Consider the following 72089-nt stretch of genomic DNA (forward strand, 5'->3'; position numbering starts at 1 on the left):
TGTAATACAAGAGATGAAAATACAGAGGACAGTCTACAGGGCGACTATGTGTCACATTCAATCCAGAAGACGTGGTCGAAGAATATGTCACTTTGCTACATTTTAAAGGACTTCGAATGGACCGGAATTTACACTGAGCACACTAAAGTCAAATTTTTGAGAGGAAAAGGCTGTAGGGGCAAGACGAGGAAAAAGTTACTGACCCAGAGATTCCTTTCAAAAACTATGAGAACAAGATGAATTCCAGAAACAAGTCGATAAGCTTCGGATGGAGGGCTTCAATGGCACTTTCGTTAGAAACAAGCTCGGCAGAAAATAAAGGTCGGAGATGCAGTCATTCGAGACCTTTTTTGGGGCAAACAGCTTGTCGCTTGTACATTTTAGCCAAAGGAGCCTGAACGGTTCGACAGGATATTCAATCGGTAACAGACGAATGCAGAAGACTAGTCAACATGTCAGAAGCTGTTAGGATATTTTTGTCTCTTAAAAGATAAAATACTTTTATCCCCAATAAGGATTATTCATAATAACAGGCACATTTTTTGGATCAATGCCTCGAGCATTTCATGCATTATGCATCATGCATTTAGACATATTCTGCATTTTATTATTTTCCTTGCATTCGCATCAATTAACGGAAGAATGTCTCAATAAAGGAATAAATACTGGATACACCGCCTCAAGCGTTGGACACACATCATCCACATAACATCCGCTTGAAAAAAGAAAAGACAAATGGAGGCCAGAATCGCTCAAATCGAGGAGAACATGGCCAAATTACAAAAAGAACTTGAAGATAAGATAAACCGGAGTAGTCTGAGTATTCTGAATACAATCATGAAGAACCAAGAATCTTTGGTTGATCAGATCGTGGCCAAGTTAGTTGGCCTACAACAGACCAGTGCGCTTGGGGCAGGTTCACCGGAAGGGGTAACTATACCACCTATCCCACAAATGGTTGTCTCACCTGAAATCTTATCCGGATTACAAGGGGACTCATATGCTATCAAAGGGAAAGCCATATCTGGTGCAAATATACAAGCTTCCGCGACCAACACTCATCCGGAAGACTATCACATCCCAGATTTTGACGAGGATGATAAGACAAAGAAGATGGAAAAGAAGATCAAGATGTTAGAAGATCAAATGAAGATGGTCCAAGGGGACCATGATTATTATGGAGTGGATACAATGGAGCTGAGCCTGGTTCCAGATTTGGTGCTTCCACCAAAGTTTAAAGTTCCTGAGTTTGAGAAGTTCGACGGGAACAGCTGCCCTTCAGCCCATATCACTATGTTCTGTCGGAAGATGACAGGATATGTAGGGAATGACCAACTCTTGATCCACTATTTCCAGGAGAGCCTGTCCGGTTTAGCCATCCGGTGGTACAACCAGCTCAGCCGAACTCATATCAAGACATGGAAAGACTTAGCCAAGTCTTTCTTAGAACAATACAAGCATATCAACGATATGAGACCAGACCGGGTTATGCTACAAAGCCTGGAGAAAAAGCACAATGAAAGTTTTCGACAATACGCATAACGATGGAGGGATCTGGCTGTGCAAGTTCATCCACCCTTGGATGAAAAGGAAACTAGGAAGCTATTCGTACAAACCCTGAAAACGCCTTACTTCAGGCACCTGGTGGTAATCACATCGGGAAGTTTCTCAGATCTAGTTATGGCTGGAGAGATAATCGAGCTAGCTATAAAACAAGGAAAAATTAAGGGAGATGACTCCAATAAGAAGCCTCCCATGAAGAATATCAACAATGTTAGCACCTACAACACCAACAAAGGTGTTACGGTCTCCAGTGCTGTTGTACCATCCGGTACTTCTAAACGAACTCAGAAGGAACCAAGGCAAGAAAAGATTTGCATCAGTCCAATCCCAATGACGTATGAGGAGTTACTCCCAACGCTAGTTGAGAAAAATCTTGTGACCCCGGTCCAATCCAAACCTAGAGAGGCCCCATATCCTGAAGGCCATGATATTAACGCCGTATGCAACTATCATATTGGGAGCTCAGGGCACACCACTGAGAATTGTGGGGCATTGAAACGTAAGGTCCAAGATCTGATCGATTCAGGGGCTTTCACTTTCAATATGTAATGGGGTATTCTGATCGAGAGTCATATGGGGCATCCATTAGGAATTTTGTTGCATTATCAAGCATATCATCTTGTTTGAACTTGTTTTTCTTTCGTACTTCTTATGCGTAAACATTTTTAAGTCACTTGACGTTTAAACAAAATGCTTCCCTTTTAGGAAATGAGCAAATTTTAATCTTGAATTCCTTGAATATCACCTTAATTAAAAACTGTTTAACAATTGAGGTTGTAAATCTTTGACAAATGACAAGATTAAACCCTGCAAAACAAAGACCCCTTGGTCCTAATTTAAAAGATACATCAGATTACATGTTTTTCTCTTACCAAGCTAAGTTTTCTCTTCTCATGAAGAGTCCATCCAAGGTCTGGCATTCAGACATGTATTAAGAGCGAACAGAATGGGGCAACTAACACATGAGATTGCAAAACTAATTGGTTTATACCTTTGTTTATGATGTTCAGTGATGATAATGATCTTCATAGATGTAATAGTCGAGTAAGCAAATCTAGTTTAGGTCAGTTGTTTGGAAATTGAACTCTAAAGATGAGATCCCTTGACTTTCAAAAAACACCTAGACTATAACAGGTTCTTCTTGACAATCTTAAGAAATTAAATCCGTAAAGCTGAGCTATTCCACTAAGGCAATTGGTTATAGAGGAAACTAGAAAGCCATGGCTTTATGAATAGATTATGTTCAAACTATGACACTGCTCGGACACTTGGCAATTCGGTGTTTGCTCCACTACTTTTGTCAGGCCAAAGACTTTGTGATGAGATGAACCCTTCAGTGATTTGTCCCTCTAAAGCTGAGCTATTCCACTAAGGCAATTGGTTATAGAGGAAACTCGAAAGCCCTGCTTTATGAATAGATTACATTCAAACCATGACATTGCTCGGACACTTGGCAATTCGGTGTTTGCTCCACTGCTTTTGTCAGGCCAAAGACTTTGTGATGATATGAACCCTTTAGTTAAACCTGATAAAAATGATTATAATAATAAGCTGTCCCTCTAAAGCAATTGGTTGAACGCCCCGGCTTTATGGATTCGGCTAGCCAGACAATGGCAAAATAAATCAAATTTATCTAAAAAAGAAATTTTCGGTAATAATAGACTAAGGGAGTTAAGAAACACCTGTTATAGTCAAATTCACACGAGCACTCAAGAATTTCATTTTTAGACCGATATTTCTGCACTACCTTTGTTAGAAGAGCTTACGAAACTTGAACAAATGGAAGATTTCAGAGAACTGAAACAGAAGTGTTCTGAAAGGTCTAGTCATTGATTATGCTAGTTGTGTCATTTTGTTCACCTCCGATCAAAATACCAAATCAAGAAAAAGGGGCATGCCATGATCTTCACGATAACCAAATCGATGAAACAAACCCACCTCTAAACCAACTTTTCGATCTTGATATTTTTCAAAGATTTGCAGCTATCAAAGATTAAAAGAGTGTTTGATTCTTTTGATATCCAATGAACTCATGTTTTATGATTTGCTTCAATTGTGAAACCTAGAAAGAGGTAACATTTTCAAAAAGTTCCTTTTGATATTTTTCAAAATTTTGAAAATTCGAAAGAAGAAAAGCATTTTCAAACAAGATAAGTTCTTTGGAAGCATATCTTGGAATTCAACAAATAATCGCTCCGAAGCTCAAGATCGAAAATGAGGCAAAGGAAACCATTTTTGGGGCAAAAATTGATAGGGGAAGGAAAAATTGTCTTGAGGTCTGCAAGAGTACACCCTGGTGGAAATGAAGACAAACTGAGTCAGAGTTAGAATGAAGACTACACACGCAACCATTCCCCTCACATCTCAACATATACATCAACATGTACATACATGATGTATGAAATTTGCATCTTTGCATTCATCATCATGAGCAATAAAAACCTTGATTTTTTTTCCTCTCTTGAGGGCAAATTCAACAGTAAATAAATTTCATCTTGGCATACATCAAACATCCATCATCATGATAGTTACATCCCGATACATTTTACAGATCTTTCAGGAGAAGATGAGATTGTGTTGCTTAAGACAGTCTCATTTAATGCAAATGATTATCTCACTTGAGATTGTTTTTCTTAGAACAGACTTTGCCTCACTTAAGACTGTTTTACTCGAAAGAATATTTATTTCCCTCAAGATTGTTTTTCTTAAAACAAGATTTTATCTCGCTTGAGATAGTTTCCCTCGAAACAGAAAATTTTGTCTCCCTTGAGACAGTTTCTCCTGAAACATAAACATTGAAAACATTTCCCTAGAAATGAATTTCGTCTCTCTTGAGATAATTTCCCTTGAAACAAATTTTGTCTCCCTTGAGACAGCTTCTCTTGAAACACAAAACCTTTGAGATTGTTTCCCTCGAAACAAATTTTGTCTCCCATGAGACAGTTTCTCTTGAAACAAAAAATCTTTGAATTTATCTCCCTTAAAACAAAATTTCGTTTCTCATGAAACAACAGATATCTTTGAAATCGTTTCCCTTGAAACAAATTATGTCGCTTTTGAGGCAATTTCTCTTGAAGCGTCATCTTTGAATATGTTTTCCTTGGAACTAATTTCATCTCCCCGTGAGACAATTTCTTTTGGAACTAAGTTTTATCTCTCTTGAGACAGTTTTTCTTAAAACAAAATTTTGTCTCCCTTAAGACCGTTTCCCTTGAAACAACAGATATCTTTGAGATCGTTTCCCTTGAAACGAATTCTATCTCTTTCAAGACAACTTCTTTTGAAGCATCATCTGAACTGTTACACTCAGCTCAGGCACATACTTGAGATGGTCGAGAAGCATTTCTCAAATCAAAAATAGAATGTGCACATCAGATTTGAACATTTGAAGAATTCAAGATCAGGGATCAAAATTTGAAGATTCAAGAATCAAGATTCCAGACAGGCAACTGGAGATCGAGATTTCTCTCCAGAGCCCCAAGATAACATATGTTGCATATGCATTTTAGGCACACCTAAGAGCATTGCATCCATAGCATCACATATATGCATAACTTTTTCAGGTTTTAGCTAGAGTCAATTTCAACTTCGCGGCGAAGGATATTGCACTCAAAGCGACACAATTTGCTCGAGAGTGGATTTCAACTTCACGACGAAGGATATCTAGCTCGAAGCTAAACTTCACAATAAAGGGGTCTCCACGGTTTCAACTTCACGGCGAAGGGAATAGTGTCCACCCGCAACATACAATACTTGGATTTCAACTTCACGACGAAGGATATTCAAGTCAAGGCTCAACTTCACAACGAAGGGGCCATCTGCGATTTCAACTCCACGACGGAGGATATCGTGGCACTCGAGACAACACAAGTTCAACTTCACAACGAAGGGACGGCTGGTTGTCAACAAACAACTTCTCAATTTCAGAGCCAATTTCAACTTCACAACGAATGATATTGGACTCCAGACAACGCAAGTTCAACTTCACGACGAAGGGACCGCTGGTTGTCAATAAACAATTTTCCCAATTTCAGAGCCAATTTCAACTTCACAGCGAAGGATATTGGACTCCAGACAACGCAAGTTCAACTTCACGACGAAGGGACAGCTGGTTGTCAACAACGACTTCCCAATCTCAGAGCCAATTTCAACTTCACAACGAAGGATATTGGACTCCAGACAATGCAAGTTCAACTTCACGACGAAGGGACCGCTGCTTGTCAACAACAACTTTCCAATCTCAGAGCCAATTTCAACTTCACAACGAAGGATATTGGACTCCAGACAACGCAAGTTCAACTTCACGACGAAGGGACCGCTGCTTGTCAACAAAATTTCATTCAGAGCCAATTTCAACTTCACAGCGAAGGATATTGGACTCCAGACAATGCAAGTTCAACTTCACGACGAAGGGACCGCTGCTTGTCAACAACAACTTTCCAATCTCAGAGCCAATTTCAACTTCACAACGAAGGATATTGGACTCCAGACAACGCAAGTTCAACTTCACGACGAAGGGACCGCTGCTTGTCAACAAAATTTCATTCAGAGCCAATTTCAACTTCACAGCGAAGGATATTGGACTCCAGACAATGCAAGTTCAACTTCACGACGAAGTGACCGCTGTTTGTCAACAACAACTTCCCAATCCCAGAGCCAATTTCAACTTCACAACGAAAGATATTGGACTCCAGACAACGCAAGTTCAACTTCACGACGAAGGGACCGCTGCTTGTCAACAAAATTTCATTCAGATTCAATTTCAACTTCACAACGAAGGATATTGGACTCGAGACAACACAAGTTCAACTTCACAACGAAGGGACGGTTGGTTGTCAACAAACAATTTCCCGGTTCCAGAGCCAATTTCAACTTCACGACGGAGGATATTGGACTTGGAACAATGCTACTTACTTGGATTTCAACTTCACGACGAAGGATATCCAACTCAAAGAAAGATTATCTGCCATCAAAATTGTCGAGTTCGACTCCATTCAGCTCGATGACACATCAATCACACTACTTTCCGGTTGCAGTCGAGGTTTTCAAGTCGAGAAGAGGACCTGGGTTAGCCGTGCCTTAGTGACAAGCAACCATTTTCAAACAGCATAGCTTAAGTCAAGAAAAAGCTATCTATCAATGAAGATTTCTGAGTTCGATTCCGATCTAAGGTCTTTAAACCGAGAAGAAGACCGAAGGGTAACGGGAAGCCACGTGCTGATTCAAATTCCGAACTACGGCTTTAATTTCATATCATTTCAAGATGAACTCGACTTCACGATGGAGGAGTCATCCGTAACTCAATTCGACAGGGAGTTATTGAAACATCAGAGTCAATTTTCAACTCCACCGAACGAAAAGTGTGTCTTTTAATCTTTGCCCTATCCCCGTTACACGACTATGGGCAAAGAGGGGCAGCTGTCAACACACCTTTTCGTCCTACTAGAATTCAAACTCCTAAAGATAGGATAGAATTTTGCTAGGATTCAAAAAATAGGATAGAGTTCTACTATTATTTAAATTCCTAAAGATATGATCTACAAGCACTATAAATAGCCATTGTAACTCACCATTTGAAGACACGATTTACACACAAAACATAGAGGAAAGCACGGGAAGATACAAAGGCAAAGCTATTGTAAAGGATTCGAAAAGGAAATAAAAGGTAGCATTTTCTTTTTTCTTTCTTTTGCATGTGCACGTTATTTTTCTTGAGATTTGGTTCGAATAACCCAAAACGTGGGTTGCGCCGATGACCAAAATGGGTAGGGTTTCAAAGTTTCGAACCTAGATCTACCCCGAGGCTTATTTTGAAAAACCGGAAGAGCTTTTTAAAAATCTATATTAGTCCCTTTATTTATTATATGGATATTTTATTCATTTATTTTTATTATTTATGTTATTATTATTATATGTATATATATATATATATATATATATATATATTTCTTTAATATTCTACTTATAAGTCTATTATTACTATATATATTGTAATTATCTTTATCTAGTCATATATTTTTTATACTTTTAATGGTTGATTTATATACCTATTATTAATATATATATATTCTTAATTATTTTTATTTGATTATTTTTTTATTTACGTAATATATCTTATAACTTTATATATATATATATATATTATTTTCGTTTTTTTATTTATTATTATTATATTATTTTTTAAAAAAATCTTGTGTCTTTATCATTATTATTATTAAACATTATATTATATATTACTAACCTAGAGGACCCATTTTTTTGTCTTATTTCTGACTAAAGCCCCTCACTTTCGGTGAAGTGAGAGGGTAACTTTTCTATTTTTTAATACTTTGATGTATATATATATATATATTTTTTCCTTTTTCAAATATTACTATATATAATTATTACTTTACTATTTTTTTTCCTTTATCTTATTTATTTATTTTATTTATTTTATTTTTCCTTTTTACCTTATTTGTTTTATTTACCTTGTTTATCTAACACATTTCTCGATTTTTTAAGGATATTTTCAAATCAATAAAGGGTAAGTAATTGGGGTCGAAACTTTACCTTTTAATTTAACTTGTTATTTTTCTTAATTAAGACAACTGGAAATTACGTAGTACCGAAAGGGCGGTTCAAGGGTGTTAATCCTTCCTTGACCGTAACCGACTCCCGAGCCCGACATATTTCTGGTAAGACGCAGATCAGGTAAGAAATAGGGTGTCCGATCAACCCATTTATTTTTAAATAAATGATCGGTGACGACTCCAATCTATTTTTCTAAGTCGAAACTCAATTCCGGGGTCCAACCGAAAAACGGTTGCGACACATCGGAAAGGTAAAAGCTCATAGCATTTCTGCCACTGCCTTCTTCTCTCTGTCTGTGTTATCTTCCTTTTTCCATCTGCAAAACCTACTGTTTCACAGCAAACTCTTTTGTTTCTTTCTTAGAGAGAAGATCAAAAAGCAAAGCTCGACTCACTGAGAGAGTGTGTAAAAGATTCATGCATGCTGCTAATGAACAACTAGGAAAAGCCCCACGTTTATAATTGGTTGGCCGCCTTAGGATTTCCACTAAAACGTCTGGTTTATTTGTAGCGTAAATCTCGGGAGAGTTTTAGGGCACAAATAGATTGTGTTGGGGGTGGAGAATAACTAGGAAAAAATAAGAGAGAAGAAATGACAAGACAGTGAGAGAGATAATTAATGGAAGGTAGTTCTCATAGCACTTCTTGCATGATGGATTTTGGACACAGCAATACAAGTAATGGACCATGTCCAACGTCGAAGTGTCCTCCCATGACTTCTTATCATCGTCATCATCATTCTAATTTGGACTCAAACCCCTTATTTCTTAATACCAGTGGCTCCTCTGTGATTCTCGACGATCAGAGCTGAAGATACTCATTTTTTCATTTAAATATTATTATAATTATTATTATAATTATTATTATTATAATTATAATTATTAATATAATTATTTATTACTAATATTATTATTAATTATTATTACAAACGGGCCAAATCTGGCCCAATCCAGTGGCCCAAATGTGTAACCCTAAACCCATTTAGGGTTTGTATCTAAGTCCCAGCCGCCGCAGATCCTCAGCCGTTGGATCTAATATGATCCAACGGCCCTGATGCAGTCCAGCAAAAAAACCCTAGGGTTATGATACCCTAGGGACCACGCGGCGCCGCCTCTGCCTCCAGCCGCCCCACGTCGGCGTCTCAGTCAGCTGCCACGCCTCCATGAAGCCACCTTCAACTGAAGCCTCCAGAAGCACCTCGTTTCCGCCCCACGTTGAAACCCTATGGTGAGTCACCACCATAGTCCGGTGACTCACCTAGGGTCACCATTTGAGACCGGTCCGAAGAGGACATCGACGATGACTATAAAAGCCATCAAACATCTGCAAAGAAAACCATCGACAGCAAACAGAACAAAGAGAAGACAGCAAGCCAAACGACACCAACAAACAGCCATTTTAAGAAGAAAAATAACCAAGAGAAGAGTGAAAAGACTTACCAAAGCGGCGTCAGAAACCAAACGTCGTCAAACTGCCGTTTAATCAAAGGTAAAAATCCCTCGATTTATTTTAGATCTAGGGTTATCAGAAGGTTATTATGAGAAACGAGGTTTGAATCTAGGATAAGGGAAAATCGGGCTTCGATTTGGGATAGATTTTGTAATTTCCGGCCACCGTTCACGGTGGCCGGCGGCGGCAATCGGCCGGAACACGGCTGTCGACAGGAAACCGGAATTCATCTGGTGAAGAGAGAAGCGAGAGAGAAACGCTTCTCTCGTTTTTTAGAGAGACAGAGGGAAAGAAGCAAATGAAGATGCTGGCCCTACGGGCCAGCCATTTGGTTTTTTTATATACCCCACCATACGACGCCGTTTAGGGGGAGGGGTACTTGTGTAATTTCCATTAAGGTCAAACCCTTTCCGCAGCCATCCGAGTTTTGTAATTATTCATTTTAGTCACTGAAACTAACTTCTGAATGTTGTAATTCAGTCTTCGAATTTCAATTTTATTTATTTTAGTCCTTTATATTAAAATAGTATATAGGGTAAATAACAGATTTAATCCCTTAATTTTAATAAATAATATTTTAATCCCTAGTTTATATTTTTAATTTATCTTATTATAATATCCTCATTTTAGATAATTTTATTTTAGTCATTAAATAAATAAAATAAAGAAATAACATGTTTTAATCCCTAATATTTCTATTAATTATGAATTAGATTTTTAGTTTTTAATTTTACTATAATTTAGTCATTTAATTTATAAGTTTTCATTTATTTTATTGCTTTTAAAATATATTGTTTTAGTGGTATTTTTATTGTTTTAATTTTATTTGTTTATATTTTTAAATATTTTTATGTATTCATAAATATATATATAATAAATCTGGAATAAATTCTTTAATGTTTATTTTTAATATCGAAGAAAAGGACAGTCTTAATACAACTGGATGTCCTATTCTGATATTTTTTTAACAATATTATTTAAATTAATATTTATCAATATCAAAGAAAAGAGATGTCTTAAGGCACCTAGAAGTTCTTTTCTGATATTTTAAATAAATAAATATTTTTTTATATATAATTTTGAAATAATAGGATTATAAATTAAATATATTTTTGAATTTTTATAATTTTAATAATAGAGACAATTTATAATTAAAAAGTACCAATTTTGGGCGTTGTAGGGGTGCTAATCCTTCCCTAAACGTAACCGACCACGAATCCCTTTTTATTATTAAGAACGAATTTTTGGTTATAAAACGCAGATCAGTTCATTTTTTTTAATTGATGTTTTTTTAAAAACTCTTTTAAAAGAAAATTTTTTAGGTATTCGACCTACCTGATCCAAAAGGTCGATGGCGACTCACAAATTATTTTCAAAATTATTTATTCACATCAATTTCCCCGCCAAATTTAATATTTCGTGTCCGGACGAAAACCGGTTACGACAGCTTGGCGACTCTGCTGGGGACCGGTCAATCTTTTAAAATCAATTATAAATTGTCTCTATTAATTATAAATTAAAAATTCATATATCTAATTTTTAATTCTTTCTTTTCAAAATTTTTATATATACTTATTATTTTCATACTATTTATATATTTTCTTATTAATATTTCATTTTATTTGCAAATATTTTATTTCATTATTTATTTGTTCTGTTATAGGTTTGAACATTTCTCCTCACACACAACACTTGCATTGCATAACATAAAGCTCTATAATTGAGTTTGTCCCTTTTAAGTGGGAGTGAAAGCGACGTCTTCGTGAGAATTTATTCTCCGTGTCAGACCTAGCAAGTAACTTTCGGGGTTCACATGCTCTATGTCTTCGTGAGAATTTATTCTCCGTGTTAGTCATAGAGAAATGTATCCCCTCGAATTGAACTCGGTCCGTTTAAGTCTGTAATGGATTAGGATTGAGGGTTTGATAGCCCAAGGGGGCATCAACAAGGACAGTTCGAGTACCTTTACTCCTAGAACTGAAAACCTGCATATAATAAACCCTAGAAACTCTCTCAATCTGAAACCATGCCGAAATTTTGTCAGTAGGTATACACAAAGGAGAAATAAACTCTAGCTTTTAATTTATTTTATTTCCTTTTCCTGAATAAATGCATGCGAACTAGAAATCGTGCGGTTAAGTTAAATTTTCCAAACAAAGCATGGAACTAGAAAGTATGAGGTTATGATTTATACATTGATAGATAGATTTTTATAGTTGGTACTAACTATTCTATTTTTTCTTATTTTTTTCATGCATATTACATTGCTCTAATCTGTTCATATTGATTTCTTTTGTTTGCATTACATGATCATGGCATAATCAAAAGGTGTTGACTTGATAGATTGTTCATCATATTGGAAAGAAATCGTAAATGGACAAAAAGTTTTATGATCAAACAAAATATGATGAGGCCAAAGAAAGACATCCTGAAGAAACTACGAGGATCGAGGGAAGTTATGTACATAGAGAACCGGTTATATTAATACCAAAAGTATTAAACAAAGATCCTACCAGATTGATACCAAAAGCAATCTATGGTAAGAGCATCAGTCAGGGCATTCAGAGTAGTGGAGATTTTTATGAAGCTCAAGCATATTATTTGAAGGACTTGAACGACCAAAACAAGAAATTGAGCACAGAAATGAAAACCATGCATGAAGATTTTCATAAGATCAGTCAAGCCTTTCAAAATGCTGGCCTAGGAGGTACCCCAGAAGAATGGATAACGGGGGTCACCAAGCTGAAAAAGAGCTGCAACATATTTGAAGATCTTGTTCAAGAACTTCTTGGACAGAAAAGATCTCTTATAAGGGAAAATGAGCAACTCCGAGAAGTAACACAGAAAATGAAAGAGAATGTCATGGAAGAGGTTACAGTCCAGACAAGCAATATGTCCCTTAAGTTGATAGACTAATTTGGCTTTGGAAAAGTTAGGAGTAAAATATATCCCTATATGTAAAGTTTTGTTTGATGTACCAAAACTTTTACGTTCAATGAAATCTGTTCTAAGATGATCACTCTTGAGTAACACCTTTTCATACATGCATTTGTATTTTGCATTTGTACATTTTTACGTTTGTATTTACATTTACATTTTTAAATTTACATCATGCATTAAAACATATTTAATTAAATAATAATGTTTATTTATTTTCAATATCAAAGAAAAGGGCAATCTTAATATAACTGGATGTCCTATTCTGGTATTTTAAATAATTTACATTTACATTTTTACAATTGCATATTTACATTTGGCATCTTTGCATTTGTATTTTTATGTTTGCTTTTGTATTGCACAATTTGTATTCTTATTATTACATTCACATATTTACATTTGCATTTGGCAACTTTGCATTTTTTTATGTCATAATATATTAAAACATTCATTCATTAAAATAAGGATTTCAAACGAAGTGATCTTGGTTTTTCCTTGAATCAAGAACGCTCAGCACGACACAAGAAAAATGTCTAAAGAAAATGAGGATAGGCTAGCCAAATTTGAGATAGAGCAGAAAGAAATACAAGAGGAATTAAGGAGCAAGTTGGCACAAATTGAAGCTAATATCACAAATTCTCATATCGATCTACTGAACAATATGAAAGAAATGATTGAGAAGCATTAGACCGCTGGAAAGAGTCTTGTTGAAAACCCCAGAAATTCTTTGGATGTTACACCTGTTCATATTCCTGAGTTCACCTCTATACCCCAGGAAATTCAATCACCGATTTACTTCGCTGTTAAGAACTCACCATATCAAGCTGGAGCATCGTTCCCCACTGATTGTCCTACTACTTCTGAGTTGAAGCCTGATGAATTTTGTATTAGTAATGAGGTCCTTGACCTAAACAAATCAGTTGAGAAGGAAAAATTCACTCAACTATTGGAAAATATAGAAGAGGTGATAAAATCTATAGAGACAGTTGAGTAATTTTATGGGTTTGATGCCAAAGAACTAAGTTTGGCCCCTGGCCTGGTTATTCCACCAAAGTTCAAGGTTCCAGATTGTGAGAAGTATAATGGGACCACATGCCCTTCATATCATATCACTATGTATTGTCATCATATGACTGGCTATGTAGAGAATGAAAAATTGTTGATCCACTGTTTCCAAGATAGTTTATCTGGGTCTGCATCCAGATGGTATAATCAGCTAAAACGTACTCAAATACGTTCTTGGAGGGATTTAGCTCAAGCTTTTTTGGGTCAATACAAGCACATGACTGATAAGGCCCCTGATCGAACAATGTTGCAAAGCATGAATATAAAGTGCAATGAAAGCTTTCGACAATATTTACAACGATGGAAAGACGTTGCTTCTCAAGTACATCCACCATTGACTGAAAAAGAGTTCACTACTTTGTTCATTAGCACATTAAAATTTCCTTATGTTAATCACATGATAGGGGTTGTCCCTAATAATTTCTCTGACATCATCATAAGTGGAGAAATCATCGAAATGGCTATCAAGAATGGCAAGATAAGAGGCTCTGACAATACTAAAGTCAAGAAAGAAGCTGGGGTTAATACAATGAGGTCTTATTCAGTTAAACATGGTGTCAAACCTTATAGAGTGATCAAGAAGAAAAAGAATGTGCAGGGATTTCAATTTCCTCCCTTCCACTGTTCGAGTGAAAAATTGCATCCAAAAATGCTCTCAGCCAGATCAATTACTCCACAACTTGATCAATCACAATGGCCTCCAAATAAGAATTGGACCTATAAGGAAGTTCCTTGGATAAATCAGACTAGAATTCCAAATTGTTCAGCTAAGGTTCCTGGTAACCTTAAGGGAAATTTCCAAGACCCTTTAGAGCAAGCAATTCAAAAATGCAAGATAAAAGAAGGGGTTAAGGTTCAATGTTTAGAAACCGTTGTTGCAACAGAAACTAATGTAACCAAATCCTACGAAGAATATTGGGCACAAGAAAATGGGAAAAGAAATCAAAAGGCTCCCATAGATGTAATTCGAGATTGGCCTATAGGTCTAAGAAAGAATGAGGCACATATAACCCAGAAGACACTTCAGATATATGTATCAGATTTTCCAAAAACCAGTAAGGCAAAGGACAACTTAAGAAATCTGGTTAATATTACCCCAATTATAGCTGAAATGAGCATTCAGAACCCCCTCGATAACATGAGAGCATTCAGTCGTTCAGAACGATCAAAGAAGGTGATAGCCTCGCGAGCGAGAAAAACTCTGAAGGTGTTTCAAGAATCTATCTCAGACCTGTACCCTCATTTGGTTAAAGGTCAATACATTACACCAAGATTGGTGAAGGTGTCACCAAAGCCTTATGTCCATTGCTATGATCAAAATAGCTTCTGTAATTTTCACTTGGGAGTATCTGGACATTCAACAGGGAATTGTTGGTCACTGTTAAAGGAAATAGAGACACTCGTTGACAAGGGAGTCTTGACACAAGAAATGATCAAAAAAATGGGGGGCAAATAAGGATAATGACCCTGGTCCAAATATACATCCAACATTAGAAGAGGCATGATGTATAAACAAGTGGAAGTGTTATCTACCACTGTAGTACTTTCTATTTTCAGCATCTTGTTTGAACTTGTTTTTTTTTGTTGTTTCTTTCTCTGCCTTTTGTGCAAAAAAATAAATTGTGTTGCTTTTATGGTTATGAGCAAAGAATCAAGTTTTAATCTTGAGATTATTGAGTATCAAGTAGATTAAATATTCTTTTAAATTTGCAAGAGTTATAGATCTATTGGCAAATGATAAAATTATATCTTCCATATCCCATCCAACACCATTACTCGACCTTTACCAAAACCAAATCCTGACACTACATTTATCTGAGAATCTGAAGAAATGTCTCTACCTGTTTTTGAGACACAAACTCTAGATGTTTACCTTCTTGGGTAGAGTCGATTGATTGATGATACTACCTTCCACCATATACATGATTTTATAAGTCACACATTTGTCCTTCCAAATACAAAACCATCATAAACCAAAAGACCTCAAAAGAACCAAACTTTCAATTATCCGTGAATTTTACTGCAAGAAGAGACGAGATGAGGCATCATGGACCAACTCATTGATGATAATTTCGAGTGATTAGGGCATACTCAAAGAAGAAGGAGAAAGTGATTGATTGAAATAAATATAGCATGCATTAATTACATTTTTCATGTAAGTAAAATTAATCTTGAATATTCATCCACCTGGAGATACCTCTTTTTACAAAGGTTTCTGTGTATGAGATGACGAACGGCATTGTTTCATTTATCCTTTAATATATATATATATCCTTTGTTGTCCCCACTTGAGCCTGAATGATTTTTCTTCTGATTCAACCCTAACCAAGGATCACCCTCCACATTAGGGGGCATGGTGAAGGATATTTGCTCACAAGAATAAAGATTGTTAATACATTTTTATTACGAAGACAAGTTTCCATGAAATCATGAAAGTTTTGAACTACAAAGTATGTCAAATACAGAGTGCTTGAAGATCAATCCAATCAAGAATAATGGAAAACCTCCAAAATGCAAAAGGAAAAGGAGGTGTTCAAAGCAATTGAAGTATTATACTCATCCAGCAAAGAAAGAAGAAAAAAAAACAAAAAAAAAGGAAAATTGAATCATGATGGGTGATTTATTGAGCCTCAAGTTACAAGGTTGATCAAATACAAACAAGAAGAGCAAGAAATGCTGGAGATATGAGAAAATGGAAATGAATCCAAAATTTGGCAGTCTAGAGGGATCCAGTTGATGGAAAATTCCCCAGCAAGGCAGATCCAAGTCAAACAAAACAAGATTGATGGCATCAGAATGAATTGATCCTTGGTTTGATGACCCTTAAACACTTATTTGGGCCTTTTTATCCCTTTCTTTCGTAACCATAAGCCATGGCCTACGTTACGTACCTGAAAAGTCCATTCTAATCATACATGGATTTCTAAGTAAAAGATGATATCTTTGGAATTCATTCCGCCTTCCAAGATTGATTTTTATTTACAAAAATTAGTTTTTAAAATCTTTAATGCATGATATGAAAAATGATAAAGGTGGGTTCAAGATATAAATTTTTAAATAACATCTTGAAACCAAAGGAGGATTCGAGTTGAAAACCTGAAAAGGTGGCTCGAATATTGAATGGTGCAACAACGACATAAGAGACGATCTTAAGCTCTTAATGAAGCACCACACATCTCAAAAACGTTCCTGAGATTCTGGAAACGAGAAGCATCTCTACAAGATGAGCATAACAACCATTTCTTCAAGTTAGTGGAAGCCCGAAGCGACATACTGAACCAACTTGAAAGAACCTACTTTACCAAAATCAACCTACACCTCAAATCAGTCAATAATTTTGACACTTGCCATAGGACTATGATTTTTGAATGATTTAAAAGTGTAGTTGATTTATTTGATATTCATTAAACTCATTGTTTATGATTCGATTATATTGTGAACCTGAAAGGGGTAATACTTTGCAAAATTCTTTCATTCTTCAATAAAGAAAGGAGAAAAAACATTTTCAAACAGTACAGTCTCAAATGAGAAAGGTCCTTAAAGCAATTGTTGCTTATTCTACCTCTGTTGTAGAAAAAGAATGAACGAAGCCAGAAGAATGAAGCGCTTCATATTTTTTAAGGCAAGTGGTCCAAGAAGCCAGAAAGTCTGGAGAATTGAACTTGTGATACTCTCCTAAGACATTATTAGTAGTTCATCAAAAAAACATTATCGTTTATCTCATGCTGAGGGCGATAAGAATCACCAGAAAGATTATTTTCCCCAACCATCAATTCATGTTCTCTAGAAGATTACATCATAGAGCCATGAACAAGTTACTACCTGCACTCTGGTGTTAGCTCAAGTCTTGATACATCATTGTTGCTTCTTCTATGCCGATCACTTTCTTTGTCAAGATGATATTCATTATGTCCTTCAGAAGATTGCTGAATTTGAATTTAAGGACTTATGGCACAGAATAAGACGTTGGAACAAATTCTACATTTGTATGCCGTACAGAAGATTATGTTCATAATCTTTAAGAGCCTTACAGATCATTTCTGTCAATTTGGCACTTCCTGTACATGTTTATAAACAGTTCAACTTTGTTCTTGGATCCCAGAAAGGCCATCATTTCTTTGTCAATGGAAAAACATCAGCACATGGAGGAAGCAGAATAAGAGAAAATCTGTTCTCAATTGGCAGAATTATGAATATAGCCCTTTTCAGTGTAACAGCATGAAAATGCTTCGAATCTACAAATTCTGGCTATACATCGAATAAGTAATGTGATATTCCAGTCCAAACATTAACTGGAGCAAGTGCCACGTGCTCATAGTAGAAATAAGAAGACTCAATAGCATCTTCTAGAAGTGTTCTTTGAGTTATCTGATCTGGTTTGGTATGAACCCCAAAAACCAATCATTGGATTTTAAAGATGAATTTGCTCATAGTAGAAATAAGAAGACTCAATAGCATCTTCTGGAAGTGTGCTTTGAGTTATCTGATCTGGTTTGGTATGAACCCCAAAACCAATCATTGGATTTAAAAAATGAATTTGCTCATAGTAGAAATAAGGAGACCCAATAGCATCTTCTGGAAGTGTTCTTTGAGTTATCTGATCTGATTCGGTAGGAACCCCAGAACCGATCATTGGAATTGAAAGATGAACTGCATGATCATCTTCATTAAGAAGCTTCTTTTCAAACTTCCTCTGCTTCTTCCTTTTCCACAAATCATAGCCCAAGTTCCGCCTTTGCTTGTAATTGGGATCATTGCATAATGGCTTCCTATCTTCTACCATAAGAAGTGCATCAGTAACCTTAGCCATTTGATCAGCACATATAAAATCTGTCAATTCTGCAATTGATGAATCTGAACCACATCTCTCCATGGTTATTGAAGCCTCAACCTCTGAGAATCCCATTTTTGTCAAGTATAACAGTTTACTCTCCTCATCAGAATCAGAATTCATGATTTCCTAGATATCAGAAGAACTATCAATATCTGTGAAATCATCCTGAAAGATCGCTTCATAATCAGATGAGTTGTTATTAGGATCAACATGTTGCATGGGTGCGGATTTTTGATGAGCTTGTACCATTGTATATGTAGTCTTGCCATTGCATCAGATTACTGTTTGCATAAATTGGTTTCTCTCCCACAGAAAAGTATATTTCAGAGATGGCCTTCACTGAAAGATGATAAGCCACTGTGTCAGCCTGGAACGGATTACCAAGCTATTTTTACTACTCTGTCCGACTAAATCCCTCCAGATACAGAAAATGGTCACCTCATTCAGAAGACACATATCTCAGACGTTTCTGTCATAATGATTGAGTACTTCTTAAGTTTGTGACAATATCAAGAAAATTTCTCCAGTTACTTGACAATATTATTGTTTAGTGACACCAGAATGAGAGTATTCAGGATAAACATATTTGGAGCACGAATAAAGCCACAAGTATCCACCACAGTGTATTGTCAAAATTGAACCTTGTAGGGATCATGATATTCAAGTCAAACAGACGTCGAGAGTAAACCAGAAATTGAAAATTGAGGCATCTAGAAAGCCCAATTTAGACAGATCTAGAGGGACATATTGAAGGCCAATTTCTACCAGAAATAGAATATTGGGGCATTTTGAAGGCTCACAGCAATATGAATATTTGGGCATTTTTGGAGGCTCATCTCAACAAGAAGTAATGTTGAGCACACTTTTAACATCTGTATCAGCAAATGTTAGGGCATTTTAAAGGTTCCTTCAGACAGATCCATGTGGGCATTTTGAAGGCTCAGATTAACAAGAAGTAAATATCGGGGCATGTTGAAAGCCCATTTCAATCAGAATTAGGACTGTTGATGCATTTTTGAACGATCGTATCAGCAATTGTTGGGGCATGCTGAAGGCCCACATCATCATCTGTCAAGATCATTGACTTGAACAGATATTTCCAATGAGACAGAAAGGTATGAAGAATGAAAATGGTGAAACAATGACAATGAAGCTGACTATACATAATTGCTTCGTTCATCAGGCAGTTACATTATGATCATGTTGTTGAACAAATGTTTACTCAGCAAGTATGTTTTCAAATACCTAATCTTCTTAACCGTATGTCACATGATAGTATGTTCTTTGTTAAGCTATATTACGGTTGCATGAATAAATATGGTCCCCAGGTAGACTACTCGTTCCAAGGTTCAGTTCCTCAAGGATCTCAGCTGAATTTGGCCTTTTGTGTGTCGGTGATGATTGAAAATATTTCTTTGAGATTCCTAGCAGTTAGTTTCAACCATAATGTTGAGATTATGAAGCTGTTTTTCACATCAGTTTTTTGTTTACTTGATGACATTGAAAAGAGAGACTCGACTCTCCCTTATATTACTGTTATTCCCGTTGTTATTGGGATCATCATTACTAGCCAGGGTGAACTGAGTTTTCATCTATTTTGGTTTTATCATGGGTGTTTCATCCCCAGCGGCAAGAATTCCATGAACCTCTTCCTGTACATGGCCCCTATAGCTGATATGTTTCTAATTCTTACAACGCTCATTACAGAAGAAAACGTGATCAGTATTATATTTGCCTTTGCCCGATATGAAAACGTGATCAATTGGTATCTCCTATTCAATTCGACACTAGTACATTTTGTGAATTTGCCCAACTTTTTGGTCATACTAATATCACACTTGAATCTCCACTGAGTTTTGCTCTCAAATGGTCTTATGACATCATTCAAAAGCTTTGAACACTAGGCAAAGAGCTTCAATGATTAAGAAATCTTGGCAGAAGCCACAGAAAATGATGAATGTGTTGTCAAACGCTTTATGAACGTCTGAGCAAAAACCACAAGAAAGGATGAATGTGTTGTCAAATGTTTTACAAACATCTGAGCAGAAGCCACAGAAAAGGATGAATGTGTTGTCAAATGTTTTACATCTCGACAGAAACCACAGGAAAAGATGAATGTATTGTCAAATGTTTTATGAACCAGTGATTATGGTGCTGAACCAATGTTGTGATCATATGGTTTCCATTTTTGATCCAAGATGAAGTCTGTTTTCTTCAACCCCAAGATTAGAAGTTGAGATATGATGAAGATTTCTTTCCACAGAAGTATAGCTGAAATTTTAACAACATGAAACTATTGGAGCCAACTAAGATCAAACAATAGGTTGTTGTTAAACATCTTTACATGATATGGTTTGAGTTGCTTTGTTCGAGATCCAATTAGATGTGGAGACATGAAAGGAATTGGAATAAATCCTCCTTGTGATATGTTTCAAGAGTCAAATCAGAACAGACTCTACTCTCTTAATTAATCCCTGCTGAGTCATGCATATCTACATCTACACTCTTCAAAGATGATAGATTCTCTTTTTAAAGATGACAGATTCTATTTTCAAAGATGAAAACTTTATGGGATTTCTACACAAGTCCAAACAAATAAAGTTGGTTTTATCCAAGACAAAATGGGGCATTAAGGTCATAATTCTGACTACGACAAGAGTTCCACAAATAAAACTATTCTTCTGAGACTTTCATGAAGCAAAGAAGACATAAAGATACAAGTTGATCAGATGGTTCTTCAGAAATGCAAGCTTGATAGCATAAATTGCTACAATGATATCCAAAGGTGACCCTGACAATAAATGATGAAGTGGAGGAAAACCAAGTTCACCATTTTGAAGTCAAATGAAGATTGTATCAACATTCATGCATCATATTTAGGCATTTGCAAAAATATGTGCATTTTCATTCATTTTATCCAGGTTGAATTTTGACAGGAATTTCAAAGATTTTAGCAAAGATTTAAATCCATCATTCAATGGATCAACAATACCAGTTCGAGTTCATAATGAGAAGAACTCATCTGAAGAAGGAAGAAGAAATTCATAATGAGAAGAATTTGTTCAACCTTTTGCTCAAATCCATCTCTTGATGGATCAGCTTTGCCAGGAAGAGTTCATAATGAGAAGAACTCGTCATCTGAAGAAGGAAGAAGAAGTTCATAATGAGAAGAATTTGTTCAACCTTTTGTTTAAATTCATCATTTGATGGATCAACATTGCCAGGAAGAGTTCATAATGAGAAGAACTCGTCATTTGAAGAAGGAAGAAGAAGTTCATAATGAGAAGAATTTGTTCAACCTTTTGTTTAAATTCATCATTTGATGGATCAACATTGCCAGGAAGAGTTCATAATGAGAAGAACTCGTCATCTGAAGAAGGAAGAAGAAGTTCATAATGAGAAGAATTTGTTCAACCTTTTGTTTAAATTCATCATTTGATGGATCAACATTGCCAGGAAGAGTTCATAATGAGAAGAACTCGTCATCTGAAGAAGGAAGAAGAAGTCCATAATGAGAAGAACTTGTTCAATCTTTTGCTTGAATTCATCATTTGATGGATCATCATCCCCAGCGGAAAGTTCATAATGAGAAGAACTCATCTGAAGAAAGAGAAGAACTTATTCAACATTTCCATATTAACCAAGTGAAGTCAAATGAAAAACTTATTATCTTTTCGTCTTTGCTCTATTCTTGTTAACACAAGAAAAAAGCCAAGAGGGGCAGCTGAAGATACTCATTTTTTCATTTAAATATTATTATAATTATTATTATAATAATTATTATTATAATTATAATTATTAATATTATTATTTATTACTAATATTATTATTAATTATTATTACAAACGGGCCAAATCTGGCCCAACCCAGTGGCCCAAATATGTAACCCTAAACCCATTTAGGGTTTGTATCTAAGTCCCAGCCGCCGCAGATCCTCAGCCGTTGGATCTAATATGATCCAACGGCCCTGATGCAGTCCAGCAAAAAAACCCTAGGGTTATGATACCCTAGGGACCACGCGGCGCCGCCTCTGCCTCCAGCCGCCCCACGTCGGCGTCTCAGTCAGCTGCCACGCCTCCATGAAGCCACCTTCAACTGAAGCCTCCAGAAGCACCTCGTTTCCGCCCCACGTTGAAACCCTATGGTGAGTCACCACCATAGTCCGGTGACTCACCTAGGGTCACCATTTGAGACCGGTCCGAAGAGGACATCGACGATGACTATAAAAGCCATCAAACATCTGCAAAGAAAACCATCGACAGCAAACAGAACAAAGAGAAGACAGCAAGCCAAACGACACCAACAAACAGCCATTTTAAGAAGAAAAATAACCAAGAGAAGAGTGAAAAGACTTACCAAAGCGGCGTCAGAAACCAAACGTCGTCAAACTGCCGTTTAATCAAAGGTAAAAATCCCTCGATTTATTTTAGATCTAGGGTTATCAGAAGGTTATTATGAGAAACGAGGTTTGAATCTAGGATAAGGGAAAATCGGGCTTCGATTTGGGATAGATTTTGTAATTTCCGGCCACCGTTCACGGTGGCCGGCGGCGGCAATCGGCCGGAACACGGCTGTCGACAGGAAACCGGAATTCATCTGGTGAAGAGAGAAGCGAGAGAGAAACGCTTCTCTCGTTTTTTAGAGAGACAGAGGGAAAGAAGCAAATGAAGATGCTGGCCCTACGGGCCAGCCATTTGGTTTTTTATATACCCCACCATACGACGCCGTTTAGGGGGAGGGGTACTTGTGTAATTTCCATTAAGGTCAAACCCTTTCCGCAGCCATCCGAGTTTTGTAATTATTCATTTTAGTCACTGAAACTAACTTCTGAATGTTGTAATTCAGTCTTCGAATTTCAATTTTATTTATTTTAGTCCTTTATATTAAAATAGTATATAGGGTAAATAACAGATTTAATCCCTTAATTTTAATAAATAATATTTTAATCCCTAGTTTATATTTTTAATTTATCTTATTATAATATCCTCATTTTAGATAATTTTATTTTAGTCATTAAATAAATAAAATAAAGAAATAACATGTTTTAATCCCTAATATTTCTATTAATTATGAATTAGATTTTTAGTTTTTAATTTTACTATAATTTAGTCATTTAATTTATAAGTTTTCATTTATTTTATTGCTTTTAAAATATATTGTTTTAGTGGTATTTTTATTGTTTTAATTTTATTTGTTTATATTTTTAAATATTTTTATGTATTCATAAATATATATATAATAAATCTGGAATAAATTCTTTAATGTTTATTTTTAATATCGAAGAAAAGGACAGTCTTAATACAACTGGATGTCCTATTCTGATATTTTTTTAACAATATTATTTAAATTAATATTTATCAATATCAAAGAAAAGAGATGTCTTAAGGCACCTAGAAGTTCTTTTCTGATATTTTAAATAAATAAATATTTTTTTATATATAATTTTGAAATAATAGGATTATAAATTAAATATATTTTTGAATTTTTATAATTTTAATAATAGAGACAATTTATAATTAAAAAGTACCAATTTTGGGCGTTGTAGGGGTGCTAATCCTTCCCTAAACGTAACCGACCACGAATCCCTTTTTATTATTAAGAACGAATTTTTGGTTATAAAACGCAGATCAGTTCATTTTTTTTAATTGATGTTTTTTTAAAAACTCTTTTAAAAGAAAAATTTTTAGGTATTCGACCTACCTGATCCAAAAGGTCGATGGCGACTCACAAATTATTTTCAAAATTATTTATTCACATCAATTTCTCCGCCAAATTTAATATTTCGTGCCCGGACGAAAACCGGTTACGACAAGAGCAACAACACAACGTGTTGTTTCATGGAGTCGAGCAACGATGGCGGATCTATCAAGTCCAAGATCATGGCTCACCCTCACTATCAACGTCTCCTGGCCGCCTATGTCAACTGTCAGAAGGTAAAAAAACAAACAAAACCATGCGGGTTTTACTCATAAATGCCTAGTTTATCACGACGTTGTGGTGGTGCTGGTGTTTAAAACTTGAGCAGGTAGGAGCGCCGCCGGAAGTGGTGGCGAGATTGGAAGAAGCATCCGCGGCGGCTACCGTCGGTGCTACCAGAAGCGGCAACATAGGTGAAGACCCAGCTCTTGACCAGTTCATGGAGGCTTATTGTGAGGTGTTGACTAAATACGAGCAAGAGCTCTCGAAACATTTCAAGGAAACCATGCTTTTCCTACAAAGGGTTGAGTGTCGATTCAAAGCCCTCAAGGTTTCCTCTTCCAGTTCTGGTAAATGATATTCTCCTGCTTAGGGTCTATAGAGTGAAAAGTTAGCATTCATAAGGGTTTGATCACCTTTTTGTGGTGTATTTGGAAGTTATATTCCCATGTTTATGAACCAAATACGAGTGTCGAGCACGAATACTTTAAAAAGCTCGAGAAACCTAGGTTATAGATGCTTGTCTTGATTAACTAACATGTCATTCGGAGACATTCATTTGAGTTGCTTACTAATTTCTCATGTATTCAGCTTGTGGTGAAGCTTTTGACAAGCACGGATCATCGGAGGATGATGTCGATGCGAACAATGATTTCATCGATCCCCTTGCGGAAGATGGAGAACTTAAAGGCCAGCTTTTGCGGAAGTATAGTGGATATTTAGGCAGCCTGAAGCAGGAATTTATGAAGAAGAAGAAGAAAGGGAAGCTGCCTAAGGAATCCAGGCAACAGCTACTGGACTGGCGGAGTAGACATTACAAATGGTCTTACCCTTCGGTACGTACACATTGCACAACATATTTCTTTATCGTAAATCTTTGAAGCATCTGTTTAATCATTTCCGTGTGTCGTGCCGGCGGAAACAAGAGTATCAAAAGCTTGCCCACGCCGAGTCGAACGGTCTGGATCAGAAGCAAATCAACAACTGGTTCATTAATCAAAGGAAACGGCACTGGAAGCCGTCCGAAGATATGCAGTTTGTGGTAATGGACGGTACCCATCCGCACTATTTCATGGACAATGTTTTGGGAATTCCTTTCCCCATGGATCTTTCATCTGCATTTCTCTGAAGAATTGATGAAAATGGGATATCATTTCTGCTAAGCTGCAATGAAATTTGAAGGCAAGATTGCATATTTGATACAGAGGATCCGAGACAGATGATGCTGAGCTGTCAGATTATATCTTGATGGCGCTGAGATACCATAAATTGTCATATCAGCGAAAATGCGAGAATTGATTGTGACATGTTCTTCATTGGAGTCGTTTTAAGTATGTTTGAGTCTTTTGGTCATAACTTTGGCTACAAGTGTCAGAATCGCGCATAAGACCCCAATCCAAAAAGCTCTTTTCGACGCGCACGCTCTCTACATCGAACTACGCTCCATGTGGCCTTTTTTTCAACATCAAATTCTACCGTTTTCCCCTCCGAATCACTAGATTTAGATATTTACTATTTATGGTAATATTTCGATTGTCAATTAGGAAGTCAATTAAATCCGATTTAAGCCGGATTTTTTGGAGATTGCTTATTTTATTTCGAATTTCAATTTAGAGTGATTTTCAGAATTTTGTTATTTTTGGCAAAATTCGAATAAAGACGATTTTTGACTATAACAGTCCGGCTTGTGAACTGATTTCGGGATTTGTTTTGATTTTATAATATTTTTATTAAACCCTATATACTTTTTTTTCTCTGGTTTTTTTGGACGAATTTTCTCTTGTGAATCATTTGTTGGAGCGTCTGCAGGATAATCATTATTCTGTCCGGCGTCAACATTATAAATGCAAACTATCCTAACTAATGTGATTGGAGAAATCTATTTGTATCATGTTATCATATGCAGCAGGTCTGCAGTTTTATATGGAGATTATTATCAGTTTTTGCATCTTCTTACAACGAATGTCGGTTTAGGGATCTGGCACCGCTGGATGTCGGTCTGTAAGTCGCATGCACTTTACAAGCTATCGTATTGATCTTCAAGAAGATGATTGGTGTCATATGTGGCCTCCCCCACTGTGGTATGTCTGATTGCTGGATGCCAAAGACGGTAACTGTACGTTTCTTGAATTGGAGAAGATTATTATCTTTATTAAGATGCAAAACAGTACATTGTCCAACACCTATATATTTGCACTCTAAATTTTTTAAACTCGAGAGAAAATGTGAGATATACATGACCGCAAGGCATCAATTTCTAGCTCGGAGTCCCAACTAGACCTTAAAATGACAGGTCCCCCCTGTTTCATGATCGGGTGTCTTCTACACAAATCCCTGTTCCTCGCTTGGTCGCCTCTTGACAACGCTCGCCCTTTGCACTAGCCTCACTAATGCTTGCACGACCTCAGACATGGGAGGCCGAAACTCGGGTTCCGGCTGCATATAAACAACCAAAATAAGTCTCATATAATTGTTTTATTTTTTGTCTACAAGCATTAGCAAGTTACTTTTACCTGAACACACAGAGCAATGATGTCGGCGAAACGTGACAGTGATTTCGCAGGATACATGCCATTGAGGGTAGGATCAACCATTTTTGCAAGGGCGTCGATATCGTGCAGTTGCGGAGTGGCCCATCTTACAAGTGATTGCTCCGATCTCACCCTTGAACTAAACATTAAGCAATGCCGATTGTACCTAAAATTTTTACTGGACAAATGCCGATATATAAAAGATCACTATATAAGACAATGTGTTTTACCTGTCAAGTGGTTTCCGACCAGTCAGTAGCTCCAACATCACCACTCCAAAACTGTACACATCACTCTTTACGGTATATATCCCGGACAACGCAAACTCAGGAGCACTATAGCCAAATGAACCAACCACTTGTGTCGAAACCTACCCCATACGGAACCAAACAGAAAAAAGCTTGCATAAAACTTTCCATCGTGGACAGAGAAAAACCTTGTTCACCAATGACTTACGGTCCTAAGAACACTTTTACCTGTCGCTCTGTATTCGGTGTAAGAGCGGCTAGACCACAGTCGGACAAGTGAGGATTGAGTTCTTCATCAAGTAAGATGTTTGCCGACTTGAAATTTCTATGTACAACTGATGGCAAGCAGACTTCGTGCAAGTACCTGAAACAATAGCTTCATAAAAAACAAACATACACAGACGAAGGGAGAGATAGACGAAAAATTATAGTGCACATATAAACATACTCTAAAGCACGGGCAGTGCCAAGCGCCACTCTGACACGGGCATTCCAGGTTAACGTCTTGTTTCCTTCATCAAAAAAGTGCAGCATATCGTGAAGACTACCGTTCCCAACATATTCATATACCAGAAGATGCTGTCCGTGCTCGGCACAGTATCCAGCCAATGTAACAATATTGGGATGTCTCAAGCGTGACATATTGGAGACGGCTTCCAGAAAATTATCTTCCTCTTGTAATGATAATGCAGCATTGTCTATCTTTTTAATAGCCATTGTCTACACCAAACAACACAAAAGGAATTTAGTTGTCATGGTGAAAACTGATGCATTACCCGGAAAATTTTGATATTGTATACTTATTACGGTGCAGCTACCTTTCCGTTTGGAAACTCCGCCTTGTAAACACGACCTAGGGAACCTTCACCGATAAGGTATTCTTGACTAAAACTATTTGTTGCTGTTTGCAAAGCCGCGACGGTATATGATGTGGAAGTTATGGGAGACTTCATTCTGTTTATTGATCCGTTTTTGGAAATCCTATCAACCGTCACTTTTTTGGCCGGTGGTGGTTTCAAATCTATAACAGCAGCAACACTTTTAACCCTTTGCTCTTGCATCTTGGCATGTCCTGCAAAAAACGAAGCAGAATATCGGTTCGGCTTTGTTAGGATGCTAAAAAGTTTTTCGATGAAGCTTTAAGCAATCCAAAGGTGTGACCAAAAGGTAAAATTTCAAGGCAATTTACTGCTTGGATAATGTAAATATGAATAACAAAACCTACCGTCGTTCGAGCTAACTGAAAGACTTCCCCTAGAAGGTCTTGCGCCACTCGCCTTTCTTTTACTTCTACGAATGCAGAAAACAACAGCAAGTAGTGCCAGAAAAACTACCAACAAAGAACCAATAGCCATGCCTACTATTTGTCCAGCTGATGAGCCATTATCAGACTCCGATGATTGAGCATCAGGTGTGGGGGCCGTACGAGTTCCAGATCCAGTTTTATGCCTATTATGAGATCTACCGGGTGGAGGCGGACTAAATGACAGTGACGAAGGATGAGGCCCATTGTCAAAGGAGTTGCCATCATATCTGTTTCATATTTTTATAGAAAAAGTCAAAACATTTTGCATACACTGAATATCGAAAAGTTAAACCGGCATCAAAAATGCATCAAGCCTTACATAAAAGTTGGGAGTGAAAGAAGTTCTTGAGGAATCCATCCAGTGAAATGGTTCTTCGCAACATTTCTGTTTCAGAATCTAGAGTGCATAAGAACATACAACCGAAAGTGTAGGCCCAACAGCGGTTCGAGAAGAGTAACTTACAGAGTTTTCAACGGTAAACCCGGGAGGACATCAAGAGAGCCAGTAAATTGATTGTTCTGCACATACCTGCCACAAATTCAGATATTAACAGCACTCGGTCATGCTACATAAATCTCTTAATGGGGCAACACTTACAGAGAAGAAAGATTGCCCAACGAGCTAAACGAAACTGGCAGATCCCCACTAAAATTGTTGAAAGAAATATCCCTGCGTTAACAAGGTAACCAAATCATAATGTTGTTAGAAAAATGTTCAGTACCGGAAACAGACGACAGGGTCAGGCTCCCTTACAATGTATCAAGGTCAGGAAGATTCGGAAAAATGTCTCCAACGGACGGGGACAATGAATTATGGCTTACATTCCTATAACACAAAAGATTTATGAATAGGAAATGAGAGGAAGTTCGATTTGCCGCTCAACTTTGCTTCAATTAACTAAAGACACATACTATCCGGGTGTGCCACTTACAGGTAAGCAAGAGTAATCATATTGGCAATGGAATAAGGAAGACTCCCACTTAAGTTATTACCTGCAACATTCCTGTATCGTATAATAAACAACCATTTTAACATTTAGCAGTAAAAAGAACACATTATAGCAACGAAACAAAATGAATCGGAGACGTTACAGGCTCTTAAGATTCGGTGGCAACTGGTACGGAATTGTATCATGAATGTAGTTGTTACTCAAATCACTAACATAAAGCAAAGAAGAAAACCTATTAACTAGTTAGATGATTAATAAAAGAGATACGATCTAGATGTTTCGAGCAGACACTAGAGCAATGGAACCATCTTACAGCGTTCTCAAGGACATAAGATCATTGAGTAAGTATCCCATAGTTCCAGATAGTCCTAATCCAGAAATATCACTGTTATACAAAGAACAGCAAACAAATTAATCAAAATATAAACTCATCATCAACATACGAAATTCCGAAAACGAATAGATTTTACTGCCTTACACGGAAACGACAGCCGAGCCTTCACAGGTAACCCCTTTCCATGACTCTCCACATGGATCACCACCACCACTTTCCCAATTTGTTAACACTGCAGGACTGTTCAGTGAAGTATACAGAACCTGAAGAGCTTGAACTGTCCAAAAATAAAGCCAATACATGTAAGATTGAATTAAACCTTCCATGCATATAACTAAAACCCAGAAATACTAGATTTTTTGCTACCGTGTACACAGAGTATCATCATTTTCCCCAGAAAACGACAATATCAGAAATCAAACCAAACTTATGTTTTCTCTCATTTTCTTCTCATGTTTCTGGAGAAACAAACACATTACACTGCAGAAAAGATCAAGCCTTCCAACCAAAAGACCATTTCTTGACTAAAGCACACAGAAAAGAGAAACAGACTTGCCAATGCCAACACAATTTAAAAAACAAAAGAAGAAGAAGAAGAAGAATAAGAAGAAGAGAAAAAATACCATCGGTAGAATCAGTGTTGCATTGAGCAGGAGTGAAAACAAAGATTAACCCAAGTAAGACCAACTCAGCAAGTAACAAACGAGCGATAGAAAGAGATAAACCATTGTTAATGCAACCCATTTTCCCTTTTTGGATTAATAATAGAAAGTACTGTAAGTTTACAGGTGATCTTTGGCAAAGTTTAGGGGTGGAGAACCATGGAGGCCCAAGCACAGGTGAAGGAGGAGGAGGAGGAGAATGTGAAGTAGCAGTCGTTGGGAGGCATCGCCATTAAAGAAAAAGAAAGAGAAAGAAAGAATAGATTCGAAGCTTGAGAATAGTAATGAAGAGAGAGTGTGTTGAATTATGTATGAGATTGATTGAAGAGTGTTGTCTTCTACCCGTGTCGGCGAAAATTGGAGAAAAACAGAGTTGCAGTAAAATCTGGGAAGAAAATTCAATACGATATACATTTTACGTACACACTAATTAATAAAATATATAGAAAAAATTGGTATTGAGAAAGCGATGCAAGCAAGGTATGACACTTTTTCAAATCTCACTTCACTTCTTACTCACTGCCCCTTTCTAGATTTTGATCCTATGCTTTTCCTTTTGTTAAGTCTTCCATTAAAAGAATTAGAACCGAATTGCAAAATTTTTAGTGGTCAAAGTGTAATGTTACCATTAGGCTAATCAATAATTTAGCAAATTCTTAAGGGATTAAAGTATAATTTCACAATTGAAATGCAATTATAGTATTATTTTAACTTTATTTTCTTAAAAAGATTAACAGTGACATTTAATTTTATTCAATAAAGAAAAAATGTCAACTTATATAAAAATATACAAGTACAATAGTAAATTAATTAAACTAAAAATTTTAAAATCCAATTAAATAATTAAAATAAAGAATAAATATAAACAATATCATTATCGATGATAAATAACACTATTATCAACGCTAAAATAAATTTACATATAGTAATCACTGATATTTGATAAACTGACTCCACTATAATTTAATTACTATTTATATTGTATAATTATGGGCATTTATCTAAATCTAGTCTAAAACAGGATCAAATGATCACATTAGTATTGAGGCAATTTTATCTAAAAATCACTCTAACAGTTAAATATTATTTGTCAGACATCTTTTTCCAATTATTATCGATATAGTACACTTTTCGACAAAGCGCGGATCAAGAGGCGCGTCTTCGCAGGGTTTTGTCCGAGCTGGCGCCACGATAGAAAAGCGTGGATTATAATCCGCGCTTTCACGAGGTTTTATTCGAGCTGGCGCCACGGTGGTAAAGCTCATATCAAGACGCGCGTCTTTGCTAGGAATCAGACACGTGGCGGAAGGCACGGATTACCCAACTGTCATGCCTTAAATATCGTCCAACCCTCCGTCCCCCTCCCCTATAAATACCCCTCATCCAACACTTGTACCATACAAAAAACACTTTATTTCTTCCTTTTATATATTGTTATATCAAGTTTTAAGCAAGTATAATTATCATTTTTAGAAGCTAAATTTTTATTATTATATTATAATCATTTAATAGTTATCATTTTAAGCAAATATTAAGTTACATAGCGAAACTTTAAATTTGAATTCAACCTTATTTCTGCACTGATTGAGAGGTGGAGACCATAGACACACACATTCCATCTTCCGTGTGGGGAGTGCACTATTACACTAGAGGATGTTTCCTTACATTTAGAGCTTCCGATAGATGGAGATTTTATTTCTGGTGTGGTGGATGGTGATTGGCATTCCTTGTGCGAGGAGTATCTTGGAGGTATCGCACCTAATTTCAATGGCCGTCGAATATTGTTATCATGATTGGCTAGAAATTTTCGACGATTCAGCGATGAATGTTCCGAGGAAGTGGCTCAAATATTTGCTCGGGTTTCTATATTGCAAATCATAGGAGAGATCTTTATGCTCGATAAATCTAGCAACCAAGTTCATTGTATGTGGTTGTGTTATCTCACAGATTTTTGAGTTACTGGCTCATTCAATTGGGGATCCACGATTTTGACATCTTTGTATAGTGAAATGCGTCGAGCAACTGATTATCGAAAAATGCTATCGATCGATGTCTCCTTTTTCTGCAATCATGAGTGTGGAATCACATGCCCTTTTTATGTCCGGTCGTAAAAAACTCGTTAGTCTTCCAGTTATTGTTGAGGTAATTTCAATAATGAGTTTGTATATAAATAATTTTTTTTGAGTATATAATGAATTTTTTTTACACTGAATAGGTGGTCATCTATAAATAAAAATCATCGTGATATACCGAACGAATTGGAAGAAATTCGACTGCTCGTTGATCAAAAGGCTGGTATAGAGGTATGTATTTAAATTTTATTATTTACCTTTAATTATCGTTATATAATTAAAATATTATTTTGATAAGAATTATATATATATTTGTTTTAGTTTCAATGGGCTCTTTATCCTACTGAAAAAATGAGGTGTTGCATCCCACATCACTTGAGTGGCCCATTAGATGTATGGATGGCGGTGGTCCCTCTAATATGTTATGTTATTGTTGAGTGGCATCCAATTGATCGCATGCTCTGCCAATTTGGTTTTGTACAATCTATTCCTGAAGCACCTAGGAGTCTTGACAATATGTATAACATCGATAGACTGGGCAAAAAAGAAGTCAAATGGATGATGAAGCACAGCGAGTGGGTAATGATCTAGGAGAATCGATGTGGACGCATTCCCCGTAGAGAGCCAATTTATGTGGATAATTATTCGATTGTGGGTGACTATTATCAATGGTTCAACATGAACGGGAAGTCGTTCCTACTTTCTGAGGAAGCATGAGGCGGGAACATTCGTTGGCGTCGTGAAAAACATCCACCGTCAAAGCATCATCGTCTCTCGACTTGTGGACAGAGAGAAGATGCTTCTGGCTCGTCCTTAGTTGCAGCACCGGAACTATCACAACAGTCACCGGTTTATATTCTGCAACCATTTTAGATGCCACACATCTACTTCAAATGGCATCGTATCCGTTCCGATGCTACTGTAGCCATTTCAGACGCTACCACCGTAGGGTTTTATGACATCTTCTAGTAGATATACTCCTATGAGTATAGATCCAATATGGTCTTCATATGTTGCTTATTTGTAGGTGATGTTTCACCAAAGACACAGACACCTACGGCTCAGTTTTTGCATTTATCGATGTCAATGTTTTCGTTGTTTTCACATTTTTCTATAAGCGGTGGGATGGTTAGTCATACACCTACAGGGTCCTTATTTTATGGAGGTGCTACATCGTCATTTGTCCCTCATCAACAAAATGTAGTAGTTGTTGCTGTTGTTGCTACTGATGATGATGATGATGAGAGTGAGGGGAATAACAACTTATACAAAGAAATCCTCATTGATATAGACAACCACCGCCCTGTGAAACACATTCAACATGCAGAAATCGATAGACTTGTTTTTATTTATTTTGTTTCTTAATGTTTTTTATTTAATTATGGACTTTTTATTTATTTTGTTTTTTAATGTTTTTTAATTATGGACTTTTTATTTATTTTGTTTCTTATTGTTTTTATTATTTAATTATGAACTTTTTATTTATTTTTTCTTAATGTTTTTGTTGAGTTAATCGATCGACGAATCGGCCAAGAAGGGGGTGAATTGGTAATAAAAATTTTGGTGGAAGCTTTTGTAGAAAATTGAAAATATTTGCACAACAATTTAGAGTGGTTCGAATTTCTCAACCAAGGTCTACGTCCACTACCTTAGCTATCCAAACTAAGGATTTTCGACAAATTCACTAATTTGTCTTTCTTTTGAGGACAAAGAGTAACCTTACAACTCCCTCAAGAATTATACCCCAAATTCTTGAGAACACTCTCTCCCAAAGAGAAAATTACAAATTTCGCAAACTTACAGAAAACCTCAAAAGGCAAGATGTTTACACAATTCTATAACAAAGAAATAACACTCAAGAATGAATACAATTGAGCAAAAATGGTGTTCTTGAAAGCAAAATGAATATTGAATGAAAATAGTCTTGAATTGCTCAATTTTGATGTTTAAGGCTTTCTCTTTGTTTCTCTCACCATCCTTGTTTCTTGTTTTTGATCAATGGCTCCTGAGCTTGTTTAAATACACCTTGGATCACTTCTAAATGTTGGGGATCATTGGTGAAGTCAATATAATTGTTATGGTGTAATTATCATTTTAAAAAATCTGTTGGGAGCGTAAGTGTATCGGTACACTCTCAAGGGTATATCGGTACACTACGTGTAAAATTCAAATATTTCAACTGTTGGTTGACCTAGTGTATCAGTACACTTGGGGTGTATCTGTACACTAATTACATTCGATGTTTTAATAGAGCCAGGAGTGTATCGATGCATTAGATGTGTATCGGTACACAAAATGCATTCGATGTTTGGTGTGTACCGATACATCCAAGAGTGTATCGGTACATCCCTTAATAAAATTTATTTTTGGCTCGAGTAAGGTTCGAACTACTTTGTAAAAATTATTTTAAAAATATTTTTAAGACTCATACTCAATTTTACACTTTAGTAAAGATTAAAATTGACGTTTAAAAATGTTGGAGTAATATTTTTTATATTCGAATAATTTAATCGAATATTTGAAAATCGGATATAAAATCTTAAAATTCATTTATACTTTATTTGTTATATCGAAACATCAAAATATTTTCAACAATCTCCCCCTTTTTGATATAACAAAACATTTAAGTAATTGTAAGATTTCCTTTGAAAATCATTTTTGAAATCAATTTTGAAAAATTAAAAATTACTCCCCTTTACTTTATTATTCTCCCCCTTTTGTTAAATCAAAAAGACTCTATAAAACATTTTTAAACAAGGTTTTAAAAAATTAGCCAATTGATATTTAGATAAAGCCTAAGCTGCTAAGATCACAATCAAGAGAAAGATTAGCCATTAGTTCATAAACAATATTCATAATCAATGTGAAATGGTAAATTGGTCAAATTTAACTAATGATGCAAAAATTAAGAAAAACAATATAAACTGATCAAACCAAATTCAAACCATCAAAACCAAATATATATAAATAAATACTCAAGTTCAAACATCCATAACAAATCAATCCAAAAACATCCAAAATGTTTTAACAATTAAGTTCTAAGATCAATCCAAGAAAACTAAGCAATGCAAGGTCTAATCATCCATAGGTGGATCGGGAGGAGGAGGATAATGTGCTCGCATTTTGAGTGTAAGAGCATTTAATCGTTCGTTCATAGCTTCATTGTTTGCGCACATCTCTCGTTGTATTCCAATTGTTGAGCCCCCATAGTGGTTAAATGAGACTCAATGGATGCAAACCTCATATCAAATGTCTCCAAAAACGATCGAAAGTATAGAAGCATTTGATCCTCTTGCTAGACCATCTCGTCATTGGGTACATGATCATCACTAACTCATATAAGCTCTTGAAGTTCTGGATCATCGTCAGCTGCCGGTGCTGGTGGAGCTTGTGAAGAGCTAGCTCCCGGTCTTTTCTCGAATGATCGAACCCAATGATCCTTGTCCCCGAACCATCCCAATTTCTTCAAAGATTTGAAATTAATTGGGTTCTTAAGCGGGATTTCTATATCAAGCGAGACCCTAAGCTCAATTTTGATAAACAGAGACAACCGTAAACTAAAGTTTTGATATATTTGGAAGGGACATTGTTCACGGTTTCTACAAGCTCACCAAAGATAATTTGTGGCAGATTAATTTTCTTTTTCTTTTGGATACAATTTATCCACCAAAGGTATAGTACTCTAACCGTAGAAAATCTACCTCCATATGGTCTAAACCACCCAGAGATGATCAAGTGAAGAAAACGCTCATGAAAGGTCCATAAGGTACTTGCACTAGCCTTAGCTTTATAGGGTGTTGCCACAATCTCTTTTTCATTATCTAATCTCACGTTATCTAACCCAAAAGTGGTAGCTATTGTGTCGGAGTCAATGTAAACAAATTAGCCTAAAAGATAAGACTGAATACCTACGGTTTCAGTACGAGACTCGTTTTGGACACACACCGCTTTGGAATAGAAAATGCGGAGCAGTTGGTGATAAACGATGGGCTGGAGCTGAAACAGTTTATCAAATTTCCAAGAATGGAGGGTAGGAAGATATTCGAAATTCATATCAACCATAGCTTGGATAGAGGGGATACGCTCTTCCAGGATTTTATACGACTGGAATAAATTAACATACCTATGGTAGAGATCTTGTCTACGACCAGGCACATTAAAACAAGAGTTTAGAATAGTCATATCCAGTTCGTTTGGATTTGGATTTTGAGGTGGATGAGGAATAAGAGGTTGGTTTTAGGGTTGGTTAGACGACCAACTAGAGGATGACCTAGCACGTTTAGATATGATTGGAATTGGAATGGATAGGGTTACCTGCAAATTTCAAACACATATATGCAATATAATCAATCCCAAAACTCAATAAGAGTCTGTAATATTCAAGGTTCTCCAAACCAAATCCTAATGGGCAATTTTTTAAACCAATTTTGAAAACAATGTTTGAAAAATTATGATACATATAGTTTTCATGAAAACAACATAATTAAATGAAAAACAATAATTTTAAAATCAAAACACATTTTTTTTAATTTCAAAATTTAAATTTTTTTTGACAAACTTGTGTGTTTTTGATGAAATTAGTTGTAGATTATAGTTCTAAACTACAATCTAACAAATGCCCGATATATATTTCAACCTAAAACTAATTAAAACTAGTCCTAAGTTCAAAATTAATAAAATAGTAGTTTAGAAAAATACATTGAAAATTTTTGGATTTGAGTGAGATTAGAAGATGTTTGCACGTTTTTGTTGATGCAAGCAGGATTATACGTTGAAAAATAGTTGAATTCCAACTTGTATTGAAGGTTTTGAGCAAAAGTGGAGATTTGGAGAGGATAGAGAGCAAACGGTGGGTGTTTTTGGTTTTAAGAGTTAAGAGAAAATGAGGAATTTTTAGGGATTTAAGCCTAAAACCCGACGAGTGTATCGATACACTCTTGAGTGTATCGATACACATTCAAGGAATGCATTGGTACACTATCATAGTGTATCGATACATAGCGAGGGTGTATTGATACACTATGCACAAAAATGTTAAAATTTGATTTTAACACTTATTATGCTAAATTAACTAGCTCTAGTGGTATTGGCAACTCGTATATCGAAAATTAACAATATTCAATCAATCAAATCTATCCTTTATTTGAACATAATATTAATTTTCACTAAAGATCATAAACTCCCCCTAACTATTAGCAAAAAATATAATAAAAATATTACTTTTATAAGCATTTTTAAAAAATAATTAAAAATGCTAAAATTATTTTAAACACTAAGTTAAGGTATGTTTGTTAAACCTAATTCTCTCCTAAGTGTCCAAAATCTTTCTTTATCTAAAGGTTTTGTAAAAATATCCGCTAATTGATGCAAAGTATCAATATATTCTAGAACTACATCTCTTTTAGTGACATGATCTCTAATGAAATGATGTCTAATGAAATGATGCCTAATTTCAATGTGCTTAGTTCTATAGTGTTGAATGGGATTTTTAGTGAGACAAATAGCACTAGTATTGTCACACTTGATAGGAATGCTACCAACTTCAATTCCATAATCTAAAATATGTTGTTTCATCCATAAAACATGTGTGCAACAACTACCGGATGAAATGTATTCCGCTTCAATAGTAGATAATGCAACACAATTTTGTTTCTTTGAAAACCATGAAATCAACATATTTCCTTGGAATCGACAAGTACCGGAGGTGCTTTTCCTATCTATTTTGCATCCTTCATAATCTGCATCAGAGAAGGCATGCAAGCTAAAGCTATAGTCTCTAGGATACCAAAGTCCTAAACTAGGAGTGTCCTTAAGGTATCTAAAGATTCTCTTAATGGATTTTAGATGTGATTCTTTAGGACATGATTGAAATCTAGCACATAAGCAAAAACTAAACATAATGTCCGGTCTACTTGCGGTTGGATAAAGCAAAGAGCCAATCATAGACCTATATAATTTAACATATACACAGTTACCTCCTTCATCTTTGTCAAGCTTTGTAGATGAGCTCATTGGAGTGACTTGGGGTTTTTCATTTTCCAATCCAAACTTTTTGAGCATATCCTTGACGTATTTTTCTTGATTGATGAAAATGCCATCTTTTCTTTGCTTGATTTGGAGTCCCAAGAAAAATGAGAGCTCCCCATCATGCTCATCTCGAATTCACTCTACATTAGCTTAGAAAATTCTTGGCAAAGAGCATCATTAGTAGAACCTAATATCAACATAAATTTGAACTACTAATAAATCTTTACTTTTTTCGCTTTAAAAACAATGTAGTGTCAACCTTCCCTTTTAAAAAATCGTATTTAATTAAAAAATTTGACAATCTTTCATACCAAGCTCTATGAGCTTGTTTTAAACCATATAAAGCTTTTTTCAATTTAAAAACATGATCTGGAAATTTTGAATCTTTAAAACTAGGAGGTTGTTCCACATACACTTCTTCTTTTATAAAACCATTTAAAAATGAACTTTTAACATCCATTTGATATAATTTAAATTCATTAAAATATGCAAATGCTAATAACATTCTAATTGCTTCCATCCTAGCTATGGGAGTGTATGTTTCATCATAATCTATGCCTTCTTCTTAAGTATAGCCTTGAGAAACAAGTCTAGCCTTGTTCCTCACTATATTACCACTTTTATCAAGCTTATTCCTAAATACCCATCTAATACCTACAGTAGATTTATTACTAGGCCTTTCAACTAATGTCCATATTTTACTTCTCTCAAATTGATTTAACTCTTCTTGCATAGCCATAATCCAATTTTAATCTTTTAATGCTTCTTGGATATTCTTAGGCTCTATGCATGAGATAAATGCAACATAATTACATATATTTCTAAGAGAAGATCGAGTCGGTACCCATTTGGATGGATCACCTATAATTTCACCATCCTTGACATAGTTGTTCTCTTGGGTACTTCTCTTTCTTCAATGGTTGGATTCTCGAGAACATTTTGAGTTTTCTCATCTTTCAATTCTTCTTTTGGTGATGGTTCTCCAACGTCATGTCTAACGTCATTTGTATTTACAATACCTACGTCATCATCAACACAAGAATCCTTCCTCGAAAGGGGATTATCATCGAAAACAACATGTATAGACTCTCCTACCACTAACTGTCTTTTATTAAATACTCAATAAGCTTTAGAATTTAAGGAATAACCCAAAAAAATCCCTTCATCACTTCTAGCATCAAATTTACCAAGATTATCTTTACCGTTGTTTAAAACAAAACATTTACATAAAAAAGGATGAAAATAACTAATGTTGGGCTTTTTATTTTTGAAAAGTTCATATGGAGTTTTCTTTAAAATTGTCTTAATCATTACTCGATTTATAACATAACAAGCGGTAATTGTGGCTTCTGCCCAAAAATATTTTGGCAAATTGTTTTTGCAAAGCATGGTTCTAACCATTTCTTCTAAAGTTTGATTTTTTCTCTCAACAACTCCATTTTGTTGAGGGGTTCTAGGTGCTAAAAAATTACGACTAATACCATTAGAATTACAAAACTCAGTAAATCCAAGATTTTCAAATTCAGTACCATGATCACTCCTAACACTAGTTATGGAGTAACATTTTTCGTTTTGGATTACTTTTGAAAATGTGATGAATTTTTTTAATGCTTAATCTTTAGTACTTAAGACTAGAACCCAAGTATATCTAGAATAGTCATTTACCAATACAAAGCAATATTGTTTTCCACCCAAGCTAATAGTCCTAATTGGCCCAAAAAGATCTATATGGATCAATTGTAATACTCTACTAGTTGATACATCATTAATGGATTTAAAGGAGACTCTTTTGTGTTTTCCTTTAGCACATGCATCACAGATTTTATCATTATCAAATTTTATCTTTGGTAATCCTCTTACTAAATCTCTTTGAATTATTCTTTTTAAAACACTAATGCTAGTATGTCCTAGTCTCCTATGCCATAACCAACTATCATGTTCATCCTTAGCAACTAGGCACAAATTAGTCATATTTATTGAATCTAGATGCACCATGTAAATGTTTCTTATTCTATGACCAACAAGAATAATCCGATTAGATACAATGTCAACAATTTTACAACCATTTGTTTCAAATAATATATTAATTGACTAATACTCAATAAATTATTCTTTAACCCATTCACATATAATATTTTTTCTATTTGTATGGAAGAGGTATTACCTATAGTACATATACCTTCAATGTAACCTTTTAAATTGTCACCAAAGGTTACCACTCCTCCATTTTTGTCGTTAAGCTCTATAAACCGGCTCTTGTCTCCAGTCATGTGTCTTGAGCATCCACTATCAAGGAACCATGAATTTGAACTTGTATTTTATGCCTTGTAGTCATGCTCATTTTCCTACAAACATAGATTAATATTTTATTTTTCGTACCCAATTTATTTTGGGTCCATATTCATTAGTCTCTAAAATCCTAGTCCCCTTAGGTATCCATTTGTGTAGGATATCCTTATCTTTAGTAGTAATGAGTTCTTTAGGAACCCATATATTTCTAACGATTTTTTATTTGAGGTTCTTTGAGGACCTTATGATTATAGTTTTTAAAACTTTTTCTAACAAGGTTGGATTTTGAACTTTCTTCATTTTCAAAACGTTTTCGTCCAACTTTATTAAAAGAAGTTTTAAGATCATCAATTTCCTTTTGATTATCATCGTTGACCTTTGAAAGTAAATTATGCAACTCATAATTTTTCTTTTCAAACTCATTTAGTTAGATTTGCAATTCATTAATTTTACTTTCAAGATCATTGTTGGTCTTGGATATGAGATTATTTTTCGTTTTTCAATTTTGAAATATCCTTCTTATATTTCAAAAATAATTTCTCATAATCCGAAGCCAACCCAGTATATTCTTCTACTAACTCATCAAAAGAATAATCTTTAAAATCGGATGAGTTAGAGGTTACCTGAGAGTTTTCCCCAATGGCCATCAAGCACAGGTTCACTACTTCTTGTTCCTTTTCATTTGATGATTCATTATCATCACTCCAAGTAGCCACATGTGCTTTGTGATTCTTCTTGGATTGACCCTTTTTCTTTAATTGCGGGCAATCAAATTTGACATGCCCGGGCTTTTTACATTCGTAGCAAATGACTGGGTCCTTCTCATTTGGTTCATTTTTTAAGCCTTCATTTCTTTTGAATTTATTCCTCTGTTGGGCTTCATTAATTTTCTGAATCGTTTATCAAATAATGTTATTTCCTCGTCATCGTCATCTTCATCTGAATCACTCTTATCTTTTGTGGATTTGAGAGAAACTCCAACGTTTTTCTTCTTCTCCGTCTCCTTCTTTGTCTCGTCATTCTTCTCGAGATCTACCTCATCTTGAATCATCATTTCATGTGTTAGGAGAGAACCGATGAGTTCATCGAGAGTTAGAGACTTTAAGTTTTTAGCTTCGATGATCACCGTCTTCTTCGATTGTCAAGCTTTAGGAAGAGAATATATTAGCTTCCTCATAAGCTTCACATTTGGATTGATCTCTCCATATGATTTGAGACCATTGACAATCACGGTTTGATATCTTCACATTTGGAATGATCGCCGTCATAGCTTTGATATCTTCATCCGGTTTCATCCTGAAATTTTCATAGCTATGAGTTAGAAGACTAATTTTAAATTCTTTTACCTCGTCTGTGCCTTCATGAGTGACTTGTAGTTTATTCCATATTTCTTTGGCGGTTGTACAAGATGAAACTCTTCCGTATTCATCTGGTCCAAGAGCACAAAATATAATATGGATAGCCTTTGAGTTGAGCTGGAACATTTTTGTCTCCTCTTCACTCCATGATCTTGAATGAGTGGAAGATATGGTGTATCCGTCTTTCACGATATTCCATGCTACCATGTCACTTGCTTGAATGAAGTACCTCATTCTATTTTTCCAATAAGCATAATTAGCTCCATTGAATAAAGGAGGCTTGTTGACGAGCATTGAATCAAGAACAAAGTCGAAGTTTGAAGTAGAGGTCATTGATGACTTGAATATCGATATAACTCTTCTCGAATAGACTCAAGAGGTGGTTAAACCTTCAAATTAGTGTATATCTTATACCAATTGTTAAGTTAATTGATCGATGAATTGGCCAAGAGGGGGTGAATTGGTAATAAAAATTTTGGTGGAAGCTTTTGCAGAAAATTGAAAATATTTGCACAACGATTTAGGGTGGTTCGACTTTCTCAACTAAAGTCTACGTCCACTACCTTAGCTATCCAAACTAAGGATTTTCCACATTCTCTAATTTTTCTTTCTTTTGAGGACAAAGAGTAACCTTACAACTCCCTCAAGAATTATACCTCAAATTCTTGAGAACACTCTCTCTCAAAGAGAAAATTACAAATTTCGCAAATTTACAGAAAACCTCACAAGGCAAGATGTTTGCATAATTCTAGAACAAAGAAAGAACACTCAAGAATGAATACAATTGAGCACAAATGGTGTTCTTGAAAGCAAAATGAATATTGAATGAATATAGGCTTGAATTGCTCAAACTTGATGTTTAAGGCTTTCTCTTTGTTTCTCTCACAATTCTTTTTTCTTGTTTTTGATCAATGGCTCCTGAGCTTGTTTAAATACACCTTGGATGACTTCTGAAGGTTGGGGATCATTAGTGAAGTCAATAAAGCCGTTATGATGTAATTATCATTTTAAAAAATCTGTTGGGAGCGTAGGTGTATCAGTACACTCTCAAGGGTGTATCGGTACACTGCGTGTAAAATTCAAATATTTTGATCGTTGGTTGACCTAGTGTATCGGTACACTTGGGGTGTATCGATACACTAATTACATTCGATGTTTTAATAGAGCCAGGAGTGTATCGATGCATTAGCTGTGTATCGGTACACAAAATGCATTCGATGTTTGGTGTGTATCGATACATCCAAGAGTGTATCGGTACATCCCTTAATAAAATTTATTTTTGGCTCGAGTAAGGTTCAAAACACTTTGTAAAAATTATTTTAAAAATATTTTTAAGACCCATACTCAATTTTACACTTTAGTAAGGATTAAAATTAACGTTTAAAAATCTTGGAGTAATATTTTTGATATTCGAATAATGTAATCGAATATTTGAAAATCAGATATAAAATCTTAAAATTCATTTATATTTATTTGTTATATCGAAACATCAAAATATTTTCAACAGTTTTTATTATTTAATTATGGACTTTTTATTTATTTTGTTTTTAATGTTTTTATTATTTAATTGTTTGAATTGTAATGTTTGTATTTAATTTTTTTATTGTTTTTATTATTTAGTTTGTAATGTTTTTATTTAATTTTCACTTGTGTAGCACATTAATTAAAAGTAAACGAAAATGAAATAACACAAACTAAGGCTTCATAAACAACAATTACATTGTCACAACATCAACGGTTACATGATTATAAAAGAGAATGACATTTTTCCTATTATGGCCTAGGTTTCTACAATGATCATATATTTTGTTTTCTTTAGACGTTTCTCGAATATCCATATCACAATGAATTCGAGTAGATTTTGGACGACCTTTCTCCCTTAATAAGGATGGATCTGGTATAATTAGAAGCCAATTTTGAACCTCATATGGGTCTTTCTTATTACTTATAGGGGAACTCAAATTCATATACCTTAAATACTTCTGAAAGTCAATATACGAGATCCACAAAATGATTATAGTCTTAACGGGTATAAGAGCAACCTGTTATGACATGAGAGTATGTATACTTTAGAGCTTGAAAAAACCCACGGTTACACTACATGTCTTGTAGATTAACTCTGAATGAGTTAACTTCAGTCCTTTGAAGAGGTCGTGGCATTTCTGTGACACGAAATAATTCATGGGTTCGAGAGATGCTTGTTACAGACATTCCATTTGATGCAACAATTCTTTTTTGTAGATCTGTAACTAATCTTGGGTGATACGTATGGCCGTTTTGCATCCAAGTTAGAGCTTATCCCCCGAGCTTTGTAAAAAATGTTCTCAAATGAATATAAGTCATTTTAATCAAAATTGTTATTGGTAAATAGCGTGCCTCCTTTAAGGTTGAATTGATAGTCTAAGCCAAGTTCGTCGTTAAGTGTCTATATCAATATCCACCATCGTATGTATTTGTCCACATTTTTTGTTGACGAGGTTGATATAATAGTACCCTTACTCGTTTTTTTCTCGTAAAACTTGAATCATGGACTCAAACGTTTGAGGTAATAGTTTGTAACCTGAGCGTCAAATGTAGTACTTATTGTTAAGTTCACATAAAAATGAAAATGATTGAGAAATGAAATTAGACATTGTGGCATACCCATGTACACAAGTAATTGGTGCTCATAATTCTTCTCGAACTTTCCATGATAATTTGCAACAATATGTCAGATACAATACCGATGTTAGACATAGAGTGGCTGCCACATTGGACCCAAAGACTCCATTGCTGCTTTGATCTTAGCTCCGTGATCTGAAATGACACAGATTTTCCCCCTTGTGACAACATGTAAGCATAAGTTTTTTTAGGGAAAAGCCCAATAATTTGCATTTTTTTCTCCTTCAACAAGGGAAAGAGTAACTGGAAGAATGTTGTAATTACCAGCTTGGACAACTACCAATAACAAAACTTGTATTTTTTATACAAGAATGTATCATCAATTTGAACCACAGGTTTGCAGTATTTCACATAATTAATGCATTGTAGGTAAGTCTAAAAAGCCGGTAGAATTGACATTGATCGTGAAGTACTCTATCATTGTGGTATGCATGGAAAGTTTTAAAGTCCACTTTTATCCCAGGATTCAGTTTGCGCACTACCCTAAACCAACTTAGTAATTCATTATAAGATGAATCTCACTCGCCGTCAAGTTTTTTTTAATGATATTATGCTTTGCCTTTCATGCTTTCTGTTAGGAGACGGTATACCCATATTGAGACTGTATAGCTAAAATCAGCACCACAATAGCTATATGGGAGCTTGTTTTGACCATGGGCATGATGGATTGGTAGATAATGTCAGAGTCCAAGTTGGGATGGTCCTGGTTGATCCTTCTAACACAATATGTATGAGGACCTTTGAATATTGTTAGTTCTCATATGTTGTTTTTCCTCTTCCTCTTTGATACACGAACCATCTAGTTGCATCTGTTATCACATTAGACACAGTAGTAGACATACTTTTTGTTGGTGGATCAGTTAACTCTGGAGTGAATAGAATTATGAATATTGTAATTCTTAATTGCAATCATCGCTTATTCTTTGGATGGAAACTCTATTTCGATATATAACTCACTATCATTGATTGATGAGTTAAATTCGTAGTCACCAACATTAGGCATATCCGTAAATTATAACCCATACATTACACCATAGTCAACTTCATACATGTGTGTTGGAGGTTCTGTATGTATCGTATTTATGGGAACTTCATCTACATCATCATCATCGGAGTCCATGTTGAACTGCGATAATTCTGGCTCAACGAATAGTCCAGTCTAAGCACCATACGCACATGGCTCACGAAAAGGTTCTTCTAGTGGAGATGAGAGTTCCTCTGTGATACCGATATTTAGGTCGAACAAGATGATTGTTGAATGTCTTCCCCTTGAACTTGAAGGTTTTGTGTTGTATGAGTTTTGAACTGAGTGTTATGTCATATGCATTTCCATATTGAGGTCGAAGAAGCTCGCAATTAAATGCATCCTTGGAACTTGTAATCATCGTGTCAAATGGGTATTGAATAAATTGTTGTGTCGATGGAATCTCCATATCCATATCAAAGAAATTGGTAGATGAATGTCTTCCCCTTGAACTAGAAGTGATGTTGCCATACGGATTGTTCGTGTAGCCACCTCGGTGGAGATCGTAACAAGTTACTAATGAATGTCTCCCCATTAAACTCGATGGGATGGTACCAGAATATGTAGTTCTCATTAACGAGTTAAAATCATTACACATTACTTGAGTTGGGCTGTTAACTTGATCAGCTTGTTAAGCCAACCCATAGTGGAAGCATAATGACATACCACGAACCGCAGACACTTCAATAAATGTGGCATACATTTGTGTATCAGTGTCTGAATTTTGATTCTGAGCATCAACCATCATAGCAACATAGTCATCTTTGGAGAGTTCGAACGTTGTATAAGTTAACGAAAATAATGCAGTTAGAAATCTGTATTAAAATGAGGACAATCTTCTAGTATTTCCAACATGAACCTTCCTTGAAATTTTAGTGATCAACTCTTCAAGAGTGATGTTTCTCTTGAAGGATATTTTGACTAAATGATTTGATGCGAAGACAATGCCGGTTTCATCTTCCCGAATTTCTTCATCATGGTAAAAAATAGCTGAAATACGTCTCATTTTGAGAGTTTGAGAGAATGAGAGTCATATATCTGTCAAAACAAAAGTTGAAATGCACTTAATTAAATAAATAATATACTTATTAAAATAAAACTAATGCTAAAAAAATAAAAAAAATCACAATAATTTTAAATAACATAATTTAATATTGTTAACGTATCGGTAAAATGTCTCGAGATATGATCACGCCATCCATTTTACAACCGCAAAAAATGATACAAAATAATTAGTACAATAAAATTTGATCAAATAATTAAATATAAAATACATATAATATAATAAAAATAATAATTTTACCATCTAAAAACTATAACAAAATCTACGTAGCTTGATAGAATGAATAATGTGAAAGTAATTTTGGTGTGTTTTGATTTTTGCATTCAGTGGTATTTACAGGGGAATGGGGGTGATCGAGAGAGTTGACTCAGATAACAATGGAGTGCGCAATAATTCGTGAATAATGAAAGGTGCGCCTCATGATCTGCGTCTTCCCTGCACGTGTCAGATTTCCCAGCGAAGGCTCGCTTCATGATCTGTGCCTTTGCTACGTGGTGCCAGCTCAAACAGAACCCCGTGAAGGCGCGCTTCATGGTCTGTGCTTTTCTACCGTGGTACCAGCTCGGACAAAACCATGTAAAGATGCGCCTCATGATCCGCACTTTGTTAGAAAGAGTACTAGATTGGTAATATTTAAAGAAATGGTATGAAAGGTAATATTTCATTGTTAGGGTGTTATTTGGATAAAATTGCATAGTATTGATGTTCGAGAGAGGTTGAAGTAAATGTCCCAAAAAAGGAGGGACTGACTGAGGCAGTGTCCAGGTGGTGTGTTGTTTTGCATTTTTAGTGGGATTATGTGAAAACGACTAAAATGTCCTCTTCCTCTTTCACGGGGAACACTCAAAGCTCTCTTTCACGGGGAACACTCAAAGCTCTCTTTCACTTTACTTTTTAATTTTGGAAGCTTTTGAATCACATTTTAGGGGCTGGAGACGTAAAGGCTTGAATATTTTAAAGATTTTATCATTTTGACTCAATAAATATATATCCTAATTCATAAATCATGTAAAACCTAAGGACAAAAATAAAGGGATGGAGTAGACTGGTCAAGCAAGCGGGTACACAACGATGAATGCAGTAAACTTATGCAGCAACATTGCAATAGGCTGGCAATGGCAGGTGAAGGGCGACCCTCCATCGTTATTTTGATTGAAATAATATCATAAAATTAAATCCTAATATTATAATCAATTTTTAAAAAAATTCATCTTAATAATAGATATTTATATTAGGTTTAAAGGTCACAGATGCCCTTATAATAGACCAAATTTATTAATTTCGTCCTATCATATTTTCGCATTAATTCTATCATCGAAATTGTTTAATTTTATCAATTTGTATCTTGACCGTTTTGACTAACATAACCGTTAGTTTCTGTTCACGTGAATGTCAATTATTTCCACATCAACCAAATTGCTGACGTGGTTCTATGATAACGTGATATTTATTAAAAATAAATAATAAATAATAAAATATTTAAAATATTTTATAAATATTTAAAATATCACGGCCTACATTTGTTAACTTAAAACCTGAACATTCACATGTTCAATGTCAATTACAAGTGCTCTACGTCGTTTACCGTAGATGAACTTGGCATCAGAATTGGCGTTATTGAATTGATCAACCAAACCTTTAAGCTTGTCGTTGAACACTCGATTTGCAGCATTAATTCTCTCCACACAAGTTCTACAATATGGACTGTATTGAGCCAATTCAAAGGGACTGCAACCAATATGACCCACCCCAATCAACACAAACTTACTGGCCCCGTAGTTATTCAAAGCCTAAACCATTTTTATTTATAATCATCATAGATTTGTGGGAAAATAAAACTGGGATTCAAAGGATGGAAACAAAACAACATCAGTTGTTTAACACAACAACCATAAATTAGATCTCTATAAAAAAATGAGAACAAAATTTCAGTAGAAAATCATAAATATTCAAAAAAAAAAGGAAAAAGAAAGCTTAGAAGGAACAAACCTTAATGGGATTCAACTAATGAAACGAAACAAGCAAGTATAAATGAGATCTAAGCGACGGCGAATGGAGGTGTTTTACTTCAAAGGAGCCGAGAAGTTTTTCCTAGATCAATAACAAACACGGTGATTTAGGAAAAACGGACTACATATTCATGATCAGGAGGTCAAAGTGAGCCAACTAGTGAAGTTAGGTCTTGATCGACCACCGATGATGACGACCGATGTTGTGATCACCGGTGATCGATCGGCGAAGTGACCTGATAACCGATGGAGCAACTATGCCTGAAAGAGAAGACTACGGATGGAAAGGAAAAGAAAGGGGAAATATATGAAGTGAAAAAATATTAAAATGGTGATATAAATTTGCTTCCAAAACTACGTAAATTTGGGGCGGTAGAAAAAAAAAGAGAAATTACAACTTCAATCCTCTGAAAAAAGGAATAATCACAACTTTAATCCTCTGATGTAAAAACAGTTGGCGTCCATGTAAGCTTGAACTAATGATTTTGTTAGTCAAAACGGTCAAATATACAAATTGATGCAATTAAACAACTTTGAGTATAAAATTAATGTAAAAATATGATATGGACAAAATTAATAAATTTGATCTACTACGGAGTATTTGTGACCGGTAAGCCTTTATATTATGTCATCTAATTTAATTGATTGAGTTATCAAATACCAATGACTATATAGTCTAACATGTCATGAATATGATAGCTTGGGAAAATGAATTCTTGATTGCACTCTAATCTTCGTATAAACATAGAAAGAGAAGCAAAACAACATGGCTAATATTTATTAATGTCAACAAACAATTTAATGGTATTTTTAGGATTTCAATAAATTTAAGAAAAGAATCAAAGCGGGTGTCAAGTTCTAGATATGTGTATGTCCACTTTGTTTTTGAATTTTCTTTATGTGCAAGTAAGATAAGAGTTAGAGCACATGAGGGCCACATTCTAGGTGCACACAAGCTGGCTGTTGGAATTCGGAATATTTAAATCATATGGACAGCACGTATACAATAAATAAATAATTGAATACTAGTTATTGTTATAAAAGTGTTTATCCATATTAGAGACGTATACTATACTAAATTGAATTTTGATAATCTGAATCATATATTCAAATATTTAATGTTTAATTGATGGTCGATTGATTAGGAATTAAGTTTAGGGTAAAATACATAAATGGTCCTTCGACTATAGGGTGTTGCTTTATTGAGTCTCCCGGCTATTAAAATTTACAAAATGATCCATCGACTATAAGACGTTGCTTTGTTGAGTCCGCCGACTATTAATAGTTAAAAAATGGTCACCCGACTATTTATATGTTTCAAAGTCGTCATTTTCCTTTAAAAATTTGATGAAGATACTTACAGATATATGGTGAAATATGATCACTGAATCTCAAATGACTATCGTATTTTAGTCAGCAGGTTAACGTCCAACTCAGTTGGCCTTTATTCTTTTAACAGAAAAAATATAAGTTTGGAACATATGAATAGTCGATGATTATTGTGTAACTTTTAATAGTCGAGAAACTCAACAAAGCAATGTCCTATATTCAGCGGACTCAACAAAACAACACCCTATAATCGAGGTACCATTTATATACTTTACCCTTAAATTTATTTTTCTAATTTATTTATTACGGTTATGGTCATCAAAATATATATGAATTGATTTTTTGGCATCTCATCTTTAAAGAAGAGTGATAAAAACTTATCTAAAATACTTGTGTACTAATTTAAAATATAAAAAAACTAAATATTCAAGAGTCAACATTAAGATAAGAAGTATTCTATTCACCAATAAATTCAGTTCATTTCCACATTTAACTTATTATTATTTTTTATAATTTAAAATGACAAATCTTATATTATTTGTCTCAATTTCGATTCTACGGAATAGATAATTCATTATGGTGCATGATTGTCTCCATGTACCAAATGTGAAGTTGTGAGTTAGTAGTTGTTATTTGGGTAGCTAAGAAAGCAAATCAAAAGGCTGGTAAAAAAAAAGCTTCTTAACCGTAAGGTTCATCGACTCCAATTCTCACCAAACTCAACGGTAAATAAAAAAGATAAAAAGGACGATAATGGAAAATAACTTTTGTTTATTTTAGGGTAAAGCACGTAAATTTTACCTTCTTACGTTTTGGCCATGTAATTTTGAAAATTCCTGATTTTATCACTATTTTTTGAATTTTTTGTCATCCAACCGTTAGGTGTTTAACTATAATAACAAAATATTGTGTTTTAAACAATTTTATTTAAGAAATTAATTTTATATTTTTATCATTCTCCCTCACTGTCATTTGACATTTGCCGGCTATGTAAATGGTACCAAAACTTTTTCTAAATGTTTGATTTTTCTTGAAATCGATAAAATTAAAAAAAAAAATCTCACTTTATCTTGCTCTGTTTTGTAATCTTTAACATTTAATCATTGTAAAATTGAGATATCTTGATCATTTTTTTCTCGATTTTTCACTGTTTAAATTTAAAAGAAAATAAACTAAGGGGTCGTTTGTTTACTGTTGAATGGAATCATTCAACGCTGAATGTTGAACCGTTCAACATTCAGCGTGTTTGATTCTCACATCTGAATGAAGACTATGCTGAATGAAACAACAAAACATTGTTGAATGATTCAGCATTAAAGTACATTTTGAATCATTAAGCACTCGATATTTTACCATAATATCTATTTTGTCACATGTTGTCTTATTAAACAATCATATCTTATAATATAATAAATCATAATGAAGGTAAAAATAAAAATATTTATAATTCAAATTGTACATTCAGAACCATTATCAAACAGCATGTCGCATTCAGAACTAATTCATACAGAGCCTTTGAATCATTCAGATCATTGAATCATTCAGCGCTTAATCATTTTATTTTATCAAACATCTCCTAACTTTAGAGAATGAAAGGGAATCCAAAAGTTTAGATTTTAGAGAAAAGTTTCAGAGACTTTTTTGCGTACATTTGTCCAAAAAAATTAATATAGTTAGATATTTAACTATTGAACAAAGGAAAAAGTTGAAAGTTGGATTATAAAATAAAAATTTTCAAAATTAAGTGACCGGAAAAGAAATAAGTTGAAATTTGAGTGACAAAAATACCCATGTTAACAAGGCAAGACAAGAACTATGGAGCTTAAAGTAGGGATAGATATGGGTCGAGTTTTTGGTCAACTCAAATTGACTAAAAAATATATATCATCCACCCGAAACTTGATCCGATCCGAATTTATGGATGACTTCACTCGACTTGAACCCGACCCGATTTTTGAGACAAAATCTGAAGCAGACCTGACCTGAATAAAATATATTTATAAAAAATATTATTTTTATTCAATAAATGTAATGATCTAATTGAGAAATAATAATATACAGTGGGTTCTTATTTTAAGGGTTAACTACATTGATGATAACTTATGTTTGTATTTTGTATATTTTTTGTCACTAATTTCAAAAAACATAAGATATGATCACTTTCGTTTTTATTTAATTAAGATACGGTCATTTTCGTTTTTATTTAATTAAGATATGATCACTTTCGTTTTTATTTAATTAAGATGTGGTCACCTCGAGTTAACTGTAGTTAAAAACAACTAAATATTTTGATATAATCACACATTTGATCTATGTTATTTACATATTCTCTTAATTTATTCATACTTTTAATAAATTAAAATAAATTTAATCCTCCAATTGAATGATGTCACACATCATGTCACGTAGGGGTGTTCAAAAATACCCAAACCGATTGACCCGAACCGTCGACCCATCGATCCAGTTAAAAATACCGAATATTTATAATAAAAATACCCAATTTTTCGGATCGGATCCGACCCTCTATTTTTTTTCAATTTCTAGGTAGGGCTTGGGTCACAAAATGTTGGTTAATCAGTACCTACTGACTCGGTACCTTATTTATTATATATATATATATATATATTTATATTATATTTTTTATTTATAATTCTCAAATTATTTCACTATAACATTCTAAAATCCTAATTTCTTAAAATTTGACACTATAACGTTCTAAATTCTTAATTTTTTAAAATTATTTCAAATTAACATTCTAAATTATTTTTTAAAATGTTTATTTTAACTCCAAAACATTTGAAATTTAATTGTATTTCTTTATTTTAATTTTTAATAAATTTTAGTTTCAATAATGTAATTTGAATTTTAAAATTTATGTGTGGATTATATATATATATATATATATATATATATATATATATATATATATATATATATATATATATTTTAAATTTTAGAATTTTTCTATTTATTTTTTAAAAAATAATATAATTTAAAGAAAAATAAAAAAGTTATGAATTAGGTACCCGTGACCCGGATTATATATAATATAATTATATATATATATATATATTTAATTTAAAAATATTTTTATATTAACTTATTAAATATATTTTATTATTAACTTATTTTAAAATAATTTATTTTCATTTTCATTTAAAATATATATTATTTATTAAAAGTAAAACTAAATATAGAAAATATATAAATAATATGGACCAAATGTGTAATTATATCAAAATATTTAACTGTTGTTAACAACCGTTAACTCGAAGTGACAACATATTAATTAAATATAAACGAAAGTAATTATATCTTATTTTTTTGAAATCGGTGATAAAAAATAGACAAAACACAAAAATAAATTATCATCTTTGTAGTTAACCCTTATTTTAATTATATCAAAATATATAAGGTAAATTTACATTATTTTTCAGGTAGAATTGAGTCAGATATTTTTCTTCTAAACCCGAATCTAAATTCGAAAATACTTTTAAAAAATCTAATCCGACTTGATTCAAACCTGATTATTAAAAAAAAATATCCCATCCAATTAGAACGAATCAAATCGAAAACCATCATATTTAGGTGTCTACCCGTCCCTAGCTGTAAGTTCCCACGTCTGCCCAACGATAAAGGACCCAGCCCAATCAATGCGGTCATTTGGTTATGCGACCATGTCGAATCAATCATCTCCCCAACTTACAACATCTTGGGTCAAATGATATCATCACGTGGAAATGGGTGTGGACTTTCAATAAATGTTATAGTGGCAAATTTGGCAGAATAGGCTAGGCGAGAAGAAAAATTAATTCATTAAGTCATCTCAAAAAATAATTTGGGATCTACAAATAAATGTTACATTGCGTGTAGAAGTGACAAATTCTAATAAAATATATATTTTATTAAAACTAATCACATCGATATGATGAGTTTCAAGTTATTGTAATAAATTTCGTAATTTTTAAAATAAAAAAATTGATGTCGTATTGGGGGTAAATAATTAATTTAAAATTTCAATTTATTTTAGGTTCACCTCTCAATTTTAGTTTAAATTCTCAATTTATTTTAGCATTTTAATATGATTTTATAGTGATAAAATTGTTTGATTAATGAGGTGAGAAAAAATAATTATGCAAGGGATAATACAAATTAATTTATGAATTAAGATCTTTATCATAGTATTTGGTAAAGGTCATTATAATTATATGAAAATCATTAGAATTACACATTGATTTTTCTATATTGACATATATATACGGGCGCAATTATTTAAACTAGTAATGTTTAAAAAAATATTATCTTTTTTTTAAATAGTAAAGAAACAAGATTATATGAAGCTCGCAGATGGGGAGGGCCATGTAAATCTCGATCAAGGTGTTGCATGAGAGTTGGCGGAGGGTCAGCATAAAGGGTGATACCAACTGCAGTTGGAGGGTCTGAGAGGATCGGCTACTGAATTTGTCTCACGGAGAATCCATTTTACTTCCGTTGTCCATTGTCGCTGACGGAGGAGGCCAATCATACGGACTAGGGGGTGGATGTTCTCGTCATCTGTGCCACTTGAGTCAATCAGCTTGAAGGCTTCAAGGCTATCCGACTGAATAAGAACACGTGAATAATTACGGTGGCATGCGATTTTTAGATCAGTAAAGATGCTCCAAAGTTCGGCCTGAAGCGGCGAACCATGTCCAGTGAATCACGTGAAACCCAAAATCCACCTTCCGTCGCTGTCACGCATCACGCCACCGGCGATGCCGTGCCCACAAGTTTTCGAAATAGCGCCATCACAACTAATGCAGATCCAACCTAAAGGAGGTCTTTCCTATCGAACCAGCAGGGGGGTTCTTACTGAAATTTTTAATTAAAAATTACAATATAATAATTAATAAAATTAAAATAACTTCGTTAAATTTCAGTTCATTTATATTTTAAACTAGAAATACTTGACATCCGTGTAACAAAAATGACATTGTAATGGGGGGATTTCTATTTACTAGAAAGTTTTTAATTGTATTAACAATCGGACTTAAATTTGTAAGGGGTTAACTTTGATTATTTATGTTTGTATTTTGTCCATTTCTTGCTATTGATTTAAAAAACATAAGATATGATCACTTTTGTTTTTATTTAATTAAGATGTAGTCATCACGGGTTAACTGTTGTTAACAATTAACAAAATATGTGACGTGATAGTTGGTATAATCTGTAATACCCCAAAAAATTTGGTTAGTTACCAAAATATGAATTTTGAAAGTTTAGTGGCCAAAGTATAAAATTGGGAAAAGCTCAAGGACCTAAGTGATAATGTTCCCAAAAATAATTTTTATTCCATAAATGGATAGTTTACTCTTGAGAGTGGGGTTCTATGGAAAATAGATTATTGATCCAGAAATTTTGTTAAAAACTAGAAAGTGTTAAAGTCCAGTAAAAATTCGATAAATCGAATCGAATAGAAATTTTAAGTAAATTTGAAAGGCATTAAATTAAGGTTAGAAATATTATTTCTACATGTTAAAATGATGGAAAATAATATGAAGCATTAAATTTGAGAATTCATTTCCATGTTCAATTTGGATCGTTGGATGAAAATGACAAGATTGAATTTTTTGGAAAATGGCATGGGCAAAGTTGTAAAGGACAAAATAATTTGTTTATATTTGACTTTATAAAGATGATAAGGGCTAAGTGGCTTAGTATGAAGGTAATTATCAAGTTTCATTAATGGTAAAATGGACATTTATCATTAAATGAGTATAAAATTCATTTAAGCTTAAATACATGATAAATTAACATGAAATTAAGGAGAAATTTCATGAGACCAAGCCAATTTCAGCTCTATTTTGTGGCCTTCATGTCTTAAGGTAAGAGAAATTTTATTTTTCAGTTTTGAGCAATTTTCTTTGGATTATTGATTGAGCCGTGAATTGGAAAATTGTTCTATTCGAAACACTCTATCATTTGGTACCATTATTGCATGCTAATCTTGCTTGTGTTCAAACATCCCAAATTCTAGGGTTTATTTTCATATTAGGGTTTATGGAATTGATGATGAATTTTGATGTTTTTGAGGCCTTAGAATCATTTATATGCGTGTATGATGATTAAAACTTCCGAGAAATGCTTCCATGATGTTTCGGCCTAAATCCTAATTTAGGGAAGTTTAAGTTATGATGAAATTTGATTAGAGATTTGATTGTAGAGATTTTATAAGGTTGAATAGAGGTTGATTTCATGCTCGAATCGGATCAAAATCGAGTAAAATCATGAAAAAACTAGTCTTGAATTTTCAAAGTATTCGGCCTAGGCTAAGGAGGGTGAGAAAAATTTTGGAAAAATTATTTAGGGACTGGAAATGATGTAGGAAGTATTCTACAATCTTTAGAAAAACTTGGGGACCATTTTGTCATTTTTGGAAAGTTAGGGGACCTATTCAATAATTATATAAAAGTTATGGGTTAACGTGTAAATGTGCAATAGTTGATGTACTATGCTAGAAATTAATGTTTGAGTATTGAAATTGATATTAGAATGTGAAATTGGATTATTTTGGGAAGTTGGTAAAAGTTAAGGCTTAAATCACAAATATGGAAAAGTTGAGAACTTAAGTGAAAGTGTTATGTGAAATTTGAATGAAAGGGGACTTGAAGAGTCTATTTGAAGTGTTACGGTCAACAATTATGCTGTGACATGGAATTAGTATCGAATGAGCATCGAAATTATTTTTAGGAAATTATTTTATATTGTGTGCCTATATTAGTAAGTTTCTAACATGTGGTTTGAATTTGACTATGTTTGTAATGATGCTCATTTAGATTGTGTGCTTTAAATCAAGATCAAGCAATATTAAAGTTAAGGCAAAGCTTAAGGATGAAATGTGAAATTCTAAGGGATGTTTGCAAGCTAAAGACACCAGGTGAGTGCATTTAATTTATATTCTTGTCATCACACAAATATTGGCTTGCGATGAGGCAGTGACGGAGTTACTACGATAAGAAGTGACTCCTAATGTTATGTGAATTGTGATTCTAGCCTCTAGGTTCATTTAATAAGCTTATAAAATTATGGAATTTAGTTAAGGATGCTAATTAGGTAAAGTTGTTTAGAAATTGTGATTCGAACAACAAGTTTAGAAATTCACCATAAATTACTCATAGACAATTAGAGAATAAATTTTACACTATTGGATTTTTATATTAGTCTAGTTTTTTTAGAACAAACGACTATTGATTTTGAGATGTATACAAAAATATATGAATTTTTTAATCGAGTATAGGCCAGAAAGCAGGACATCAGATTCTGCTCAAAACAACTTCTGTCAGTCAACTTTGAAAATTTGCTATTAATCGTACAAGTTGAACTAGAATAAGTGCCTTATATGGTTAGATTCATATTCGAGTATAGTTTTCATTGGTACTAATGAAATAATTTTTAATTATTTGTATTAATATAGAATAATTTTTCTTTAAAGGTAGTGCAAACTGCCTGAATATGAATTTTTGATAAATTGGGTAGTAGAAGCATTTGAAAACAAAAGATTAATTCTACTGCTTAGTGAGGCTTATATTTTGATTTATTAATAAAGTGTCAAAGTAAATGCAAATTATTTATTTTGATTGAGGACGACTTAGGATAAGTCAACCTCGTATTATTTAAAGTATGTTTTCTATCTTAAGTGTAGATTATTTTCATAATGTTTATATATGTCTTATGAATGTTAAGGTACGAACTACCCTAATTATGTTTTTTAGTAGAATAATTAGAAAATGATTCTAAGTTGAAATATTGATTATGAAATGCATAAGGTATAATCTAAAAGCCCATTGTATGTTAAATTAAGAGTCGTAGGTACATTTGGCATGCCATTAAGTGGAATACTTATCAGTTATCAGTTTCCAGTTATATGCACCATTGGTGCTCATGTTATGATTGCACTGAAGTGCATTATATGTTTCAGTATTTGTTATGATTGGCACTGATGTGCCTAGTGCGCACCTTATGTTCTACTCACGTACCTTGTATTCTATTACATATACATTGGGCTATACAGATAAATGTGAAAGTTACGGCAGAATATAAAAAAAGTAGAATATGAGAATGAAATGACAAGTTTTGAAACATGTAAGAATGATAGGAAAATGCATTGTTTATGATATTTGATATTGAATTACATGATTTTTTTATGAAATCATAAGAGGATGTTTTTCAGGTTTCAAGAGGAAATCAACTTGAATAGCTCGGTTTGAAAGTTTTAATGTTTTTATTTAAATTAAAGTCTCATATTATAATACTTTACAAAATTTATATTTTATATCATCTTTTAGTTATGTTGTTGCCTTACTAAGTTTTACTTAGCGCGTGATGATTTTCATGCGTAGGTTCGAATAAAGAAAAAGAACATGAAGTGAGGAGTTTTCCTAGCATCTTTTGGAAATCAAATCTACTAACAATATTAGTAAGATATCATATCTTTGACTTATTAGTGGCATGTACATTATATTTGTTGGGTTACTTTATTGAATTTATTTTAAAAATGTCTGGAATAGTAAACTAGGGCATTTTATCTTGGGTAGTTTATTTATGTTCGTATTTATGATTAAATAGTTTATATATAATACTAAGATTATAAATGGGTTTCAAAATCAAGCAATGTTTAGACAATTTCACATAGTTTATGAGCAGTACCAAACTGTCTAATCATTGCTTGAAATCATATTCGTTTGTAATGATTAAATATTATTTAATGATTTTTATACGATTCATGAGAAAGTTTTAAAGTTAAAATAGGAAATGTTTAAAAAAACTTTAAGCATTTACATTCAATAAATGTATGTTAAGTTGATATAACACCTTTAGCTCGTATTTCAAGACATATACGGGCTATGAACGTTACATTTATTGATATCAGAGAAGAAGGTTTAGTCGATTCTCGGCCTAAATCGAGCCTATGTTATGTTATAAATATGTACATGCCACTAGGATATCAAAATTACTGATTTGGTATGGTTTTATGATTTTATTGATGATGTTGCTCCTTAATAACGTAACATGGAAATGTATGTGTTAGACGTTGGAGGTTAAGAATCAGGGTAAGAACATAGATAATGCTAGAAAGAGAATCAAGACTAAAACTGATCCAAACGGATCTGGGAAAACTTTAGTATTTCGCCCTAGTTGAGTTGAAGCTATGAGGGATTTTCCTCTATTTTGTGGAAGAAATGCCTCAATGTTTAATAAGGTAACTAAATTAGAGGAATCTATCAGAAATGTTAGAAAGTATACAAGAGAAATTAAGATTTAAGAGGACCCAAAGATTATTGAATTTATTGATGATTCTAAGATTTTTACAAGTAAGTAAATCGCTTGCTAAAAGTTTAAAGAAAGCTAAGTTTTTAGTGAAGTGTATGATTATTATGTTATTGTTTGAAAGGATTTAAAGTGAGTTCAAACAAGAATAGTTGTTTATTTGAAGGACTTAAAGAGTTTCAAGATTATAGTAACTGGAGTAAGATTATAGAAATGAGAACGTATATGAAGAATGACTTTAAGTGATAGAGTAGTAATTTATAGTTGAGAATATAATTTATGAATAATTTTTGTTTATAATAAAGGTTAAAAATTTGTAATATTGTAATGAATTATTGCTTAGAGCGATTGAATGTTAAAGAACTCGAAAGGTTTTGAGATATTAGTGGTAGGGAAAAAGAGTAAATATGTTTTCTAATGTGATTTTAGTAGTAACTGCTATAAAGTTATTGCTGTAAGGTTGTCCAACCTTCATAGTAAAGGAGGTGAATACTCAAACTTCTTAGTTAAGTTGAAAGATATTCCAACTATTCGAGAGTATTCAAATGTGTATCCACAAAAGTTACTTGGATTACTTCTGGATTGGGATGTAGAAATTAAAATAGAGATGCAACTATGTATTGCGTTTATTTCTATAGCACGTATCGAATGGCTCCGAATTAGCTCAAAGAATTAAAGGCATGGTTAGTAGAACTATTAAAAACTGGAATTTACAAGACTAAATGTGTCATCTTGGATGTATCAATGTTATTGCGAAAAAGAAAGTCGAGTATATATAATAATGCATGGATTATCATCAGTCAAATAAGATAATGGTGAAGAACAAGTATCCTCTTCGAGGATTGATGATCTTTTGATCAGTAAAAAAGTGTATTAGGTTTTTTTAAGAAGAAAAGTTAGGGCTTATGCTTTGAAGCAACTAAAGAATCATGAAATAAATTTTTCGATTGATGATCTCAATTTGGTAACAATTGTGTTAACTTCAATAATATAACACCACTATATTTATGGTGAGTGACGCTGTATCTATACGGATCTCAAAAGTTAAAAGCATGTGTTAAATCGAAGTTGTGAAAATAAAGGAAATGGATTGAATTCCTAAAAGATTAATGATGTGCATATCGACTACCACCGGGAAAGACCATTGTGGTGGTTGATACCGATAAATGTCTAAAGAAATTTCTATTATGATAATTTTGAAAATGTGATTATCTTTAGGGAAGATGGTGCTCCAATTATAGAATTAAAGTTAAAGCCTATGTTGTTAGATTGAATAAAGCATCTTTAAAGAAAAGATGGAATATGCTTGTCAAAGATAGAACAAGAAGAAAAAGGTGAAACCAAAGACTTTAAGGTTAAGTATGATGGATGTTTACATTATCGAAAAAAGAGTTGATATTCGAAGCAGGTATGAAAAGAGTTATCATAGAGCTTGTTTCTAAATGGCTGACATGTCAACGAGTTTTAGAGCATCAAGTTCCTTTGAATTATTGTAACTGATTTCTATCTATTTGTGGGAATAATAATGAGTTACAATGGACCTTTTAACTGGTAAAAAATTATTTAAGATAATCTCATGATAGATGTCGATCAACAGAAGTCTTATTCGGATTCAAAAAGGAAAAAAATATTCTATTAAAGTGGTAATAAGTGTTTCTAAAAGTATTGATCAGATACTTATCGTGTTTTCATATCAGATGATTTTAAGATTCAATCATTAATTTGACTTATGAAATTGGTACTTATTAAAGATCGTTAGAGAAATCAAATGTTGAAAAAGTTAATCGGAAAAGAGAACAATATATTAAAAAGCATTATATTCATATGCTTACCTCATGTGTGTATTGAAAATTCGAGGATGAATTTTCTTAAGAGATGAAGAATTGTAATACCTCAAATTTTTGGTTAGTGACCAAAATGTAAAATTTGAAAGTTTAGTGGCCAAAGTATAAAATTATGAAAAGTTTAGGGACCTAAGTGGTAATTTACCAAAATGAATTTTAATTCCATAAATGGATAGTTTACTCTTAAGAGTGGGGTTTTATTGAAAATAGATTCTTGATCCAATTTTTTTAGAAACTAGAAATTGTTAAAGTCCAGTAAAAATTTGTTAAATTTGATAGAATAGAAATTTTGAGTAAATTTGAAGGGAATTAAATTAATCTTAGAAATATTATTTCCACATGTTAAAATGATGGAAAATAATATGGAGCACTGATTTGAAAATTTATTCCCATGTTCAATTTGGACCATTGGATGAAATTGGCAAGATTGAAAATTTTTGAAAAATGGCTTGGGCAAAGTTGTAAAGGGCAAAATAATTTATTTATATTTGACTTTATAAAGATGATAAGGGTTATGTGGCTTGATGTTGAACCATGTTTTATATTGTTATGATATAACAAATTATGGCAAAATGTTTTTGGACTTGAATTAAATTTATTCAAAGTTTTCAAAAATAATTTAAAGTCCATTAAAATAGAATTTGAGCACAAAATGCTTTTCTCGATACGTAGTACCGATACTATTCTTACAGTATTGATATTGCATGAATATCATCGATATTGTTCAATTAGTATCGATACCAACGGTAAGAGAAGTATTGTTACTCTCTAAGTAGTATTGATACTACCAGTTGTGTAACATCCCAAATTATGGGTTAGTGACCAAATTGTAAAGTTTCAGAATTTGATGACTAAAGTAGAAGAAAGAAATAGTTCAATGATTATGGGATATATATGATGAAGGTTATTTAGTAATTATTAAAGGAAATAAAGGGTAAAATGGTCATTTGATCATTTAAGGAATTAAATAAATGTGATAGTGGGGATATATATATATTACACGTGGGAAATGAGGGAAACAATGTTTCCAGAATTCTCTTCTCCTCCTTTCTTCTTTGTGCGGGAAACTCCAACTCAAAGGTAAGTTTCTTTGTTTATAATTGAATTGTTGATTTTAAGGTTGGGTTTTGATTATTAGATGATAACTAAGCTTAAGGAAAGTTTAAATCATCTTAAAAGCAAAGGATGGTGGAGTTAGGAGAGATTAAAGATTTAGAGTTTATAAATGAAATCTTGGAATAAAGTTCATTTCTTAAATTGGAAGTTAAATTTGACTTATCAATGGTTAAATTAAGAGATTTGGAGTGATAGAATTGGATTTAGAATATATAGAAAATTTGGTATGATTCTTGAATCTCATAAGGAAGATAGGATTTTGAGGTTAAAGATGATTTGCATGGATATAAGTTGGTTCAAGTAATGGTAGTTGAGTTTAATGTCATAAGAGGGGCTTAAAATAGAAGAATTAAGGGAAGAGTTGATGATTTTCGTGCTAAAATGTCAGTTCTGGGCAATGTGCATCGCTGCACATTCATTGTGCACCGATGCATCGATGTTAAAACCCAGAAATTGTTTGAAGGTGTATCGATGCATTGGTAGTGCATCGATGCACTCTTTTAAAATAAATACATCGAATGCAATTAGTGCATCGATGCATAAGGCATGCATCAATGCATCCCAGTAATAAACAAACATCGAATGCATTTTATGCACCGATGCATCAGTAGTGCATCGCTGCATACCTTCATTAAAAGATGAAATTGCCTTTTCTCTTAGTTTAAAGAGTGAACCATTAGAGTATATTAGTTATAATACTAATATAGATCTATGTATGATGATGTAGATATAGAACGTGATCCCGTTCCGGATCAATTGAAGGATTATAATCGAATCAAAGCAAAGCTAAGGTGAGTGCACATTCTCTAGTATATGAGGTTCAAGGGAAAATAAGACTTGTGATAAGTCTATTTCCAATAGTGAAAAACATGAATTCATAGAAGTATGTATTTGTTATGAATTATATGTGCGCATGAGTATATGTGTTATTGATATGAATATGGTAAGTAAAAGGGATTAATGGTGATGATAAGAATAATAATAAGGATAATGAAATGATAGGTATATGTGAATATAGGTATTGATGTGTTTTGTATGTATTGTAAGATGATATGTTTATGTGATACATGAGGGTGAATCCTATGTTTATATGAATATGAGCTCATATGAGAATTGACATGAACTACGTGATTACATGTATATGTGAATGAAACCATGAGCTTATATGAATATATGATATGGTTACATGAATATGTAAAAGGATATAAAAGATAATGCCCATGTTATGTGTCATGAGAGCTAGGGGTATAGTTGGCATGCCAAGAGTCGAGGGTACCTATGTTCTACGGAACATATGGACATAATTACCTATGTCTTTCGAGACATATGGACAGTATACCTATGTTCTACAGAACATATGGACATAATTACCTATGTCTTTCGAGACATATGGACATTATACCTATGTTCTAAGGAACATATGGACAGTTCACCTAGGTTCTTCGGAACCTATGGACAGTTGCCGAGGATCTTTATGACCTCTGGATAGTTACCGAAGATCTTTATGACCTCTGGATAGGTCTTACGGGACATTGATCGAGCTGTGGTGACAGCATATGTGTGCACAACCTCAATGTACTCACATACCTTAAGTTCTCAATAGTGTACATAGGTTAATAAAGAGATTAAACAAGTATACTAAATGTGATATGTATATGTGACTTGTTATATGAAATAGATTACATGATTTACATAATGGTGCATTGCTTGGTTAATGCATGATATGGTAAAGACAAATGTTTATATAAGAGTGTTAAATTATAAAGATTAATGATAGTGAATGAGAAATGTTAAACGTGTTGATAATGATATATGTGCATGTGTGTACATGTTGCAGAAATTATATATGTGTGCTTTTATATGATATGATTGTAATACTAATTGCTCATGCATTTGATATGAATTATAGTTGTATTACATGTTTATATGCCTCACTAAGTCAACGAATTAGCATGTGATTGTTTCACACGTAGGTTTCGAGAAGATTAACGAGCAATGTGGAGCAAGACAGGTCAGTTCTCCTTACCAAATGTCAGATCAGAAAAGAGGTAAATAATACGTATTTTAATAAATAAAGTTCTAGTTGGCATGTAATCAAAAGAATATATATATTGTATAAGCTCTGAATAGTTTTGTAAACGTTTTGAATAAGTTTTAATGTTATAAAAGTTTTAAATTTCCCTATTTTTTTCTATAAGAGTCAAAGTTTGAAAAGTCAATGTGACACCTCGGACTCGTATCCGGGTCGGGTATGAGTTGGGGTGTTACAAGTTGTTTTTCAAATAGATCAAATTTCAAAATGCAAAATAGGTACCGATACCCAAAGGGGTACCGATACTACTTTACATAGTAGTATCGTATCGATTCCATGAGCATAGTATCGATGATGGTCAGGCCCAACGGCTAGTTTATTTAAAAATTATAAAGGTAGTACTGATACTGATTAAAGGAATACTGATACTCCCTGTCCTGTACAGTTTTATTTTGTAGAAAAATAATCCCCAACGACTCCAAATCATCCCCAACGACTAGAAACAACCACAACCACATTCCAACCTATAAAAACAAGTTAAGGACACTTGAAGAAGGGTTAGAACACATATCCAAGCAAATAAACACAATAGAAGAGTCTTCATTCTTATTTTCCTTTCTCTTGTAAATATTTTTGTTCTTGTGAGTTTAATTTTGTAAACACCTACCTTGTAAGGGTTTTCTTGTTTACATTTCTTATTCTTTGTGAAAAGGGGAGTGGTTCTAGCTAAGCCTTTTAAAATTTGTAAAGTTTATCTCTTTATCCTTTAAAAAGAAAGAACAAATTAGTGAATTTGTTAGAAAATCCTTAGTAAGGAGCTAAGGTAGTGGATGTAGACTCGGTTGAAAAGTCAAAACACTATAAATCATTGTTCCAATTGTCTATCTTTTTATACTCCTTACTCCCTAAACTTTCAAAACCATTTCACCCCCTCTTGGTAATTCATTCGGTTGTTTAATTGAGCTTCATAAAAAATCCCAACATTTCACCCCTCTTGGCAATTCATTCGATTATTCAATGGAGCTTCATCGAAAATCCCAATAATTGGTATCGGAGCTTAACTCATTAGAAGATTTAACACACTTGAGACGATCCTCGAAGAAGCTCTATCAAATCCCGACTCAACCGAGAATATGGCTTTGACCTCCGGCTCTTACTACATTGAAGAATCTCAATTGCACAACAAGTCGCCTTATTTCAATGGAGCAAATTATGCCTATTGGAATAATAAGATGATGCTCTTTATTCAAGCCAACGATCTAGGAGTTGGAACTCAATCATGAAAGGATACTCTATTCCAACTGATGAGATGGATGATTGGAGTGATGGAGAGAAGAGGAAGTTCCAACTCAGTTTAAAGGCTATGAATATTCTTTTGTATATATTAAGCCCGGATGAATGTGGAAGAGTCTCCTCTTGTTCTAATGCCAAAGAGATTTGGCACAAGCTCCAAGTCACTCATGAAGGAAACAATGAAGTGAGAGAAACCAAAATCAATCTTCTCAACCATTGCTATGAGAATTTTAAGATGAAACAGATAAAGACATCAAAGCTATGACGAATAAATTTTTCGTGATTGTCAACAGTCTCAAGGGATTTGGAGAAGTTATCCCTAATGAGAAGCTTGTGAGGAAGATGATTTATTCACTTTCAAAGTCTTGTCAATAGAAGAAGACGACGATCATCGAAGCTAAGAACATAAAGGCTCTCACTCTTGATGAGCTTATTGGTTCTCTTCTCACGCATGAGTTGATGGTAAACGAAGAAGAATATGAAGAGAAGAAAAATAATAAGAAAAATGAGGTAGACATTGCCTTCAAATCCACCAATGAGAGTGATCAAGATTCAAGTGAAGATGTGGATGAAGATGTGGATGAAGATGAAGAAGAAGAAGAAGAAGATATGTCCAAGCTCTTCAAAAGATTCAAGAGATTCATGACTTCTAAGGAAGTGAAGCATGAATCAAGCAAAAAGAAGTGTCCTCCGATGTGCTTCGAATGTCAAAGAAAGAGGCATGTCAAGTATGATTGTGTCCTCCTAAAGAAGACATTTTTGGCGGCTTGGAGTGATGAAGAAGACTCCAATGATGAAGATTAAGTAGCCAACCTATGCCTTATGGTTATCGAAGAAGATTCAATGGTAACTTCTAACTCTAGTGAATTAGATTCTTATTCTTTTGATGAGTTAAAAGTTGCCTATGATGAATTGCATTTGGAATTTGAGACCATGAATTCCAAATATAATAAATTAATTTCAAAATTCAAAGTTGAAAATGATTTTCTCTTGAAAGCAAAATTGGATTTTGAAAAGTAAAATGAAATTTTGAAAAATAATTTTGAGCTTTCAAAAACCAAAATTGAAGATTTGAAAAAAGAAAATCTTGATTTGAAGGTTAAGCTTGAATGCTTAACAAAAGAAAAAAATCATTTATAAAAACAATTCATCTATGTTAAAAATGGTAAAATGCTCACATTGCCATTTTCATGGTCACTATGTACATACTTATCCCATAAAGAAAAGAAAATCTTTTAAAATTCGAAAAGTATGGGTTCCTAAGGGAACTAGAGACATTGAAACTAACTTCCAAGGATCCAAAGCAATTTGGATACCAAAATCCAAATGAATGTCTCTTGTAGTGTGTGAAAGCAATGATGATGAAAGTGAAGATATTCAAATGTTCTAGCCACACTTGAAATGGAATGGGTAACCTCTAAGCTTAATGTTTTTGTTTTGATTAATTGGTTATCTATTTGTTGTATGCATGCATGAGTTTTGATTTAAATAATTTTATGTTTTCTATTTCATGTATGTTGAAAATATGTTATGATGAACATTTTCTAAAGTTTTAATGATTTTTCATAAAAAATTGTTCATCATAATGAAATTTTGGTCAAAATTGGTTTTAACACTTTGTTTTTACAAATTTTTAATTTTTGACCTTAATTTAAATGTTTATGCATGTGATTTCTTGCAAATGATATCTATCTAACAATTGATATTAATTTTTCAAATGCATAACATTTTTGGATAGCTTTATGCACATGCACTTAAATTCAACAATTAGTATTGCATAGAGTATTTTAGACTTGGATATATTGAATTTCTTGTGCTACTCATATGTTTGTTCATTTTTGTTGAAATTCAATTTTTTTAAGTGTCAAGCTTTTAAATTTAAATTTTTTTGTTTGAAATAAATTTATTGAGGGGGAGCTTTGTTTTTTTAAATGATTTTATGCTAACGTTTACCAATTACTCTCCATTTTTATTTTTGAACTTTAAAGTTTAATTACTTTTTATATAACAAAAAGAGAGAGAAGTGTGAGTTTGAAAATTTTAATTTCAAGAATGAAAAATGGGGAGCTTTAATATTTTCCAAAATATGTCTTTTTTTCATTAAATATTTTATTAAGGGGGAGTTTTACCAAAACAAATTTTCAAATGTTTTGTTATATCAAAAAGGGGGAGATTGTTGAAACATGTTTTATAATGTTTTGATATAACAAATTATGGCAAAATGTTTTTGGACTTGAATTGAATGTGTTCAAAATTTTCAAAAGTTTTCAAAAATAATTCAAAGTCCATTAAAATAGAATTTGAGCACAAAATTGATTTTCAGGATACGTAGTTGCGATACTGTTCTTACAGTATCGATATTGCATGAACATTATCAATACTATTCATGTGGTACCGATACCAAAGGTAAGAGAAGTATTGATACTCTCAAGGTAGTATCGATACTACCAGTTGTTTTCCAAATTGCTCAAATTCCATAATGCAAAATAGATATCAATACTCAAAGAAGTATCGATACTACTTTACACAGTAGTATCGATATCATGAGCATGTATTGATACTGGTCAGGCCCAACAGCTAGTAACGGGTAGTTTATTTAAATATTATAAAGGAAGTACCCTGTCCATGGCAGTTTATTTTGTAGAAAAATTATCCCCAATGGCTCTAAAACATCTCCAACAACTAGAAACGACCACAAACACATTTCAACCTATAAAACAAGTTGAGGACACTTGAAAAAGGGTTAGAACACCTATCCAAGCAAACAAACACAAGAGAAGAGTTTTTCATTCTTATTTTCCTTTCTCTTGTAAATATTTTTGTTCTCGCGAGCTTAATTTTGTAAACACCTACCTTGTAAGAGTTTTCTTTTTTTTACATTTCTTATCCTTTGTGAAAAGGGGAGTGGTTCTAGCTAAGCCTTTTAAAATCTAGGGAGTTTGTAAAGGTTATCTCTTTATCCTGTAAAAAGAAAGAACAAATTAGTAAATTTGTTAGAAAATCCTTAGTGAGGAGCTAAGGTAGTGGATGTAGATTTGGTTGAGAAGTCGAACCACTATAAATCATTATGCTAATTGTCTATCTTTTTATACTCCTTACTCCCTAAACTCTCAAAACAATTTCACCCCCTTTTGGCAATTCATTCGGTTGTTGAATTGAGCTTCATCGAAAATTCCAACACTTGTTATGAAGGTAAATATCAAGTTTCATTAATGGTAAAATGGACATTTCTCATTAAATGAATATAAAATTCATTTAAGCTTAAATACATGATAAATTTAAATGAAATTAAGGATAAATTTCATGAGACCAAGCCAATTTCAACTCCATTTCGTGGCCTTCATGTCCTAAGGTAAGAGAAATTTTATTTTTCCTTTTTGAGTAATTTCCTTTGGATTTTGGATCGAGCCGTGAAATAGAAAATTATTCTATTCGAAAAGAGCTATCATTTGACACCATTTATGCATGTTAATCTTGCTTGTGTTCAGAGATCCCAAATTCTATGGTTTATGTTCATATTAGATTTTATGGAATTGAAGATGAATTTTGATGTTTTTGAAGTCGTAGAATCGCTTCCAAGCTTGTATGATGATCAAAACTTCTTAAAAATGCTTCTATGATGTTTCGGCCTAAACCCTAATTTAAGGAAGTTTATGTTATGATGAAATTTGATTAGGGCTTTGATTGTATAGATTTTATAAGGTAGAATAGAGGTTTATTTCATGCTTGAATCGGATCAAAATCGAGTAAAATCATGAAAAACATAGTCTTGAATTTTCAAAGTATTCGACCTAGGCTATGGAGGGTGAGAAAAAATTTGGAAAATTTTTATAGGGGCTGGAAATAATGTAGGAAGTATTTTACAATCCTCCGAAAAATATGGGGACCATTTTGTAATTTTTGGAAAGTTAGGGGACCTAATCGATGATTATGGAAAAGTTATGGGTTAACGTGCAAATGTGCAATAGTTGATGAACTATGCTAGAAATTAATGTTTGAGTGTTGAAATTGATGTTAGAATGTGAAGTTGTATTATTTTGGTAAGTTGGTAAAAGTTGAGGCTTAAATCACAAAAATGGAAAAGTTGGGAACTTAGTTGAAAATGTTATGTGAAATTTGGATTAAAAAGGGACTTGAATAGTCAATTTGAAGTGTTATGGTCAACAATTATGTTGACATGAAATTAGTATCAAAAGAATTTTTAGGAAATTATTGTCTATTGTGTGCCTATGTTAGTAAGATTTTAACATGTGGTTTGAATTTTGAATATGTTTGTAATGATGCTCATTAGATTGGGTGCTTGAAATCAAGATCAAGCAATATTAAAGCTAAGGCAAAGCTTAAAGATGGAGTGTGAAATTGTAAGGGGAGATTGCAAGCTAAAGACAACAGGTGAGTGCATTAATTTTTATTCATGTCATCACACAAATATTGGCTTACAATGAGCCAGTGACGGAGCTAATATGGTAAGAAGTGACTCCTAATGATTTTTGAATTGTGATTCTAGACTCTAGGTTCATTTAATAAGCTTATAGAATTATGGAATTTAGTTAAGGATGCTAATTAGGTAAACTTGTTTAGAAATTGTGATTCGAACAGTAGGTTTAGAAATTCATCATAAATTACATAGAAATAATTAGAGGATGAATTTTATACCATTGGATTCCTATATTAGTATAGTTTTGTTTAGAACAAATATATACTGATTTTGAGATGTATATAAAAGATATGAATTTTTAATTGATGATAGGCCAGAAATAAAGATAGCAGATTCTGCTCAAAACAGCTTCTGTCAACCAAATTTGAAAATTTGCTATTAATCGTACAAGTTGAACTAGAAGAAGTTACTTATATGGTTAGATTTGTATTCGAGTCTAGTTTTCAGTGATACTAACGGAATAATTTTTAAGTATGTATATTAATACAGAATAATATTTCTTTGAAGGTAGTGTAAACTGCCTGAATATGAAATTTTGATAAATTGAGTAGTAGAAGAATTTGAAAACAAAAGATTAATTCTAATGCTCAGTGAAACTTATATTTTGATTTATTAATAAATTGTCAAAGTAAATTCAAATTATTTATTTATTTAATTATTTTGATTGAGGATGACTTATGATAAGGCAACCTTATATTATTTAAAGTGTGTTTTCTATCTTAAGTACATGTTATTTTCATAATGTTTATATGTCTTATGAATGTTAGGGTACAAACTATCCAAGTTATGATTTTTTATGATAATGATTAGAAATTGATTCTGAGATGAAATATTGATTATGAAAGAATAAGGTATAATCTAAAAACTCATTGTATGTTACATTAAGAGATGTATATACATTTGGCATGCCATTAAGTTGAGTACTTATCAGTTATCAATTTTCAGTTATTTACACCGTTAGTGCTCATGCTATGATTGCACTGAAGTGCATCATATGTTTCAGTATCAGTTATGATTAGCACTGAAGTGCCTAGTGCACACCTTATGTTCTATTCATAGACCTTGTATTCTCTTACATATACATTAGGCTATACATATAAATGTGAAAGTTATGACAAAATACATAAAAAAATAGAATATGTGAATAAAAAGACAAGTTCTGAAATATGTACGAATGATAGGAAAATGAATTGTTTATGATATTTGATATTGAATTACATGTTTTTTTATGAAATCATGATAGGATGATTTTCGGGTTTCAATGAGAAATCAACTTGAACAACTCAGTTTAAAAGTTTTAATGTTTTTATTTAAATTACAGTTTCATACTATAATACTTTACGAAATTTATATTTTATATCATTTTTAGTTATGTTGTTGCCTCACTAAGTTTTACTTAGCGCGTAATGATTTTCATGTGTAGGTTCGAATAAAGAAAAAAAATGTGAAGTGAGGAGATTTTCGAGCATCTTTTGGAAATCAAACCTACTGACAGTATCAATAATATATCATATCTTTGACTTATTAGTGACATGTACATTATAATTATTGGGTTACTTTATTGAATTTATTTTAAAAAGGTATGGAATAGTAAACTAGGACATTTTATCTTGGGTAGTTTATTTATGTTCATATTTATGATTAAAAATTTCACATATAATACTAAGATTATAAATGAGTTTTAAAATCAAGCAGTGTTTAGACAATTTTGCATAGTTTATGAATAGTACAAAACTACCTAATCGTTGTTTGAAACCAGATTCGTTTGCAATGATTAAATATTAGTTAATGATTTTATACGATTAAGAAGAAAGTTTTAAAGTTGAAATAGGAAATGTTTAAAAAGAAAAAAAAATTAAGC

General features: G+C 33.5%; 2 protein-coding genes across 2 annotated transcripts; one reads left to right on the forward strand and one right to left on the reverse strand.

Moving 5' to 3' along the window:
* Positions 1–8754: 8754 nt before the first annotated feature.
* LOC120170640 (homeobox protein SBH1-like) lies at positions 8755–25527 on the forward strand. The gene is made up of 5 exons (XM_039178565.1): positions 8755–8938; positions 24226–24353; positions 24446–24686; positions 24928–25176; positions 25263–25527. The coding sequence occupies exons 1-5, from the start codon at positions 8755–8757 to the stop codon at positions 25463–25465; spliced, it is 1005 nt and encodes a 334-aa protein (XP_039034496.1). The 3' UTR covers positions 25466–25527.
* Positions 25528–26540: 1013 nt separating this feature from the next.
* LOC120170639 (protein STRUBBELIG-RECEPTOR FAMILY 8-like) lies at positions 26541–30655 on the reverse strand. Its single transcript, XM_039178564.1, has 16 exons — positions 30329–30655; positions 29850–29982; positions 29685–29756; positions 29514–29579; positions 29354–29425; positions 29176–29247; positions 29020–29091; positions 28885–28950; positions 28741–28806; positions 28341–28648; positions 27934–28187; positions 27564–27835; positions 27344–27479; positions 27098–27237; positions 26850–27006; positions 26541–26772 (listed from the first exon to the last, which is right to left on the reverse strand). The coding sequence occupies exons 1-16, from the start codon at positions 30447–30449 to the stop codon at positions 26659–26661; spliced, it is 2121 nt and encodes a 706-aa protein (XP_039034495.1). The 5' UTR covers positions 30450–30655; the 3' UTR covers positions 26541–26658.
* Between the last annotated feature and the right edge of the window lie 41434 nt (positions 30656–72089).

This window comes from Hibiscus syriacus, unplaced genomic scaffold (assembly GCF_006381635.1).
Source record: "Hibiscus syriacus cultivar Baekdansim isolate YM2019G1 unplaced genomic scaffold, ASM638163v2 tig00111783_pilon, whole genome shotgun sequence".
Lineage (NCBI taxonomy): Eukaryota > Viridiplantae > Streptophyta > Magnoliopsida > Malvales > Malvaceae > Hibiscus > Hibiscus syriacus.

Excerpts from the sequence above, each read along its gene's own strand:
- LOC120170639 (XM_039178564.1), bottom strand. The coding sequence starts at position 30,449 with ATGGGTTGCATTAACAATGGTTTATCTCTTTCTATCGCTCGTTTGTTA. Across the intron at positions 29,983-30,328 it reads CAACACTGATTCTACCGATG|TTCAAGCTCTTCAGGTTCTG; the intron begins GTATTTTTTCTC and ends ATTTTTGGACAG. Across the intron at positions 29,092-29,175 it reads CTTCCTGACCTTGATACATT|GGATATTTCTTTCAACAATT; the intron begins GTAAGGGAGCCT and ends TTGTTAACGCAG.
- LOC120170640 (XM_039178565.1), top strand. The coding sequence starts at position 8,755 with ATGGAAGGTAGTTCTCATAGCACTTCTTGCATGATGGATTTTGGACAC. Across the intron at positions 8,939-24,225 it reads CTCTGTGATTCTCGACGATC|ACGACAAGAGCAACAACACA; the intron begins AGAGCTGAAGAT and ends CGAAAACCGGTT. Across the intron at positions 24,687-24,927 it reads GGTTTCCTCTTCCAGTTCTG|CTTGTGGTGAAGCTTTTGAC; the intron begins GTAAATGATATT and ends TCATGTATTCAG.